Source organism: Mesitornis unicolor, unplaced genomic scaffold, assembly GCF_000695765.1.
Source record: "Mesitornis unicolor isolate BGI_N332 unplaced genomic scaffold, ASM69576v1 scaffold3271, whole genome shotgun sequence".
In the NCBI taxonomy this organism is placed as follows: Eukaryota; Metazoa; Chordata; class Aves; order Mesitornithiformes; family Mesitornithidae; genus Mesitornis; species Mesitornis unicolor.
In genome coordinates this window covers 1-55875 of record NW_010164366.1, presented here as the reverse complement: position 1 = coordinate 55875, position 55875 = coordinate 1, and the positions used below count along the sequence as shown (strand labels likewise).

The 55875-nt window shown below is 46.1% G+C and overlaps 1 protein-coding gene across 1 annotated transcript; it reads right to left on the bottom strand.

Moving 5' to 3' along the window:
• Nucleotides 1–43508: 43508 nt before the first annotated feature.
• Nucleotides 43509–55074, bottom strand: MKNK1 (MAP kinase interacting serine/threonine kinase 1; the record flags this gene model as incomplete). Its single annotated transcript, XM_010194284.1, has 8 exons — nucleotides 43509–43737; nucleotides 44670–44713; nucleotides 45347–45511; nucleotides 46143–46337; nucleotides 47292–47387; nucleotides 47949–48004; nucleotides 51014–51118; nucleotides 55001–55074. Coding segments are annotated over 8 exons (964 nt in total), but the record flags the coding sequence as incomplete, so codon positions are not given.
• Between the last annotated feature and the right edge of the window lie 801 nt (nucleotides 55075–55875).

Below are 55875 nucleotides of genomic sequence, written 5' to 3'. Positions count from 1 at the left end.
CTCCTAATATTCTGTGATTCTGTGAAAGCAAAATGTCTGGTAAGGGATTGTGGCCACAAAGCTGCCTTTGACCAAACTGCCATGTTAGGTCCCCATGTGGTAGCACAGCCCAGAAAGATCTCGTTTTAGGTGTGCCTGGAGGATTAAATAATAGAGCAATTCTCAAGTGTTTGGATCAGAAATTTCCTTTGGAACTTGGGAAGGTTTTTTTTGTTTTTTTTTTTTTTTTTTTTTGGGGGGGGGGGGGGTGTTTTGTTCTGTTTTGTTTTCTGGCAAAAGCATCACGAGAACCAGTGTCTTTTCAGGACAGCCCCATTTCAAGAAATTAGAATTTCCTGATGACTGTATGCTCCCTGGAAAAACTCCTGGGGATTCTTTGTATGCAATGATGCCTTGAAAAACATAATCTGTCCTCTCGGGACTGACACCCTCTGTGCTCTGAGAATTCGATGCCATGCCAGCGTGTGCAGGCCCTACAGAGAGAGACTGAGAGTGATTACAAGTAGCAGGAAATCTGCTGATGGAAACAGCAAAATCTCCCCTCCACAGACTTTGTAAATGAGACTGAACAAAGCCATGGAAACCAGCCTGTAAGGAGCAATCCTTCCTGACCAGCCCTGATGGTCCAGCTGTCTTCTGCAGCCCGGTGGTTCACTGTCAGCCTGGATGAGCAGTGGTCTCCACTCTGGAACTCCCTGGGCCAGCAGCGGGGGCAGCTGGGACAGCAGAAGCATCCAAACTGGTCACCACCACACGGAGCCAGTCTCCAAGAGTTTTAAATTGATATTAAAATGAAAAAGTCAAGGTCCCAGCTTCCTAGGAAGTGTGAGAGAGCAAACAGTGTAGGACTATGTTGGGGGAAAAGCTCCATATCCTTGGTCCATCTAGAGTGAGGTGCTGCTGCAGATGAGTATCCTGCACTCCATCACCATGGGGACACAGGCAGGGTGTTACTCTGAGGCCCTCCCCAGAGAGGAGACCTTTGAAGTCATCAGCCTGATCACTAGGAGTTATAGAAAATAAAAGCAGAACCTTTCCTAAAGCACGTTGTAGTGGGCAGCCGGCAGTGTCTGAGGGTCTCTCCCACGGATGCTGAAAGCTCAGCTGAGCTGACAGCGTCTGACAGTCAGAGAAAACCAGCCCTTCAGCCCCTAAGCTGAGCACATTTGCTATGGACTCACTGGAGGCTAATGACATAAAAGCTCTTATTTTTTTTAACAGAGGGACTTTGCAAATGGAAATTTCATATTTTCATGCATATTTCTGCTCTTTTATTAATTTTTTTCCCTCTTCCAGGACTTGTCCAGGGAAAACCGCCACATTTCTTGCACAAGAGAGACCTGGAAGGTTTGTACCTTTGCTGTGAACTTGTGAGTCCTGCAAAAGAATAGCAGCTCATGAGCATCCATGTAGATCCTGAGCCAGAACCAGATTCACAGATCAAATAGGAAAGAGAGGACTCCTGGAGAAGGGTTAGCCTTTCACGGGAGGAAAGGATGGAAGGAGTCAACCAGCTCAGCCTCATGAAAAGGCAGCTCTAGGAAATCTGCAACAAATCTAAGATGTTTCAGAGTTAACAATTTCCAGGAGGCTAAAAGATATCTCAGTTAAAAGCTCAGTTAAAGTTGGCACAAGAATAAAAGGAAATAAACTAGCCATGAATCTGGCCTGGGAATTAGAAAAAGCTAATTCAATTCCATGTAGTGCTTCTGTTTTATCCTTGCAGAGGGAGAAGCTTATGGTCCAGGTTAGTGCTGGGCAGCTGCTGTGTCAGGAATGCTACAGCCTGCAAGTCCAGGAGAGCAGCAGTGGCTGCTCAGCAAACCCTCCTACGTGCTTTTCTCTCTGGTCCCACTTTAAAAAAAGAAAAGCCTTTCCAGGGAGTTCTTCCTAATGGCCAAAAAAAAGTCCTTTCTGAAGGGAGCAGGTTTTCATTTTGCACACATTGTCAGTGAAGCCTTCTTAGCCAGCTCATTTCCCAGGTCTTTAACCAGCCGGCCTGCCTGGAACAGAGAGATTTCCTCTCGTCCCCAATCACTTGGCTGCACATGGGAGAGAAGCCCTTTGACAAGGTGAATTTGCAAGACTTTCAAATCCTCTTTATTCTCGCTGTACTATCCCTCCTTGACTCATCCAGGAGAACGTTTGACTAAGACCTGAAGGAGCACGGAAGGGTGTTGGCACCAATCCTAGACACACACAGACAAATCCAGATACAGCTTCCACCCCTTCCCCGCACCATAAATTAAACATCATCTATACCCAGGACTGCGGAGGCTCGGCTAAAATAATCCCGTCCAGTCCTTCATCACCAGAGAGGCTGAATTCAGAACAGCCCACAGTCCTCACCCACCCCAGCCCACAAACCTGCTTCTCCCATGTCCCAAAATAATCCAGAGGCCCACAGCTCACATCTGGCCTGTTCAGGTACACATCTAGGGGTGCAGAAAAGAATGGGCTAAATTGGGCTATTCTTGTGTTAGCCAAAGCAACGATACTGGGAGTCCAATGTGGGATTAGTCTTTAGGGAACCAGGGTTTCAAGGAGCAACTGCATTCAAGAGACAACATGAACTCTTTGGGATGGTTTTTCCTTGCACTGGCTAGAAGATACAGCAGGAGAGTGAGGAGCACAAGGCAGAACAAATACAGATAGCCTTGAGGCACACACAGTCCCGGGGTGAGGGAGAAGGCGAATGGTAGAGTGAAAGAGCAGGCGGGTCAAATGCTTACCAAGTGCAATTATTTTAATGGGTCTATCTTTTCCAAATTCCACATTGCACACATGTAAATAGTAATTTAAAAAGAGACTCACACTAGAAACACTGACTTGGAGAACAAGAAACTCTCCCTGTCTCCTGCTACACAAGGAGGCACAAGATTCATGACAACATTAGTCACAGCCGGTCACGAAGGCGGACAGACAGACATGGAAATCCCGAAAGACAGAAAAAGGCAAGAGCAGGGCATTCTTGCTTTGGAAGGCAGCAGATGTTCCCATGCCCACCTTGCTTTGCAGGCAGGCAGCTGGGGTCACAGCTTGACGTAAGGACCCACCACCCCAGGGTATCAGCATCTGGTCCTACACCTCTGCTTGCCTGGGTGCCATCTCTGCTGACTGTCGTCTCTTGTGTCCCAAGAGCGTCAGCTCCCAGATGAACACCAGCTCTGCAGCGACCTGCACGTGCAGCACAGGATGCACCGGGTCCCAGGGCTGTCAGGGTTCCCTGTGTGGTACTGGCTGTAATGTCACAACACAAGTGTGATCACAGTAAACTCCTAGCTGGCCCTCAAAGTCCTGCTTCTGTCCCCGTTCCTGCCCGAGGGGCCTCTGCCTTTGACTTGTATGGGATCTGCCATTGAATTATCCATCACGGGTAGCATTTCATGGAGTAGCTGCAATAAGGAGTGATTCCAGTACACACATCCCAGACTTCGTTTTCAAGCCTTCAGTGAGTAGAGGAAGGAATTATATGGTTACCACTTGATTTTAATTTTTTTTTTCTCCAAGTGCTCAAGGAAAAGTGCTGCAGTAACCATATTCACGTGGGCAACACCTCTAAAGGGCTTCTAGCCTGGTGTGTGCTACTTCAACAGGCTGGTGAGCCAGTATACTTGGAATGAAAGCTACATCAGCAAGCAACTGTCTGATTGCTACAGCAATTACTGGCAGGCAAAAATCCTGGGAGTCTTTTGTTCATTACAGCAGCTCCTGCATGCTGGAAACAGAGCTCACCCGTGAAAACGAGCTCTAAAGGGGATCATGCAAAGTTCAGACCATACAGACTCATCCACCTTCAAGCAATCTCCAGACTCAGGTGTGCTAACATCAACCCTGCTGTTGGCAATGTGTTCATCTTTAAATCAGCATTAAGTGGAGTTGGGAGCAGGGATTTTCCCTCTCGCATAGAGAGGGAGCTAAGCAATAGCACAATGAAATTATTTTCCCAGGACCTGGAGGCTGTACCAAAGATGTGATCCCACATCTTCCAAGGCCAGCACAAACAAACTTCTCCCAAGCCTGCTGTTGCCCCTCTAGCCAGTAGACCAGCCCTGCTAAAATCACAGATGCAATTCCTTGATGCAGAAGGAGCCATGTCACAACCTCTCCTTCTCTTCCAGTGTTTCCCCTCCAGTCCTCTCGCCTCTCCACACACTCATCTTGCTGACCAAAGCCTCAGAGCTGTGTGGTCCTCAGTAAACTGCTGATGCTGGGCTGAATGGGAAGCATCACCTCCCTCTGTCTACAAGAAATGTGAAGTATCAGAGAAAAGACTGAAGGAACCATGACAAAGACCTCAGAAAAACCTGAGTGGTGTGAAGGGCATGGACTGTTTGTTGGCCCTTCTAATCTGGGAGACTTGAGACATCAAAGGGATTTAGTAGGGTGCAGGGTGAGAATAAGCCTGGGATAGTGAAATTTATGGCCTCTCATTAACCTGGGCAACTCCCTGCTGCAGGATCACTCATGATGAAAGTTGACAGGTATTCAAGGTGCAAATGGATTATTTCATGAAGAAGAAATCCATTTAGGGCTAAACACAGGCACCACTTCCAGCTCAGGAAGCTCCCAAGCAATAGCACATTGAGAGCTGAGAGAACATTTTGGGCAAGCAACAGCCTAGTTTTTTCGTGTCTTTATGCTCTTCTCCAGACCTTGCTCTTGGCCTTTGTAATGATCTGGTATGGTCACTCTCGTGTCCGTATGACTTCCTAGTCAAAGTCCCAAGAACTTCATTTCAAATACGGGATTTCCATAAAGAAGAAAACCTATGCAGCTGTTTCTACTCAAAACCCACTCACCTCCTGCTGCCTTCCCACACACTGGTCCTGCCTAGCACAGCTTTCCTTCCCCACATACTGGTCCCATATCTCATCAAACACGTGAACAGCCCCCACAAGAGTGAGAGCAAAGGCCCATTAGCACAACAGCATCTTCCCAGCTGGGGTCACCAGGGAAGGACACAAAGCCTTTGTAGCAATAATCCACCAGATTGGGGTCTCTTCAAGGCAGAGGTGGTGTCTTTGCATTAAAAAGCTCTTGATAAATTCTCTTCTGCAAACTCATCCTGTTGCTTTGTAAGCCCAGGAGAATGTTGAGCAGCCAGTTTCCTGCAGCAGGGAGACCAACTCCTGATGGCCCACCTGCGTGTGATGGATCTCACAGTCAATTCAGGGAAGGAGATACAGTCACCACCTTCCAGCACAGCTATACTGAAACTCGTGCAGTTATTTGCCCCAAGCTGATGTGTGTCCCAGGCCAACATTCCACAAAAAGATGTAAAGGAGGCTGCCTAGCACTCAGTACATAATCACTGCCCAAAAGGTTCATGTGCAGGCTCCTGGCAATCTCTGGTCACTCCAGGAGCTCGTCCCCAGTGATTCAGCCTGGTCGACCTTCCAAGATACGCACTGCACTGAGCAGCACAGCTGCAGCCCAATCTGACTAAAACAAGAGGAAAACCCCAGTGCTAAATTGTGAACCTTGTGATTTGTTGTCTCTTAGAATGGGTGGTAAAGTCACCCAAATGAAGGCAAGATGGGGCAAGGATTTTCAGCAGAGGGGAGGTTGTTTCACACTGCTGTTTCAATAGCAAACACGTAGCTTTGTCTCTACTGCCAAAAAGCCTGGCACTAAAATGCTGAAATTTTCTTGTGATTGAGTGGCAGCAAGCTGTAATTTACTGCTTTCCTGCTTCTCTTATGTTCAAGAATTTCTTCACTTCAGAGAAGAAAGAGCTGTCATTTGTCAGCCACATGTAGCCCCTCCTTCCAGCCATCACATTTCCATGTTATGCTAGACAAATTAATCCATTCTCCTACTCCTATCTGCTTCCCCCAAAAAAGCCGGTCTATTCCCGGGAATTGAGAGTCATCCTTTCGCAGTAACGTCATTATCCATTTTCTTTTTAAAGCCATGTAATGGCACATGTTCCTTGCAGCAAAAAATCAGGATTTTTCTGCCGTCGCATCTACCTCCCTTAAATTGATTGAGAGACCTGTCTACCTGCTGGCCTTTCACAAGCACCTTCCCCACGCCTCTGACCGATGGTACATCACAGATTTCCAGCCCGCCCATTGCAGCGCCTGGCTGGCTGCTAACAAAACCTCTTCCTGGCTTTAGGACGTGGCCAGGTCCCTCGGCAAGTTGAGCTGTATCGCCTCTCCTCCCGTGGTGTACTTGGCCACCGGCCCATTGCCTTCCATGGTGAAGAGCTTGCAAGTCTTGGCGTTCTCGTGGACTGGCGTGGACTTCTTCGAGGAGATGGGAGAATTTGTGGGGCTCAGCTGGACAGCAGTGGTATCCTGCACCGTGTGCTCGCTAGTTTCAATTTCAAAGGCTGTGTTGCCAGGTTTGATGAGCCCAATGTTGGAACCTGGTTTGGATTTCCTGTTTCCATGAGCTGGGGGCCTCCGGCTGCAGATGCAGCAGGCACCGAAGAACGTGAAGGCCACCACCAGCAAGATGGGTCCAATGATGATGGGAGGGTTGTTCATAGGGAGGAAAGTCCCAAAAGCAAATGCTCCCACCAAAGTGATATTGATCCCTGCTAGCATGATGCAAAGTCCACAAGCGCAGCAGAGAGCAGGGGAAGGGAGGCCCTGAGGTCGTGTTTTTTTCTGGATGGGTTTCTGGGACAAAGAGGCACTGCTCTTTTCATTGAACATGTTGAGATGAATCTCAGAGGCCAGTTCAGCCTTCAGAGGTTGTACACTGTGTTGAGGTTAGCTCTGGTCTCCTGCTGCCTTGAAATCCCTGGAGAGGAACAGAAAAGCATGCAGCCATTAGAGCATTGAACCAAAGGCACCTTTCCATCACCATTCAAGGTGACCAGCATCTTCTCTGGGTTTTCCAGTAACAACAACTAAGTACAAATCTAAGCCCTCTCTCAAGCCTGGGCTCTCCATGTCCTTGGTGGTCACAGACTGGAGCGCTGAGCCCAGTTTGCTCAATGATCTTTGTCATGCAGATGGGAGATGCCCAAGCGAATCCGAATATACGATGGCCCAGAGCCTACACTTGGCTCTGCCTACAGAATTGCAGTGCTGTGGCTGGGCAGACAGACCCACATTTTGAGCTCAGACGTTTCTCATATGGGCTTGAGACCTGCTGAAAACATCTCTTGGCTCCTCCCCTACTCCATCCATGCTTCCCTTAAAACACAGGTTCTTCAGGTCAGACAACATGTCCTGCTGCCCATGTCTCACAGTGTTTGTCATCACCCACAGCTTCTTTGCCTCACAAACTGTAAAACCAAACTTGTACAAGGTTTGTGCACGAGCAACACTGGCTCCTGGATGAAGTTTCATGGGAACCAAGATGATGAAGCTGGAAAAGCGCCCAGGACCTGCCTAGGATCCAGAGCAGGAACACATAGCCCTGACTGACAACAGCAGCTTTTCCATGGAGGAGATTATTGGATGTGATAAGAGTTGGCTTTGTGTTTGCTGTACTTTGCTGGGAAGCCAATGTGGCAGAAGCCAAATTGCTAGCAGTTTTCTGGTGATGCTTTTGGTTCTGCAGGCGGGAGAGCATCTCCCTTGCCAGCCTGATTGCAAACAATAGCAGTCTGCTCGCTTGCTTGTACTCCCTTGCACTCCCCTCCCTTAATCCCTCCTCTGCTGTCACTTTCAAAAGGGTTGCAGGGCAAAACTGGTACCGCACAGGTTTCTAGCACAAGAGCCAAGAATCACTCTTGTGTATTAACACTCTGCAGCCACTAAAATAATAATAAAAAGCCCCCCACACAATAAAAAACATCCTATCACCCAACATGCTGAAACATGCCAGTGGGATCAGCCGGGCATTTTCAATATGTTTCGCAGGTTATAAAATTTTCCCACACCTCCAGCTGAGGCAAAGCTCTCTGCTGCTCTGCCCAGTGTTATAGCTCATTTCTGTATTAACACTCTGCAGCCACTAAAATAATAATAAAAAGCCCCCCACACAATAAAAAACATCCTATCACCCAACATGCTGAAACATGCCAGTGGGATCAGCCGGGCATTTTCAATATGTTTCGCAGGTTATAAAATTTTCCCACACCTCCAGCTGAGGCAAAGCTCTCTGCTGCTCTGCCCAGTGTTATAGCTCATTTCCTTGGCTCGGGTTTTTGTTTAGACCTGAACCAAGTGCAGCAGTAAACTTTCAGTGAAGTTCCTATTCAGTGAGACACCAGCTGGAGCTGACAGGGACAGATGCGTGGAAGGATTAAATCCTTCCTCATCTGGGGATGCCTGACTGGGGAGGAGTCTCCTTGGAGGCAAAGATTTTTCAGGAGAACCAAGAGTATGCAAGATAGGAAAGGGCATTTTCTCCATTAGCCAGACTAACATTTATGCACATTTCTCCAGCAGTGTCCTTTAGCCCTGTGTGGGAACCCTGACACATTGTGTGCTGTAGCCCTGATTCTGCCTCCTTCAACAGCCCTGGACCAGCAGCAAAACATCTTCTGGTTAACGACACAGACACACACACACACACACACACACACAGTTCTCAGCCCAGCTCTCACAGATGCCAGCCTGAATCTTAGTCATGCAGAGGCTGCGGGTACCCCAGCATGGCTCTTCCCCTCGGTTTGCCCTACGTCCTCCCACTGCAGAGTGCCCGGCAGGGAACTGCGTGGCTCCTCATGGCTAAATCCTCTCACAAATCCACTCCACAATGTTTCTCCCTCCCAACTCCTCAGATTCCACCCTCCAAGAAATCCTGCTCCTGGGATTGCCACGCAGCGATCACAGCTGCTGGGCTCTGGCAGGGTGCACAAACAAGCTGGCTGCCTCTGCTCCTAGGAAAGGCAGAGACCTTGGTCATTCTGCCACTGAGATTTTTGAGAGGATCTTCAACTTGTTGCCCATCAAATCTGTCAGTAGTCACCTGTAGTCACTCCAAAGAGACCGTGCTGGTTTCTGGCTGCTTTCAAGGCTGCAGTGGTATCACCCAACATGGTCCCTGCTTACTCATTTTCTCTGCCTGGCAATTTTTTTTCATCGTTGCAGCTCTGTAAGCATAGGGGTTAAGCTTGGGCAAAATCCTCACTAACTTCCCCAGGCTATAACAGGGGAGGAGGAGGACAAGAGGGCTTTTTCAGGCACCATTGGCAATGATAAATCATGGCAGCCAACACAAGGACAGCTCACCCCAGCAGATCCACAGATCCACTCTGGAAGGACAGGTGACATGAGAGAATGATCCAGCTGGGCTCAGGGTGGGGACAGTCACCATCAGCTGTCCAGGTACTCATAGCCACTTCCCAGAAGGAGAAGGGACAAGACCTACAGTACAGAAATAGGGATGTGTCACGTAAGGATGGAGACCTCTCATTCTCCAGCTTGACTGCAGCAGGGACCAGCTGCTCCTTGGGCCACCTCAGGACAGGCAAACAGCTCCCAAACTGTACCAAGGGCTGGTCAGGCAATGGTAGCTACCTGTCTCTTGGTAAGGGAAAAGAGAAGGAAGGAAATCTGCAAATAAATGGCTGTGGCCAAAGCAGTGATGAGGAGCTTGTCAGGAGTCCTCATCCTAGGAGGTCCCTTGGGTTTGGTGTCTGGGAACACATCGGTATCAGCCTGCACAACAGGTCAGAGGAAGGGGCCAGGCAGCATGACAAAACCCAGGGTCCTGGACCTTCTCAGGTATATCTGGGACTGTAAAACTTGCACTTGTCCATTCAAAGGGCCAAGTCTAACACAAGGGCTATGACGCTGCCAGAAGAGGGAAGCTGTAACAACATGAATCCAAGGGTTTGTGTTGCACACCCTTAGGTGGGAATAAAACACCTGGGGGTGACTGAGGGAGAAAGCCACCAAGCTTGCTGAGATGGCATCAAAGAGGAGCATAGGGAGCCCTATCTAGCTAATCCATAGTACGTACAACAAGATAACATCAGAACCATGGAACAGAGCTAGCTGGAGCGGTCAAAAATACAGCTGGGGTTTGAGATATCATTTAAACCGTGTGAGCATCTGGGCTTGTCACATTCTTTCAATAGCTGCACCACAAACATTCTGGAAATGTTATGTCCAAGACAAAATTTCTTCCCCATCCTCTTTGCTCGGAGCACCTACGTGGGGTAATGGACCTTTCCCAGCAGAAAACAATGCAGTCACTGGAGAATCTAAGGGGAACCCTGCCTGGAGTGGGGATCTCTCCCATAAGCTTGGGGACAAAAGACCTCTGAAGACAGCACCATCACAGGACATGACATGTACACGCATCACAGGGTAACAGTGCATAGAAGACAGAGTATTTGGAGCGGGAGCATTCGGAAAGTGGATCACTGTTTGCTCTTGTCTTGATCTCCATATAAAACAGCAAGGATTGCACACAGGAGACTCCTGTTGGAAAACCAAATGAAATGGAGATGAGAAAGCAAAGCAGTGGAAGATAAAACAAAAAGCAAACCAAAGCCATAGGATGCCTTTACACTATCCTCTACCTTGTAAGAACCTGCCACAACACAAAGTCCATCTTTATTCTGATTGCCATGTACAACAGAAACATCTTTGTTCTCCTGCCATCTCCTAGAGCACAGGCTGAAGCTGTGGGGAGAAGAATCCCTCTGCAACTCCTTTGCAGTCACAAGAACTTACTGATGTGGGTCAGCCCTCACTGCTGACCCAACTGAGAATAGCTGGCAGTTTTTGCCTTCCACTTCAGCCAGGTTAATGCGCTAAAAAATGATTAGCTATATTTCCAGCCAAATTGTCCTGTCCAAAATCACCAACTTCCTTTCCATCAGGAGAAGAAAAAGTTCTCTTTGGGCTCTCTGCGTGAAACAGGTTCTGTTCTTACTGGGCAGAGTTTGGATTTCTTCTCAGCTTGAAATGCATTAGAGCCGAGCACTGATACACACAAAAAAGCTGCATATCCAAGGTAGAGTGATGGAAATCCAGAGGCAACAGTGATGCCTTCCAGGGGAATATCCAACCCTCCTTATATTCTCAGGAGGACAGAGACTCATTCACAGCTCTGAGAGTTCCTACAGCTGGAAGGACATTCTGACATGTTTGGCCAGCTGAGCATGCTTCTCCCTTAGTTGTAAGCAAGGGGGATTGAGCTGTCATCCCTCCACATCATCTCACCGCAACAGCAAACCCAAAATATTTTACAGACCCCTGATGAGTTTTCTTTCTAGAGGCGTGATGGCACAGCGAAACAATGACGAGTGATAGCAAACAGAAATAGTCAGCTATAACCACCCCCTGCACACAGGCACACTCACAAACACGCACGCACGCTCCCTTTAGCTGTATCAGAAGAAGCACAGGACTTTTTCCTCGGGCAAAGTGCTGGGAAACTCTGCGGCAGGGCTCGCGAGAGCCTCGGTGCCCGGGATGGGGAGCACTTACCTGGGCTGGAGATGGAGCCAGGAAGGGCGATGGAGGGAGCGGCTGCCCCTGGGCTCCCCCTCACCCGTCGGTCGGGGATGTCCAAGCCATGGCCAGGGGCTGGCAGCGCCGCTGTGTGCCAGGAGAAGGCTCTCACATATCTCCTTTCCTCTCCTCGCCGAGCTCGGGAAACTTTGCTCGGGTGCTTGGCGAGCCCCGGGAGAGCTCAGCGAGCTTGGCTGCCTTCTCCTTACTTTTCTCCTCCCTCTCAGAGGATGCTGTCCTTCTCCTTAGGCAGAAGGGGGTGCACCGCTGCCCATCTCCGCATCCTCCCCTGCCGCCTCCTCCGCCAGCCCCTGGTCCCCCGACTCAGTCCGGCTGCCTCCCCCGCTGCCCGGCAGCCTCTCCCCACGCCTTCTTTTTGCTTCTTCCTTTTCTACTTCACGGCTGCAGCTCCCGCCCCCTTCAGCTGACAGAGGTGCCCGGAGCAGAACAGCCCCTTTTTTACCCCGGTGGAGAGGAAAAATCTCGGAGCGCGGCCGCGCCGAGGGGCAGCCTCAGTCCCTGGGGCGGGGACCAAAGCGGGGAGAGGAGGGGAGAAACACCGCCAAATGCCAAGGAATGAGATGCAGTCTCTGGGCTTGCTGCAGAGGCAGGCATCTCTTAAACGAGAGAGGTTTGAAATGCGCGTTACGAATGGAATATCTAAGGGGTGTCCGGGTGCCGCTGGGGATGCAGGAGTAACCTGAGGGGAGCTGAGACAGGACCTCCCGGAGGTGGAAACATTCAGGGAGTTGGCAAATTAAAAAAAAAAAATCCACCATTCTCATACGCAAAATTAATGTTTTAATGTAGCAATCAAATCTCAGGTATGCTTAGAGGTGCTTGTTCTAAAAACCTGCCTGATGCCAGACCCTGCTGCAAGCACAGCCAAGATCTCAGCTCCCCTGTGAAGAAGGCAATCACTGTCTGTTTGCAAAGTTGGTGACCGCAGGAAAGAAGGCAAAGTGCAAGTTATGCACTGGATGGCGTATCAGTAATTCTCCCACAGCTTAAGCGGTGCTGGCACTCCCCTGCCCTCATCTGTTCCACATGCCCACACTGCTGTGACCGACCAGCCTGGATGCTGCCGGTGAACCCTATATGAACCAGGCTGGGGCTGATTGAACATGAATCACTCTCCCCTCTTTTTTAAATTATTACTTTCATGATCCCTATAGAGGGAGAAGGAGTAAGGTAATACAGAGATGGTGAAAAACAAAGGTCAAAGAGAGAAATCGCTGAAGAGGAATGAACATTTACTTCTCTTTATTCTCCAGGCACTACTCCAGCCTGAGTATTCTTAATACAGCAGCATCCTCTGCTGCATCATATTGCATTTCACCTCACAGGTCATCCTAGAAATTCAGACAAAAACAAGCTTTGCAGAAAGGGGTTCAGCCCCTGCAGAGGAAAACAACACTGTTATCTCCTTAGCTTGGATAATGCTAACAGCACACTGCGTGGCTTGAGCAAGACGGCAGGAGGGTATCAGAAAAGCAGCACTGATCAGATATGTTGACTGCCTGAGCTTCTAGAAAAAAAATAACTGGGAAATCTAATTTCAGATCTTTCCAGAGATGCAGCCTCTCCTCTAGGGATTCCCTGGCCCTGTTCAAAATGGTTCAGTGTACTCATCCTCACCAGATTTTCTGGAGAAAATCTCCACGTGGCACATCTGAGACAGTTCCACACGTGGCAGAATGGGTGTTTAGTGTTTGCTGACTGTTGCTGGGTAGAAACCGGAGTGACTGAACTCATTCTTGGTGTGGCTCCATAGAGCTCAATGGAAACAACCATATAAGCCATGTTTATTTAGGAACAGTGGTTGTCGGAGACCACCAAGGTCATTGATTCAAATCCCCTGCTATCACGTTGTATAATAGCACTCATAAAGTGCTCCAGCTCCAAAGGGGGCAGTTAATGCTGAATGACCTATGAGCTGTTCCCTAATTGCACAAGGCACTGATGAAGAAGGCTGTGCCCGCTGCAGGTTGGCTGTTGCATGACTCTCCATCACACTTTCTGCTTAATGATCCATAAACCCAATAAAAAGGCTTTACTGAAACATTTCATATTTAGGGCTCCACTGAAGCAATAATTTTTTTGCAGGCATGGCCCTAGCAAACTGCATTCACGTGACTAAAACAACTGCTAATTCAGGAACTCAAATTAAAGGCTAGATTTCCCAATGGTATAAATCAGAGGAGATTCATTGCCTTGCAGAGCTTCAATAGCTCATGAGCATTCATGATTTGCCAAGGGGGTTTTGCCAGACTGATGGCTCCTAGTTTCAAAGTTGCCAGGAACTGGGAAGCCCTTCTTCAGAGGCAAGATCCCAACCCTCAGCTGACTAGAAATGATATTCCTCTGGGAGAAGCCATTTGCTGCCAACTTCTGCTGAATTCAGAAATTAGCTTCAGTCAGAAATTTTTGAATGAGAGGCAGAAATACCTGCCTGCTTTTTTCCCCCACTGTCAGTTCCTGACTCTGGTTTACATTACTAAGAAATCTGTCTCAAGCACTCTTGCACCCACAAAGGCTGGGCTTCAGTGTCACCGCCTCCTGGTCTGAAGCAGGTCAAGACGGTGACTACCACAGACAAAGCCCTTAGACATCACGCTGATGTTGTGGAGTTTCTCTTTGCAAGAATAACTGAAAAAAGGTGGGAAGGGTGAGGATGATCTCTGCTTTCACAGAGGTTTCGAATGATTCTGGTTGGGACTTTCACTGGAGTGAAAGTGCATGAGCGGCTTCCATGCTTACAAGAACAGCAACGTGCCAACAGCACAACCCCTCAGCACATGAGGACCACAAACAGTCTGTCATGCTGCCCACTGAACCATACCCATCACACAAGGAGTATGTAGGAGACAGAGAATACACAGGAGTTTATGGTCCAGTACAACCATCAGACAAAGGCCACTGCAGAAACATCCCCCTGCAGATCTCCACAAGGTCTCCAGAACTGGCACCTCTCTGTGCATTTACATTTTAATTGCCTCTTGACAAAAGGAAGTGCCAGACTGAACCTGCTGCTGCTCCAAACTGATTCTAAATGCTACCACATCTGTCTGAAAGTTGGTGCTGCAGCAGGATCTGGCTCTGTCTTATGGTCCTGTGCTGTCAGCAATTCAGAAAAGGGCAAGGCCCATTCCTGCAGCAGTGTTTACCTGTCTGTAACACCAAGTATGGGAAGGAGGAGGTAAAAAACAAATAATATTTGTCATTCCTAGAGACAGCTGTGAAATTACTGTGCAGGAGATTTAAACCCACGAAGCAGACACCTCCTTGTGCAGTGTGTAATTAAAATCACAGGACTTCACTGTGGAGAACAGCAGTATTAATGTGCTCAGACCCAGAACAACTGGACACGTCTAACACAAGAGAGCAGCTGCAGCTTCTGGCTCACCATGTCCCTGTATTTCTGAACACTGGGAACGTCCTGAGGAAGAAAGCTTGCTCTAGGTTTGCCAGGGTCCTCATAATTTAAGCCTCTGCTGCTGACAGCTGTTGAGGCAGAATAATAGGTAAAGTAGAGCTTTCCACCTGCTCTGCGTGACTGTTCTCTTGTCAGGGATGAAGGTTTTGGTTTTTTTCTGAGTGTAGACCAAGACTGGCTTTTTGGATCAGACAGACTCGGCAGCCACACTTCACGCCTATTCTCCCTCAAGACAATATCCAACATACTCACTGCATCTCAGCAGGGATGGTTCTCATTTTTACTGTGCTCTTCCCAGGAGCTCTCTCATCATGCACAGCACTGTCTTCATGTCCTAATGCACCTGGGCCAGCTGTTCCCACATTCGATAGCAGATGCTTCCATCCCCGTGGCTGCTCATGCTATACAACAAACCCCTTCAGAGCAGGGGTTAATTAACCCCAATTAACTATTTTAGCTGAAGACTATAGGCACAATACCTGTATTTCCTCATCAGGCTGCATCTTGCAGGGTGCCAGCAGCTTCTCATCGTGTTCCTGTAGAGCATTCAGCCCAGTTGAACCCACCAAGCCCCTCCATTCAAAGAGCTGTGACCTAACACGGACCCAGCCTCTCCTGCGTGATCCGCTCATGCCAAGACCCACACAGAGTCTTGAGGAAGCTGAAATCAGAACAGGACACTGCTGGGAGATAGGCTGAGAAAGGTCTACTTGTCTTCATGCCACACTGCTTGGGATTTGGGCCCTGGACAGAACAGGGATCTCAACTGGGCCATCAGTGGGTACCATCAGCCTGGCTTCCAGCATCAGGAAAGCTTTGCCTCTACCCTCTGATCAGATGATCTACTTCCATAGCACCTTTGTGGTTGGTTTGTTTTGCTTTGTTGTTTTGTCTGTTTGTTTTATAAACTACAGATCCTTTTCTCCCATCAGCCTGGCTTCCAGCATCAGGAAAGCTTTGCCTCTACCCTCTGATCAGATGATCTACTTCCACAGCATCTTTGTGGTTTGTTTGTTTTGCTTTGCTGTTTTGTTTGTCTGTTTGTTTTATAAACTACAGTTCATTTTCTCCCTTCACACAAACAACAAAAAAGAAGGCTTCTAGATGTTCAAACAAGTTTCTCCTTCCTATGACACCCTCTGAAAATACTCAGCCGAAGTTAGCAGACAGGAGACATCTGTGCAAGTGGCTGCCCTGTTACACAAACAGTACAGTAATTTTTTATGAACCTTTCTCAAACAGGAGGAAATTAGTGGGTCAGCTATGAGCAAGGGGCAAATATTTTTAATTACCTTGCAGGAAGGATTATGTCTCCTGTGTTTAATTCTCAAAGGTTCCCACTGGCAAACTAATTAGCCAGCAGCTTCACTGGAAGAGCAGACCCGAAGCTACATCCCTTTATTCACCCAGGAGGTAAACACCCAGTTCATTCCCCTCTGTCACATCACGGTCCTCTCTGCAAGCCAGGTCAGACCAAAGTGCAGCTGATCTGGAAGAGACAAAAACACACAGTGTGACTATCAGCAACTCTACCTCATGATTTCAAACACTGTTCACCAGGGACATCAGTGTTACATTTTCTTCTTGAAAAGAGCTGGTAGAGATTTTAGTTAAAGGGCTGTTGGCTCCTCATAAACTGAAATCAGAGTGTTCATTATATATTATGCTTCATACACTGTATGTTACATATTACATATTATAATATTTTTTTCTTATCTGCCCTTTCTTCTCTAGGAAGAATACACAAATATATCTGATCTGCATTTGAGCTGCCAGGGTTATTAACAGCCTTGATGGGTAGGAGTCATGATAGTGAGGTCCTGATCTAGCAGAGCACTTAAATAAACACTTTTTTTCTAGGGATTTCTAGGTGCTAAGCTAGTTACTATGGGTAAAATAGTGGATTATAGCTTTCCACAACTTGATAATTTCACCATTTTCAATGCTGTCCCCATTCAACCTGTCTCTGGGCATGGAGACAAAAACCCCTTTGGAACAGATCCGATATTGTTTTGTGAGCTAACAGGAAGGGACTTAATTTGTGCCTGTTATATCTACCTGATGTTCAACTTGTAGCATGCCAGGCCACAAGAGATACTAATTACCACCAGCATAAATCACATTACTCTAGCCAGTCTGGATTCCTGGAAAAGCTATCTCTGAGTGATGTCAAACTCAACATTGCCAACAGACGGTGCTTCTGTCTGAAGGGAAGACACGTCCTTGATCAGACCATTACTGCCTAGGACACTGATGCTCTTGTTTCTCACCCAACAGTCTTCACCCAAGGGTAGAGGCTTTACATAGCAACACATGGTCTACAAGGATGATTAAGACCTGGAAATACAGACAGTGTTGGAAAGCAAAGTCAGAGCAATGTAGTTCATGTCTCTTCAAAATATCTAATGCCTTGGACACAGGTGTGATCTCCTGAAAGTTTCTGTGGCTTGTAAAAACTCTTGGGCCCCTCATGGCTCAATCTGCAGCACAACAGCAGAACACTTCACAGGCTCAGCCCTTAACTCTTCAGAGCAGCAAAGTAAGCAAGACTTAAATGAAAATTAAAGATGAGAATTTGGAGTCCTTATTTGTCCTTATGTGAAGGCCTGGAAACCTTTTCAATGGGTATCACATCTTCTCAACTGCAAGGTGCATTAAAAAACCAGACTACTTGGATCCTACTGCGGTTGAGCCAGATCCCACAGGAGTTCATGAAAGTTGTTGCAGTGACTTCGATAAGCTGTGAACAAGGTCTGTAGGACGCTGCCTTGTGAATATTTACCCTCTGGTAAAGAGCAGATGACTGCGGCCTCCATGTGGGATATCAAGTTATAACACGGCAAAGCGCAGATCGTTAATCACATCCCTAAATGAAGTGGTTATAAGGTCACCACATCAAACATTGCCTAGCGTCGTTGTGCCTGCACAAGTCTTATTTTACACAGAGCCTGGGGAAGCATCTGTTTAAAACACTTGACTCCAACTCATTAGCTCTCCTGTAAAGCCTCTCTCTCCTAATACATTTAATCTGTCTGCCTCTCGGTTCCTACACCACCCTCCCAGCGTTGTCACCTAACACAGTGAAAAGGTTCTCCTCTCCCTCAAAGTACCCCCTGTCACAGTGAATTCGGCTCTTGGACGCCATAGACCAGAGGTGCCGTTTTTGTCTGTAGCAGCCATAGACACATACACACCCCACACCAGACCCCAGAACTACCAACTGCTCTGCAGGGAGCAACCACTTCTCACAAGTTTTAGACTAATTACCGGTGTTTGCCCTCAGGACAACCAAATCTTTTCTTTTAAGCAACCAGAACAGAACAGGGGTTCCTATTTCACCACGGAAATCCATAAACTGGTAAATTAGGAAACATACCTCTCTTCTGCAGCACACACCATTTCAGAGTCATGCCAGGATGTGCTGGTGGAGGTGAGCTCAGAGCAGTAACCACCAGCCTGTAACTCTGCCAGCATATACAATAAAGTGCTACTCACCTACTACAGCTGAGTGGACAACTGATGGGGCAGGACGGGAGCTACAGAGAGGCACCTTTCTGTAGGCAGTTTTTAGTGCTATTTAATTTTAGAAGTCACTGAAATTGCACTATTTCCCTTTCCCCATCCCACATGCAGACAGTGCAGGTACAGGGAAAAGCTGCCTCAACCATTGGCGAGACCCTGTTAACTGCTGCACCCAGCAGGCTGATTAAGAGCAGGTGAGAATTTAGCACAGAGCTATCCCCGCTACCAGGATAACTTGAAATTCTGATTAAATTTCACATCTTCTTTAGCAAGACCTGTAGAGCTGGGAAATCACAAAGTGTCTTTAGAAGCAGATGTTGGTTTACAGAAGCACTTTTCCAGTGCCACAGATGTGTTTAAAGCCAGACACCCCATCCCTGATCACCTTTCAACATGCTCTTTGTGAGACTCGCTTACATTTCACTCCTTCCACAGAAACCAGGGACCAAAGGTGCCATGTGCTACATAAACACATGGACGAAAGGGATTTCTGTCTCAAAGAGGGCAGAGGAATGGTAATACAAACATTTGGCAGAGTGGGAAACTGAGGCACAGTGACTATGTCAAGGTGAGCCCCATACCAAGACCATGGTCCAGACCTCTTGTCCGGGAGAGACTTTCCAGGGTTTGTGCATCTCCCAGACACACAGCACAACCACAAAGATGCTGTGAAGATCCCTTGCTGCCCAGGGGACCTGCAGCCATCAGCTGGGCGCTCAGTCTCTCTAAGGTCTGCAGAAGAGAAGAGTTTCATTGTTTTTCTCACTAAACCCTTTGTAAAAAGGGAGTAAGGACACTTACCCTGCCTGTGTGAGGAGTAAGAAACCGAGGCGAGGAGAGAAAGTCTGGTTGGTGCTGGTTTGACTGGGGGAGGTGGTTAGTGCTGCAGCTGGAGAAAGATCTGCAGGACCTAATGAAGCCAGGGCTGATTTGCAACCATTTTCTCATGCCCAGCAAATGAGAGGCTGCCCCAAAAATACTGCAATGTGTTTGGATACAGGATGAATTCACCAGCTGTTTTCTGAAAAGCCTGGGATATTGCAAACATCATTAAGGAAGAGAAAGAAAAATAAATAAACTCAACAACTGGGAAGACCTTGGATGAGTGTTTCTCTGACTTTAAACGGAGTAAAATGGTCTCTGAATGCAAGGTTCCACCTCATCTTTCACATGTGCTCTTAAACTGATGATTAATTCCTCTAAAAAAGGACAGGCAGTTACCAGGGGATATGGAGGCATTCCCCCAGCTTTCTGGTCAGATAAGTACTGAACTTTCTGTACCTCCTCAGAGAAGGGGAGGAGGATCAGAGCTTCTGCTTAGTGTTCACTTGCAATTCTGACCTGCTGCTAACTATGCTCCCCAGGCCTGCAGTCCCTGCCCAGCCAGCACAGAGTTTAACTCCACCAAAAAATCCCACCTCTTAATGACTGTCACTGGATTCCCTGTGGATTTGGTCTTCTCAGGATCTGGGAAAGATGTTCCCAAGTGATGAGCACACGGCGCAACCTCTCACCAGCCATCAGCTCAGCTGCAGACTACACACGCTCCCATCCCTTTCCAATTACGAACTGAGCTGCGTTAGCAGCACCACACAGTAATTTTACTGTGCGATGGGAGCACAGCAGCAGCTCAAGAGATTCAGCTAATGAGGGACACCTCGTTAAGTACCTCGGGGAGAGCTCTTAGCTCATGTGTTTTCCTTTGCACTCGAGATGGGTCTGGAGCATTCACATCGAGCTGAAAGGAGCCCGCTCACAGCCACGAACTCATTCAGTGCAGTAACTCAGTGACTTGCCATATCTGATGGTCTCTAAATAATTCTGTCCTTTATTGCTCTTTGCCGCTCCCTTAGCGAGTTTTCTAGCCATCACCTTGCTGTCACCTTTCCTCCAATGAAATTATTAAGGGTCCACCTTGCCAAGGCCACCACATCTTCTCTTTCTCCAGGTTTTTACCATCAGCTTGCCCATGAGGGAGCTCATGACATAGATATCCCCCATGGCATAGATGACTCACGGCATACCCAGGCACAAGAGGTCCACAGGCTCAGCTGGGTGTTTGCCACGTGTAACCCCATCTTGTAAAGACTGGAGGCAAATGGTCCCCCTATCTCCATCTCACCCGGGAGAAATCTTCTGTTGGCTCCCCTGTGTGTTCGAATGGGTGCAATCTGATGCTGGCTGGATTGAAAGTGCTCTTGTACTTCCCTGTGAGATTTTCTGCTCACTGCTGGGGCCCGTACACCACCTACTCATCGCAGCAGGAAATGGTATGTGCTTCACAGAAAGAGCAAGAAGCCAAAGTACGGAGTGCGTGCATTTCTCATGCAGTTCCTGATTCAATAACACGGTGATCCCGGTTTCTGGAGAAACGGATTAAATCAATGATTAATTTAAAGTAATTTATACCTCTTAACCATTCAAGCATATTTCCCAGGCCTGAGACCTGCAAGCTGTGCTGGATCAATGCCTGGAAATCTATGAGTATTTCAGTTGGAACTATTTTTCCTCTGTAACACAGCAACATCCTTGCCACTAAGGAAACAGTTCACCCCTTGGCTTTTCCTGGCATTTTGGGTCTAGTTTACTCATTTGCTCCCTCCAGGGATCACCCAGCAGGTCCAGGGAGGTCCAAGTGCAGTACACAGAGAGATGCTTTCCCCATCTGGTTCCTCCACAGCTGCTCCTGGACAGCCTTAGCCCATATTTGACGGGGAGCCAAGGACTGGTGCCACCAAGGTCCACAGCAGGAAAACACTCAAGAGGCTCCTGGAGCAGCCCACAGGGCAACCAGCAGCTTGCAAACTCGAGCCCTCTTTGTGTGTATCATGCAACAGTTGTTTCAGTTGTTTTTTCCTGACCAGGAGATTTCATTGACACTCATGACACAGGAACACGGGTCCCTGCCCCAGACAGGCACTGAGAAAAGGTTGTTGTGACTCAGGTAATGAGAAGATGTGACCTCTCCTTCCTACTCCTGCCCCGACTCCCACGTGGCACCTTTGGTATGACACAGTCTCTCTGCACCCTGCTCACCCCTGCAGCAAAACACGGTTCATTATATTTTGAGCATCTCAGACTCCCTGGTTCACCTGTGCATCTGTGAACTCTCCTGCTCTGCCCCTCGCTGCGAGTCCCCAGCCGTTTGAATGACCAGAGAAATAGAAATAGCAGCAGAAGGGCTGAGTTGACAATGACCCAGTTTTATAGACAACATAAAGTTGACTCTAACACTCTTCAATGGCAGAAGTGTCCATGTGGGGAAGGAGCAGAAGAGGTGGCTGCAGGAGAAATAACAAAAAAAAAGGTAGTAATGCAATAAAATTTCCCCAGATAGTGCTTGACTAGCTAGTTAGATCACAAGTGGCATATCTGTTCGAAAGCATTCATAAAACCTGCAGTATAATCCAGGAGGATTCATTGGAAACATTACACAGGAATTTATGAGTTTGCTGCAAAGTTTTATGCTCTCAGTACTGAGGCTCAGCTCCAGAATACTGACTGTGGTGGGCTGGAAGCTCTCCTTGCCCTCCAAAACAGACAGCAGGGGAAAACTGGGAGGAAGAGACACATCCTTTGGCATGGCAGGACTCTCTGTGGGACTTACTATTATGCCAGTAGGGTAACAGAGTGGGTGAATTGGCTGTTGCTCCCTCTGAGGCAGAGGGAATTGTACCACACATTGCCATAGAGACTCCATGGCCACTGATTCAGGTTTTGATCTTGCCTTTTCATCTGATTTTAGTCCTTCCAACCGTGCCGGGGTTGGGGTTTGGGAGGGGGGTGCTCCTCGCCACCACCTCACCATGCAGTGGCCACACAGGCGCCTGTCCACGCCATGGCTGAATTCAGCCCCAGCGGGAACCCAGCTGGGCCCGCTCTGCAGCAAGGGGGAGGGAAGGGAAGGAGGTCGATGTAAAGGACAGAAAAAATAGCAGCCTCTTAGAGAGTCAGCCAAGAATTAAATACCCTGAGCTCTCTGAGAAAGTGCCAGCAACCACCGCCTCTGCTTGTTATCATTCCTTTTCCATTTACTTTTAATTTGTTCAACCTATAATTTGTTAAACAGGCTGCCCAGTAGGTATCACCTCAGAGCTGACTATTAATGCAGGTGCTGATTTTAGCCTGCAGCAGGGAGAAACACATCAACATCAAGACTGTGGATACAGCCAGGAAAGCTGTTGATTTCACTGAGAAAACACTAAACATAAATTGTGTCCTGCTTCTGTCTTGCAACACTTGGAGCTTCTTGCAATGGAGCAGCCTTAAAAATGCTTCTGCAGCATTAAAGGTACAATGCAATCAGGACATTACACAGACCAAAGATGAAACAGCACGGGGGCAATGCAGGGACATAGATCACACAGGGGACCCACTTAGGAGCCCAGAAGGACCAACTCACATCAAACAGTCCCAGCTTTTCAAGGCAGGGAGCTGTCTCTCCGCTCTGTGTTTGCAGTGCAGCACCAGATACCACGGTTTCTTGAGTGGAGATGTAAGCAGCAGGAGTAGGCAGGGCTGACCAGAAGCCTTTCAAACCCTTATTTCACCAAGAAAACCATGCGGGTTTCACTCAAAACATCTCAGGTTCCATCAATCTAAGCTGATTTTCTCACAAAGATTGGATGCTTTCTTTCCTTCTAGACCAAGCAAGGACTAGTGCCAGGTCCCACAGCCTGCTGTTGTATGGATTAAGCAAGGCTGAGCTCCCAGCCTTGCAGCAGAGACCTTGAAGCCTGGAGATGGCTACAGAGATCCCACAGAGCCTGTGACCCATGGCAGTGCACTGGGTCCGAGCCACCAATTTCCAAAGTCTCCTGCAGCTACCAAAACAACCCAGAATCAGTGCAAAAACCCACCGACATCCTCGAGCAGCCACCAGGCCTTAGAGTATCTGGCTCACACAGAAACATTAATCTAAACCACAGTTTTCTATCCTGCAGGAAAATGGAATATTTCAGCCTGCTTTAGACACTCATGGACAGCTGCAATCCCCAGACATAAATAACAAAAGCTACCTGGCTGCGTAGACATTTTTGTGACGGGAGGAAAGCGGCAGGACTTACACCAGAACAGCCTTCAAGTTCATTTGCAAAAGCAATCCACGATAAGGTATTGGCATCTGACACCTGCTAAAGCTTTATGTGCCCTGCTGAGTGCCCGTGGACACCCAGCAAATGTCACAGGATAGACACAAGGTGCCTGAGGGCCATCTATTATGGTGTGAAGGACAGAGTCTGACTTCAGGCCAGTTTGCAAAATGACCCCAAGCGCCCGTTTTCCCTCATCTTCTTTTGCTTCCTGTAAAATCCCCTTGGGTGGGCAGCAGCACTACCAGACAAGCTGTATTTTAGACCCTTCTCAAAACACTCTTTTTTCTTTTGATCCTTTTGGAGTGGACCCCCATGGCTCCAGCACTGCAGGCTCTGACCGCTCCCTGCTAGGTTAATGTCCCCAGTCCTGCTGTATGAGGCACTCACACAGGCCCTCTAGGTCCAGCCGAGGACAAATGCTGGTTCCAGCACATCAGAAGCAATTTCTGTCAAACATCATCCTGCTAAGCTCACTCACAGGTGAACCCATAGAAAACAAAGGACTAAAGCCAACATGTGGTCTGTCTGCAAGCCCTTACCCAAAACCAGGCTCCCATAGTGTTCCCCTAGCCCAGGTACTGCCAGGTGCACCCCCCAGAGCCTGGCACCCAGCAGATGTGGGAGAAACACTGTTTGTCTACACCTTCTCCCCCATTCTGATCAAGATGATCAAGGGAGTGGAGCATCTCCCTTATGAGGAGCGGCTGAGGGAGCTGGGGCTCTTTAGTTTGCAGAAGAGGAGACTGAGGGGTGACCTCATTCATGCTTATAAATACATAAAGGGTGAGTGTCACGAGGATGGAGCCAGGCTCTTCTCGGTGACAAACAATGATAAGACAAGGGGTAACGGACACAAACTGGAACACAGGAGGTTCCACTTAAATTGGAGAAGAAACTTCTTCTCAGTGAGGGTGACAGAGCCCTGGCCCAGGCTGCCCAGAGAGGTTGTGGAGTCTCCTTCTCTGCAGACATTCAAAACCCGCCTGGACGCCTTCCTGTGTAACCTCATCTGGGTGTTCCTGCTCCGGCAGGGGGATTGGACTGGATGAGCTTTGGAGGTCCCTTCCAATCCCGAACGTTCTGTGATTCTGTGATTCTCCATGACACAAGACAATTTTGTGGGCAGCAGTTTCCATCAGCTCCAGGTTTTGTAGGTGTGGGGACAGGGGAAGACCATTCTGGCATTAAACAAAACTGTTCACCCCAGAACAGCATCCTGCCCCAACCTGCCAGACCTGAGCGCTCTCAGAGGCTTATCACCCTTTTATCCTGCCGTGATTTCTCCCTTTCTTCCCCATCTACAGCCTCCTTTAACCCAGCACAGGTCTCCTTCCTCCACTTCACATATGGTCACCACCATCCCGGGCCTCTGGAGCTGCCAGAGCAGAGCAAGGCTGCCTGGGGAAACAGAAATGTGCCATTAGGGTGCAGAAGATTTTGTGACCAGTTTTGGTGATCTGGCACGAGAAAGCAGAAGATGAAGGAAATGGATATTCATCACCTGCTGTGCTGGACCGTTTGGTCACTGATTCAGAAGCACGAACTCTTCCCAAGACTGAAGCTTACACATCCCCCCCAGAAAGCTCTGAATTTGTGGTTATTTCAGGATGAAGATGAGCTGCTGTTTCTCTCTCTGTGTCTTGCAAGAGCAGTGTGACCTGGTGTTTTTCACCCACTCTTCTCTTGTTTTCATCCGTCAGAGGAAGCAAACATCAGCTCTCCGAGGCCAGACAACTTCCACTCAGGTTTCACCACCAACTAATTATTACAAAGTGGTAGGAAATAGAAGCCAGCCTGGGATCACACCAGACACGGGCTAGGAAAATTCTCAAGTTCATCTTCTGTGGTTAAGCTGCCTACTACAAGCTGAACAAGAAAGATGATTAAAGATAGTTGTTATTGCAGTTTAGAGCCAACAGAGACAGCTTGTACGGGCAAGCACAGCACATTGTGCCTGAGAAAGCCCGCTGTAAGCATTAGATTACATGTGCTTGGAAAAAGACGGAAAGACTCAAATCTTTGGGCCACCGAACAGCAGCAAAACAAAGAGAAAGCTGAATGTCATTCGAAATGGGGAAGATTAGGCAGAGAGATGGGGAACGTGGCTGCACTAAGATAGTCTTTTAGCCACTGCCAAAACAGCACTGCTGTGGGAGGAGAAGAAAGCAGCTGCAGCAGTGAGGGCTAACATATAAGATAACAAAAATGCCTCGTTACCTCCCTTGTTTCTGATGAGCAAGGCCAGCATCTGCGTCCCCACATTTAGGTCTTGCAAGGGGGTGGGCATGAGCACTGTGGTCAGTGCAACCGCATCAGCAATTTGGGACAGGATTGAGCCCAGACAAAAGATGCTGACAGGCAACTCAGATGTGCCACAGAGGAAACCCTTCTGGCCATTTTTAACATGTTGAGATGAAGTGGCTTGCGTTGGATCACACCACAAGGCTTTAGTACGGCTGAGGACTAAAACTGCTCTTCTTCCAACCATTCTCCCTCACCCATTGCATGCTGATAAAGTCTTTGTCCTCATTTGCTCTCTCTGTAGTAAACCATATCCCAACTGAATCTCTCTGAATCTGTAGCTTCTAAGACACATAACAGTTACTGCATCTAATAATGTATAAAAATACGTGTACCTAAGCTCACCTTGGGGCAGCAGGAAATTCTTCTCAAAGCTTTCTCCAGTCCCAAAATCTACGATTTCCACTCCTCTTCCTCAAGGCAAAACTGAACAGGTTTTCTTAGTCTAGTGAGACAAAGGTGCAACACCAAGGCCAGGTGCTGAAGACAGCGGGTGAACACGAGGATTGCTGAACTGCACACAGCACAGGCGTCTTCCTTCCCACAGCAGCTTTTGCTGATTTTACAAACGACTTTTTATCAAAGGGAGATTTTACTTCAGGTTTTACTAGAACTGGCCCCTCCACCTTCTGCACTAAGTATCACCATGCCCAGAGGAGAAGAGGAGGTGGTTCTGTAATGGCTTACAGGCCTCCCAGCCAGTTTGGGAGGGAGGCTGTGCTCCTAAAAGTTTTTAGGAAGAGCAGAGAGGGAGAAATGCCTCTGCTGAAGGAAGGGTAACAGCCAACTACTGTTAACTGAATCTAGATAGGAAACAAGGAGGTCTAGGCCAGGGCAGGCTGAAGCGGCTCTGCAAATGCTCAGTGCTAAGACAGCCAAAGCAGACACACCGGTACAAGGCACAAGCTGACACAGGTGTCCTTGCATTTCTACAGTCTCCATCCCATGACAGCTTGCTTTGGTAACAAGCCGTAAGCAGCAGAGACAAAGCTTTCTGCCGCCTCATAAGGAGACATCCAGAAAGCTGCATTATTGCAGGAGTCCTTAACAGCCCATAAATAGAGCACTTGTGTTAAGAGACAGCCCATTCCTCCCATTTATGCCACCAGCAGCTGCCTTCTCCGAGCCACGGTAAGAGCACTGCTGAATAAAGGACCTTGCCCCTTTGGAGCTGATGCCTTCCTTTAGGTGTTAGCAGTGGGGCCCTGGCAACTGGAACTACAGGAAAAGAGAACAAAAGAGCAATGAGAGCTTTATGAAGGTACCAGAAAGCAAAGCGCCAGGAAAGCTATGGCAGCACTGTCTGGGAAATGCACCTGGGGCCTGAGCAGAGCAGCAGGGGCTAGAGGGAGGAGAAACAGCAAGATCAATAAAGAGCCCAGGTCATCCCCTGGAGCCAGAGGGACTCTCCACGGCCCAAGGCTCCTCCCAGAACACACAGAGGAGCACATCTTCAGTACTGACATTGCTTTGTTACAGTCAAAGAGCGACAGACCCATGGTGTTAGGCTATGTGAAGACATAGACTACAGTCCTGAAGATCGGATGTCCCACATAAAACAAGGAGCGAGAGGAAAATGAATTATCCCATTTCCTTTTTTGAAACTGGAGGTAAACTGAGGCACAAAGAAGTTCCCAGGATAGGCATCTATCTGCACAGCTCAAGTCAGGGATGCTAAAGAAAGCAAATGTGTGTTTCACACATCAAAATCTCAAGGGAATCAATCTGAAGAGGAATATTACTTTCAGTGACTGCATTTTTAAAAATACATTGGGTATTTCATTATATTTCAGCAATCACAGCACGTATATTCTTGTGTTGTACTTGGCCCCTGTCAGGCCTCCAGCTTCTGTCCGGAAAGAAAACAATGGAGAAAATCTGTATTCCTCTCTGGAAACATCCACACAAACAGCAGTGCAACTTTAATTAATATAATCAGCACTCACATTTCTCTTCTTACAGCTGTGACAGCACAAGACACCTCGAACCACGCTGCTGCCTCTCCAGTGTGAGCGAGGACATTTTGTCCTCCCTCAGCACATTAAGCCACCACCACACAGAAAGTTCTCTCTAATGGGAAACTGAGAACGACAGATGATTTTATGTTCCACAAGAGCCTGTGGCTCCCCATCCCAACTTTAGAATCCAGTCCTGACCACGCTGCTGAGGAGCGCCGAGCTGTTTCCAGCACCCTGAAGCAGACAATGCCCATCGTGCATGGAGGAAAGGGATTGATTTTTACGAGCATCTCGATACAGAGGGACAAGGTGGTATTAAACTTATCTTCCACTTCTCCTTTGCAAAATGCCTTGCCAAAGTCTGTGGTTTGATGAGTCTGTGGCTGACTTAGATATGCAATGCACCTGAGGTAAGCAGGTTTTTCTGGAGATGGAGGCTTTAAGTACATTTGTTTGGGAGACAGAGACAAAAAGTGGCAGGGAGCAATGGATGACAAATGATGTGGGAAGAGCAGAAGGAGAGGCATCCCCCAGACCTCACCATCTCACCCCTTCATTACCAGCGGGGCTCACAGCTGTGCCTTTTGTGTTGTAAGATGCAATTTTGGGACTCGTGATAGCTCTTGAATAAATTCTGAGAAGTGACCAAGGATGCAGATTGAAAGACAACGTGGATATGTGCCTGATGGGCAAGAATCAAAAGACCATTATCCCTGTGAAGTACCCAGCCACAGAGCGGCAATCATTAACTGTAGTCAAGTGTATTATCTCTTCATGTGCTCTTCTCCTGTGGACCCGGTAATTCGTCTCATCTACACCTTAAAAGATCTGATAGCTGGGAGATGTAAAAACTGAGATCTCGCACCACAAGACATCATCAATCTGACTGCATCTACCCAAGGCTGTTTATTTTTCTCCAGCAGCAAGCAGAAACATTTAAAACCTTGCTGTACAGTCATGAGAACAAACGAACCGAGAGCCCAGCAGACCTGACAGTTACCCTCTTTTGCGTGCTGCTTTGCTAATTCAGGGCTGCTGATGCTATGTGACAACTCTCCCCCTCGTTAGCAATTACTCATTAGCCATAAAACTCCCATCCATGCACAGCTCCTGCACTGATGTCCTGTGAGCCCCTGGCTGTTTCCTTCCCTAAGGGGGCAAGCAGACCTCTCACAGCATCACAACCCCCCCAGATCAGACTTTTTTCCAACATCACCCTGCTCTTTTTTTTGTTGTTGTTTTAAGGAAGAAACTGAAATGCAAATGAGATTGTTTCTACCAAGAGATGGTGGCAGCAGCTCTGAAGCTCTTATGAATTACAAGAAGTAGAAGAGGACAAAGCCTGCTGAGTAGAAATGGGGAGACAGCACTTGCTCTCATCAGAGGACCTCCTGGGAAGAGCTGAACCCTGAGTGTCCCAAAAATTAAGAGTGTAAATTGATATGTGCTCCTTCGCTTCACAGAATCCGTGCGTCATATGAGGCAGGGGTAGCTGTTACCATGGCAACTAATCTAATCTTTATTTTAATTTTTGCTGTAGTCAGATCACAACAGATAAAAAATAGCCATGCCCAGAATTAGAGCAATTTTATGTGTGAACACATGCACAGAAAACATACGTAATTGCATACGTGGCTGTGACTAACTGTAAAATAAGTGTTTTTATACAGGGAATACACATTTTAAGGAAATGGAATCAAGTTGGACTCAATCTCAGACACACACAGAACAGAGACAGCTCTATACACAGCCACTGTGTTGAAAGGACAGTGTACAACTTCTACACCTGGCATTTGAAGAAGCACCTTACCCCATCCCAAACTGCCTGTACACTCATTCTCCCTCCCATGAAGGCTTCTTCTGGAGAAGAAATACGAAGATCTTTCAGTCATGTCCTAATACAACAGTCCTGATATAACGCAAAAAAACAGTCCAGGCAACAGTACGCCTTCAACGCAGTAACATCACCATCCAAGAGTCATACACCTCAGTAAGGGAGATGCTTGATATCTTCCTTCTTGGACTCACCACATGGATAGCAAACGTTTTTGGCCAAACAGACCAAAATCAGAACCTCTAAGTTTGAAAACCCTCAAATTCCAGGTATGAAAATGCTTGAAGCTCTGAGCAGGGAAGTGCAGTGCCTGAGGCACAACATCGCTCACAGACAGAGCTGGTGTGCCAGGCTAAATTGTTTTATGTCAACTTTGTTTAGTCAAAGGGTCCTTTCACAGGGACTCTTTTTGTGTTGCTTTATTGTTGTTGCTGTTTTCTTCTACCTGGAGAGCAGAATTTTCCATGCAGAGGCCACAGTCAAAACACCAAGCCCTGGCACTGCTGCTATCAATGCAAATCCAGAAGGGGCTCTGCAAACATACAGCTTAAAGAGACAGCAAAACTTATCTCACCTACAGTAACTGCCCTGAAACATCCTGAATATAGAAGAACAATTTCAGCTAAAACTCAGCCTGTCTCCTGAGCCATGAGGCTGTAGGAGCATTGTGTCCTGGGTGAATCCGACAGGAAAGAAAGACGGCATAGCAAGTCTTTTTTTAAGCTTCATGAAGATGACAAACATCTCTGCCATTTGCTGACTTCACAGCACACCTCCAGTTCATGAAGTCCTTAAGCTGCCGATTGCTGAAGGCTATGGGCAGCAAAAGGACAGCAATTACATGTCTTCCTTCAGCATCTCCTCCTGGCCTCTGACAGAAGCAGGATGCAGAGTTAGCCAGGTTTTAGCTCAACTGAAAACAGCCCTTCTAAGTCTCAGCAAGAAACCAAGATGCTCTGACCTACAATTTAGAGGATGATGAGATTCTCGACCCTTTCCTTCAGCTATTACCAAACAAGACCCCTACCTTGAGTGTCGGATCTCTCATTAGTGCAGGAGGAGACCAGCCAGGACTACAGAATAACAGGGTCCCTAAAGGTGAAGTTCTGCTTTGAAGTAGTATCTTAATTTGGGTAGATGAGAGAGGTGTTTAGAGAGAGATGGATGTTTGTGCCTTGGAACAAGAACAAGCAGAGGAAGCAGCTCAGTAAATGATGCGGGTTTAGGTATTTTTAGTAATGTAATGCAGCAGAAAGAGGAAAACAAAGAAGAAAAAGCAAGAAACAACGAAAATCAGTTCAGCTTCAACGAAATGCTACAGGATCACACTGGTGCATCAAAGCAGGCTCCTGGCCACCACCTTATGGGCAGGCTAGGATAAATCCATTCCTATGGTCCCATAGGATCACAGGCCTGTCCACAGAAGGCCTAAGCCCAAAGTGGGACTGAGCACACCCAATCCCAGGGGATGTTAATCACATCCCTCTTGGTCCATCTGTTCCTGGAAACCCTCCTGCCACCTCCGACTGCGAAAAGAGCAGCTACAATCAATAACATGCAGACACACTCAATTGCTCACCTTGGCAGCCATCTGGCTTCATATCACATATATCCCTGCTATGCGAAGCAAAAGGGTATTTTATCTCCTGCCACAAATAGCTGAAGGGTGGACTAAGGAACAAGCAAGAGTGATATGAAACAGAAGTCAGATTATAGGCAAGCAAGAGGCAGAGAGGAGAGCGCTCAGTGATACATTTCTGCACACGAAAGGGGAGCTGCTTTCCAGATGCAACAATTGTGAGTTTGCATTCCCTAAGGAGCATTTTGAGCAATGCTCCCTGAGATCTCAGTCATTCATTTTGTCTGTTTTGCTTTGTTTTTCTACCACCATCATTTTAGTTCATCTCAATTTCCCTTCCCCAAGCTTTGAGTGCAAACAAACAAGTCAGATCTTTAACCACTCTAATTTGGTGCAGTTCCCTGGATGTCCACATAGCAAAGGTTGATTTAATTCAGCCTTGTGCCTTCAAAGGGCCCTTTAACAGCGGTTACAGGCCAGAAGAGTGGGATTTTAATTTCCAATTAAGCCAGCTTAGCTCAATTCAGAAGTGCCAAATTCTGCCCAGCTGTGCCATTCAGCTCAGTGTTCTGCATTTTGTGTAAATGCTGGCACCACAACAGGAAATAAATTAGAAAACACACCTCCTGGGATCAGGACAAGCTCTTGGAGCCATGTTTGTATGGTACCCAGCATGATAGGGATCTTTGCCACATGTGAGGCTTTCAGATGTACATTTAAGTCAGTATCTGAGATCAGAGTCTCTATCACATTAAGCATCCCATCCCACATCCACTGCTGAGAATTTGGCCCCACGGCTGAAGATGAGTAACTTCCCTGCATTGCAGAAAACAACCCTCAGTAAAGATAATGACATTGAAGGCAGATGCAGCACTTGGTGCAATTGTAGCTCAGCTGAATTTCACTGAGCAGGGATTCAGATGATGGTACTGGTTTTGGGCAAGCTGCTGGCTCGTGGGAGGATTCATCTGAGCCACATCAGCTTGCATTTCTGCCCGATTCCCACATTATGGCAGTTATTGTCCTGCAAAGGAGATGAGAGACTTGCAAATGTCCTCACTTACTTGGAGGCCAATTGGTCCTCCTAGACACCCAGAGCTGCTGAACTCTGCTCTTGGAAGCAGAGGAGGGGATCCAGAAAACACCAAATGCAGGGAGGGCCAAGGACTAAACATTCCTCTGAAACAAAATAGTGTGAATCTTGATCTGAACAAACTCAAGCCAATGTGATCTTAATGCTATTTTAAAGGGTGTTAAGCAATGTGCAAAAATGCATCACATATATTTATTCTTTTAAATCCCATCTGTGGCACACGGACTGTAAATCATTCACCTTTAAAGAAAAGAAAAAGTTGGCAAAGATAAAAACCTGCTCTCTTCATTCACATAAACATGGAAATAAGCAAAGCTGCCAACAGATACCTACACCCATCCTCTAAATTAGTGTAACGGTATCTGTTCAGCAAGTCAACGTCCTTTCTCCCATACAGCTTGCAGATACTGAGATAAAATGAGGTTGCGAAGAGACTTCTATTATTTCATGTCCTTCCATGCACACTTCACTGTTGTACTTCATTTTCCTATGTAGGGCTCAGTTTTCTTTCAATCCATTTATTTTCCCTTCCTTGCCTACTTAAGACAAGACAACAACGTTTTGTTCTGTATTTCCACAGCTATTCGTTCACGATGTTGGGTTTGCAGTCAAAAGACTGGAAAGATAAAAGGTTGGCAAGCTGCTTCCCTCATTAGGGAACACAGCTCTCAAGTGCCAGCCTGTTAGCTGAATTATTCAATAGAAGAAAAAATACATAACAAGTAGTATTTTTTTTAAAAAGCTACAAGAGTGGGGAGGGAAGGGAAGCTTACTGACTTCGGTGCTGTTGGAAAAGTTTGGCAGCATTCCTCGAAACTCAGTTTGGGATCAAATCCATCTCAGGAACTCAGGCAAGACTGAATGGCTGCGTGGAAGCAGACAGAAGCTGGCATTCATCACTCAGATATCAGAATGTATTGTTGCTATCCTGAACTGATAATGAAGAAGCCCAAGGGGGGAATATTTCCAAAACCATAATGTGAGAGATCTGTTTATACAGTTTGTGAGTAACTGGCAGCGTTGGAAATCTTCCATATCCAGCCACAGGCTTTAAGCTTTGAAACAGCTCACCATGAGGAGACACAGTAATAGTTTGTGTGTGTTCTTATTGTGTAACAAGTACCGTGTAATTAAGAAGAGCTTAACCACCCATCAGAGTAGTGCCTTGCCTCACACGTGCCCATGGCAAGAGAAGTTGACATCTGGCAACTTATGTCCTCAGTAAAGCTATGAACTGGACCAAAAACTCTGAAGTCGGGATTGTCTGGGTTCTGCTCTCACGTAACCTGGAAAGAGAAAGTGCTTGATTCAGGCACAAAATTAAGCAGGGTGGTGAAGCCCATGAGGGTCCCCATATTGATGGAGTACTGCATGCAAGTGGGCAAAACCAGGACCCCAATCTTAACTCCTGAGGGAGGTGACTAAGGACACAGGCCCCAGTGAGAGATTCGGTCCACCTGAGAGGTAGAACAGAGTTGGTATCTTGGAGATGCCTCAATATTATGGAAGAAAGTCCTCCGCTGGAGAAGTCAGCATGCAGACTGGACTGCAGCACAGCATGGACAACTGTCCATACTCCAGAGGCAGCATAGGCAGGGGAGAAGGGTGTTGTTTGAAGGGTTCAGAAACAGGGACTGTGTGCTTTAGATATCAATTGGTAGTCACAAGAAGAAAAAATTTGGACTTGTAAAGGGGGCAATAGGAAAGAAAACAGAAAAAAAACCCACATCAAGATCTCTACTTTTTCTTACAGCTGTTTATTTTCTGTGCTAAAGCAAAAGACGAGTTTCACAAAACTTCATAAGCTATAGGGGTCTGCTTATTTTAATTGGCACGTGCTGTTAGGAAGACAAAACCTGAATCTGGAGATCTGGAAAACGTGTCCTTCGGCTACTGCAGGGCCTGAAAGAGCAGCGCTGCTTATGCAGCCGACTGCCACCCACACACTCATTCCCAGGCAGGTTCCTTCTTTCACCCAGAAACACTGTACAATTAGATTTTGTATATTTTTGCTAAGAGACCGGTTACAGATACACCTCACGGGTAAAAGTAACTTCAGTGATACTAATCCCAGAGAGGAATCTGTATAGAAGCCAGAATTTTTTTGCCACAGTTGTGCTGACAGGAAAGGATCTAACGAATGAGGAGAAAGGAGCAGCAAGCAATTAAATCATTTTAGTTGATGACTCAGATAGAAAGAGGAGTCAGGCAGTGAGCTCTGCTGCTGACACTGAGCCATCGCTTAGAAGAGGACCAGAACATCCCAAGCATGATGCTGAGCACCTCAGTAACGTAACAGGGCTGAAAATCAATCACACGCAGCAATGCCATTAGGGAGAAATTGGAATTTTTGCTGCAAGTGTGAAGATTCAAGCTCTGGTCTGTTGTTCCCAGAGGAGAGGAAAGCGCTGGGGCACGCAAAAGCAAGTTATTGGCTGCAAATAACAAGACACCAGAGAAATCTTAACACAATCGGTGAGAGATTTCCGGGGAGCAAGGAAGCGTCAGTGTCAGCGTGCAAGACAGTGACATGCCTCAGTGCATGCCGGGCTCAGGGCATTTACCTGAGAAGGAATGTGATCACAAGGAGTGATGTTTAGAAAAGTAGAGATATTTACACTGGAAGATGATGTCATGAACTAAGGGGTAGAGAGTGGCTACAGATGGATTCAGCTGTTCCCTTTGGGCTCTCCTCCAGACTTCACAACAGCCCAGACCTCTCACGGCATCTGCACTCGGCTTTGGAGGTGGGAAAGACAAGAAGCCCTGACTTCCAGCAGGCAAACTGAGCTGGAAGGCTTACACCACTCCCAGCCCCGCGAGGAGCTCCAGGGAAGCCAAAACAGGCCCAACAGACGGAGCAACTCTTCTTGAAACAGCTCCAGTGCCACCTTAGTGTCTTCCCTAGAGACTCTCTGGATTCATCACCCTTTGGGATAACACATGTGGAGGGAAACCACAAAACCCAAATACTAATAGGATCAAGTTCAGGTGACAGTGTTAGGTGTATGTTTGCAATGAGGACAGCTGAAATATCCATAGAAAGAACCAGTCCACATTGCCATCGAGTTTCCTAAAACTCCCTCCCCCCATCACCTCAGTTCTTTAGAATCAAAAGCAAATTGGTCGAAATGACTTCAAATATTTGGTTGAGACTTTGGCAATTTTTTCCACAAAATCACGGAGGCAGGGGAGAAACTCTTAGTCTTGAGGCACGTTTGGCTTTGCCATGGCTGAAAGCAAAGGCCTTTCTGCTCCACAGACTGCAGGCAATGCTTTTGGCATTAGCAATTGTGCTGACATGGTCCGACAAAGGGTAATTAATCAGAAGCGGGTGTAATTGAACACTCCCACTGCTGCTCAGTTAATCCGATCACTTCCCTTACAGATTCATTATTGCAGCCTGTGGCTGCAGCAGACCTTATTTATATGCCAGAGAGGTTTCCAGTTCTGAAGGGCTCACAGGTGTCTAGGACAGAGCAAGACAGAAGTGGAGCTGGTTAAAAGACAAAGCACTGGGCAGAGCTGCTTCCTTCCGCCCCAAACACTCAGTTCCACAAGAGGCAGGAGAAGAGAAAGACAAATAGCGCAGGAGAGGAGGGAAACACCAAGAAATTAAACCTGACGATAGCAAGAGGAAAATGGCAGTGATTAAAAACAGGAGGGCGGAGATGAAGGGGGGGGGTGGGGAAAGTAATTTTTCAGTGACATCTCTCCCCATTCTGGATGTGGGATGCTTGCAAACAACTTCATATGCTTTTCCTCCCTTTTCCCCCCACTCTGATGGGTTCCTTTATTATGCCATTAAATTTTCCCCAAAGTTGCAGGCTGTCAGACTAATGAATAATTAATTTTACAATGCCATACCAATTGCAAGCCCTGAAATTCAGATGCAGACAGACATAGTGCCTGAGTTTCTAGGATGAGGAAGAGGGAACGTGGGCCGCTTTCTGCTCGCAGCAAGGATTGCTGTGTGGGATCAGACACTGTTCTGCGTTTCCAGCCCAAGACCCAAGGCTGTGTTCGAGCCACCAGCACAGATTTCACCGCTGGCTTTCTGCGATGCAACCACACAGGGAAACTGGATCCTCCAGCAGCACGTTTGGCGTGAACAGGGAGATGAAGGCTTGCAAAGCTGCCCAAGAAATTTAGACCTAAAATGAAAAGAAGTGGGATGGCCAAACCTTGGAGGCGTATTTCCTCATAGTATTTCCCGCAGGAGATGGAGCCTGGTTGGGTTTCAAGGAAAACTTGGCAGTAAATTGCTCAGAACAGAGGGAAGTTTTCCAGATGCCCCTTCTTGCACTGCAGTGAAGCGCTGCACTTTCAGCTCTGCTCTCATGAAACACCACAAAAATGGTTTTGCAGGGCATGACAGCACTGTAAGACAGCTTAAGACAGGACATGAGGAAATCTGCATCCAGCTGCTGCTGGAAGGACATGTGGAGGTGTAAGGATTGTCTGGCTTGTAGTTCAACCAGGTTTCGGTAATGTCCAGAGCACCAGGTGACTCACGGGGGTTGCAAGAGTGACTCAGCCTTGGATTGCCTTGAGGCCCTATGTCTGCAGGGACAACACATGGGGAGCTGCACAGATAGCTCAGTCCTGAGTTGTCCAGTAAGCCCAGGACTAAAACAGAGCAGTGCTGCATCACACAAAGAACGGAAACCTGAGTTGAGCCTTGAAACCACCCAACAGATAATATGCCCTGAGTCCCAATCAAACCACTATTAAATAGCCGGAAAGTAAAAGAAAGCAAACTGGAGTATGTCTGTATGGCTCCAAGGGACCAAACAATACAGGGATATGCAAATAACTAAAGATAAGTGGAAGTACTGCTGGAGACAGACACCCCAGGTGGTCCAATCTACTCAGACATGCCCCTGCCTGCTGTCCTGTACACCAGGGGATAAAAACCCCAAGAATCAGGCTAGAAATTGGGAGTTACTTCTCCAGCCATGGAGTGATGAGAACCTTCCCCCTTGGTCGGGATGCTGACCAAGGTAACTTACGTGGGAGCCCTTACCTAGAGGCGTAAGTGAATATTTGGCAGGCTTTAAGTTTGTAGTTGCAGGTGATTGACTGACACACGTGTAGTGTTCTGAGTTGTTTGTGAGCTGTTGACAGTGTGTGCCATGAATCGCCTGGGGATTGTAATAGTGAATGTTGTGAGTAGCCTGGGAGTTGTTGTGAATTGCTTATGGGCAGTAACAGTTTTGTGAGTGGTCTGCAGCCTGTCGTGAATTGCCTGTGGGCTGTCATAGTGCATTTTGTGACTGCTGTAGTTACAACAGTGCATTTTGTGAATCTCTTGTGGTTGTAATAGTGTAGCCTTGCTTTTAAAACGGCAATAGCGCATTCTCCGTTGTATCCATAGAACCTGCAATAGAGATGCACTGGATCTGCACATGTTCAAATAAATGGTTACATTTACAGTAATGGTTACAGTAGAGTCTCTTCTCGTCAGGAGGGTAAAGTGGAACTTCCCTAGCCAGGGGTGACACAATCCTTTCACAAAACACAGCAAAGAGCACATTCTGGATGGCACCCCCCACTGTGCTTGGAGAGTATCGGCAGTCTGCTGTAAACACAGCCTGAAAGTACCCAAACTAAGTTAGGATTACTCTGTAGAGCAGCAAGGAGATAACACTGCTCGATATAAGAGGAAACCAACACTTGCTGAAGTCAGTCAGAAGCTTTGTGCCAGAGCTCACTGCTTCAGATGAGCGTGGAAGGCATCTGCTCTACAAGTTTTCCATGGCAGGGATATGCATTTTCCTCTGAAAAATCGCATAATGTCACGGAGAAACAAAACACAACACCTATTTGAGACGTACAAAAAGGAATCCACTCCCTGATAATCCCAACAGTGCCGAATGCAGCCACTTCTGCCCATCCCTCTCCAGCATCACTTGTTATCTCCACTCAACGCAGCCTCTCACTGTCACTCAGCTTCCTTCTGCTAGAGAAGAAAAGCAAAAGCCAGCCTGCTTCATCCACCAGCACCAGAAGCAATCGGATTGTTGGTCTGACCAGAAAAAGCCTCTTAAGTCCAGAGGGCGATGACTTAGGGCAAGAGAACGGTGGGAGGGGTAAGCTTCACACCCATATGCATACATAGCAACGCCTAATAACTGGCCATAGGATTTTGATCAGATGTGGTGCCAGGCCAGGTCATGAGCTTTGTCCTGCATCAAACAGAAAGCATCAGACTCCAAACTCCTCTGCCGTGCAGTGTCCCTGTCCTTGCTCTGTTCCTTGCTTGGCAAAACGTTTCAGTAGACCCCATTCCTCCTTCCCTCTCACTCCAGGCTGAATCAGAACAAAGTTGCTGAACTGGGGCTGCCTGTCACCCTGCCAAAATTTGCTAACCAGTCTTGGTCTGAAAGCAGCTGTGATAGGGAGCAACAGAAAATCTAGTGTCAAATTAAGCAGCTGGAAGGGACCCAGTAAAACACCGGCTCCATCTCACAGCCACTGGATGAGTCAGCACTCACCATCTTTGGTATTACAGATGCTGGACTAGGTGCAGGGTCTGATTCCCTGAACCAGCCCATGACAGCCAGTGCCCACAAAATAAGCTAAAGGACGAAGCATTTATTTGAGATTTATTTTTGTCCCCATTGGAAGAGCATTTGTGGCTCAGTGCCATCTCCCTCCAGACTCAAAACTGCTTTTTTGCAAACAATACCAGTGAAACGCTGCCATCACTTCTACAGCTTTTTGTGTTTTGATCCCAGAGAAGTGCATTTCTGTGTTTGGAGCATTTTAAATGCACTGATTGCATCTGGCAGGGGTAGCCAAACACACATCGCAGGGGAAACAGCGAAGGAGGGAAGGAAGGGTACAAGGAAATATTTCTTCAGGATTGTCAGGCCTTTCAGTTACCATGGCAGTGTGTTTCCATGGAAGCCAAATTTGAAGCCTGTTGCTGCCACTGGAGTGGCCCAAAGAAAATTATTAGTTTTTAAAATTAACCAAGCTGCTCTCTACCTTGAAAGCCAGCCCAGCCACAGCCCTCAAGAAAAATAACGGCACCTTTTCATCCCTAATAAAGGATTCAATAATGACATGGGGAAGGAAGAGAGCAGAAGAAAACACCACACAATGAGAAACAGCAGCTTCCTTTTATGCAACCAACAATGCAGAAACCACACCGGTAAGGACGAGGTTGAATGCACTTTGTGAAATATTGCTCAGAAATCAGCAAAATCCTGCAAAGCATCCTGTGCCAGCAGCTCGGAGCGGACAGAAGGGGCAACTTTGAGACCAGTGTTGTTTGGTCACTGTTTGTTTGAAATTACTCCCCCTTAATCGTGCTGATGCCTCTCCCTTGGTTTGCTCGCTCACCTCTCAGGAAAAGCAGAAAAGAGAACTTTCTGGGGGGGCAGCCTTAGACAACATTAAAGATCAGCTTAGCTGCTCTGCTGCTCTCCTTGCTGGTGAGAACATAATTCTGAATTCTTGAAACTTCCTTTTGCCTTACCCACCACCCCACCTCCCCACCAAAAGGACATGTTTTGCAGCCCCTTTCACTGTTTCAGAAGCCAGGGACCCCACATAAGCTGCATGTTGTATTTTACCACCAGTAACCAAGAAAGTGTGGCACAGAGATTCAGCCCTTTCCAAAGGGGAGGTGATGGGATTCAGTGATGCTGCCCAAACAAGAGATATTCGGGCAACAAGAGTAAACCCAGCACTGCTTCAAAAGGACAGAACACGGAGTCTCTGGATTTAGTCACTTCTCACGCAGAAGCAAGTGCCTCTTCCCCACTGACATGAAAAAAGCATCATGAAAGCCTACCAAGTTAGGTCTTCTGGGGATGAAACACCTAAAGCAAGCTCAACTCACATTAAAAGATAAAGATCAGAGGGAAATACACACCTGAAATGTGAGACCGTTGGACCATCAGCTGAATCAGACTTCTCATTTTGAGGCAAAGATCTAAGACCTGTATCACTGAAACATCGCTCCTGTTCCACTGCTGCAGTCTCCTGTGCTCTCTGCTACCTCTCTTGCCCAGGAGGAAGAGGGAAGGAGAAGCAGCTGGTTTTAAAGCACAGTCCAGACAAAAGCACTTGATGTGAATATGGCAGATTTCCTTTAAAAGAAAAGTGAGTACAAATAAAGGGCCTGCCACCTGATTTGGGATCCCTGCTCTGTTCAGGCTTCACTGGAAAAGGAGCTAAAATCCACTGTGTTTATCACAGTCGGACTGATCAGATTATGCCAGGCACAGGGTGCTGGGGAGTGCTGCATCCCACCTCTTCCTCACCCAAACTCCATTACAAACTCTTAGCCACAGACCTCCAGAGAAACTAAAAAATTACTCTGCAAGAGGCACTCAAAACCAGACTATACCTGAGAGCAGAACAACTGCCTTAAATCAACGCCTCCTCCCTGTTTGGGGAGGCTCTCTCAGTTTCCAGCATTACACAGCTCTGGCATGTACTGCTGCTCGCCTTCCTCTCTGCCAGTGGTGACTGCCTCGCAGAAGGAAAAGCATGCCCTGATTTTAGCTCTTCAGTGAAAAGCCTGACATCAGCTCCAAGTACTGAACAGATGAGTTTGCGAGTATGTACATACCGGTGGGGAGCCAGGATGCTGTCATACAGGTCATGCGTGGAGGTAACTGTGGCAGCATCCGAAAGTCAGCAGAGAGCACCACAAGAGGCAGATGGGGCCCTGAGCCACCAGCTCAAGGGTTTGCTGTAACCATCAGGCACGGTCTGACCATTTAGTGCAAGTCCTGCTGGGCACTGCTGATGTTTCACACAGCAGTGCTTAAAATCCTTTGCACCCCACACATCCAGCAGCTGAAGTGCTGTCATGCAGGAGAAGGCTTCAAGCCCAGAGGGGTACTTGCTCACCTAGACAGCGATTCCACTAGCCAAAGGTAATGGCATGGATATCCCCAGACTGAGGTTATCTTTGGACATCTCACTCTCCTCCAAAGCTCTCTCTCAAGGGAAAGCAAATCTGGTCAGCAAGTCAGCTTCTTCCTCGCTGTGCAGGGGACACACACATTGGATCCACTTTCCATGATGGGTGTTTTGGAGAGAGAAGGGAAAGGACTGACTGTCCTGACCAACAGTTCACCCAGGAACAGCAGTTTTGGTCCTTTCTCCACTAACTCGCACCCTGGGGCTACCTCTACCACCAGAGAAAGGCAGCAGGTGCAGAGCAGGGTCTGCTGAGGACTACTTACCAACGCTTGACTAGATCTACCAGACACCATCATGCCTGGGAAAGCAGCCTCATTAATGTCCCCTGTTCACACCTCCATGCTAATGCTGCTGCTTGGATTTCTGGAGTCTGAAAGGCTTCAGGGCTCCATCCAAAAAGAGCATTTTGCATCACATCACCACTCCTGGCCAAGCTTCAGGATCTTTGCTTCATGCACAAATCAAAGGGAGGATGGGATGTAACAGTGCAGGTGAGATCCTGAACTCACTGGCCCTCAGTTACCTCATCTCTTCCAAAGGTCAAAAGGATCACAGGATCCCCTTCCAGCCATCTCTCTGCAGTCATATCATCATTTTACCTCAAGAAAGCTGAGATCACAGGAGCCTCCAGAGACTGATAAAGTAACAGAAGAGGGAGGCATGCTTAGTCTTCAGAGGCTTAAATTGTCTTACATCCAATGTCACACAGAGAAGTAAGGATGTAATTCTGTATTTTTAAGTCACCAAAAATCAAGAGGAAAAACCACCCAAAACTGCTAAGTGTGTTAAATCCATAACTTAAAGCATTTTAATAAAAACAAAGCAAAATACATTTCATAATCCGTCCACTGGCACAATGTATAAAACCTTTTAAATAACAACTTTAATATTAGTCACAAAATACTGCATGTTGTATAAAAATAGCTGTATGCACACTGCTAAAAGATAATGTAAAACCACTCTGGATAGGCCATGCAAAGACATTCAGCTTTGATCTTTACATTTCCAAGTGCCTGTTGGATCTGCTACTTCATCCCTTCCCATTCTGCTTGGGAAGGTTTTGTGCCGGCATTTGGGGGCCTCCTCCTCCCCTTCTCCACCCTGCACACAATGTCCTGGCAAAGGTTTTTAGAAATGGCTGGCACGTTTAAGGTGCATCATGTCAGGCATCTCAGCGGCTCAATTTTCACAGCTTATGTTTCAGAAAGTGCTCAACATCCATGTCCTTCTCCATGGACACCTCACCTTGGTCACACAAAATCTTCAGCTTTTCAGCCAGTACCTTTCCAAATTACTCCTGACCCCTGGTGCACTACAGTACTAAAACTAGAAGCTAAAATCTAGACATCCAGCCCGAGATCCCTGCAGGAGGCAGAACACAACAGCCACAGCACCATTTTTACTGTACAGCTGTACCTCCCATAATCTCAAATTACTCTCACCCCACAACTCACTGAAGCCTGTCCATTCACATTAAGAACTCCAGGTAACACATACAAAAGGATTTGGACAACAATGAGTTTACAGAAAGGAAGGCATAACTGAGGATAGTACTAATATAGGGGAAAGAAACAGATACTAAATATAAACCATTACATAAAGAGTCTGTTACAACGTGGTTATCAGACTTAAGAACGTAACTGCCAGAGAAGAGGACATACTGGACACACACACAAAAGACATGGAGTACATTTTAGTTAAGAACAAAAAGATGTTAGATGAAGAAGTAACACAGCTTTCATCCCACTCTAACACACAAACTATCAAACAGGATAAAAAAAAAAACTCAGTTCTCTTCATCCCTACAAGCCTAAGTGACCCCCACACCTTTACAGTATCATCCTCATACAGTTTAAGCTCAGTGAAGGTAATGGAGACAGAGATCCATCCAGACATCTTCTTCATTTCCTGAGTCTACAGGGAGAAGGCTGAAAACAGGCCCTGCTGCTGACACAAGCAGTAGCACCTTGCAAGATGTGCCATCGAGGAGAGCAGCCATAGGCAAGGAGAGATGTAATGCTCTGCCAGGCAAAGCAAGGAAGTGGGGGGTTTTTTTCTGATGTTTTCAAGTTTGCATTTTAGAGCATGCTCTTCTAAGAGGAAAATAAGGAAAGCTTAGTGATTTATCAACTCAGATAATACAGCAGCAAACCCATCTTCTCCAGTTTAAAAAGATCAGTTAAATTATCTTAATGCACCGACTCTGACAGGCAAAAAACATCTCCATAAAAAGCTGTCCCCTTAAAGTTACAAGTCACATTACAAGAGCAAGCTTCTAATCAAGGAGTCAGAAGCAGAGCAGCTTTTATCAGCACTGAAAACCCAAATAACACAGGCTGATCTTGCCAATCCATAGCAGGAAAGAAGTTTAAAAGGCTTTGTGGGGTACTGGCTGAAAGTCACTGGTTTTGGTGGCGTGCGTCATGGCTCTGCGCTTGGCGAGGCGAGACTTGGACGGAGGAGAAAGCTTCATGGAGCACACAGCGTGGGCAACGCTCTCCTGCTCTGCGCTGAGCCCATTCTCATGCTGAGACAACTGGCGGTTAAGGGCTATAGCCTCAGCAGCAAAAAGCGTCAGGTCCTTTGTGCTGCTGTTCCTCTCAAGAGAAAAGGAGAAAGCAGTTACAACACGCACAGAAAGTCACTTCACCTGGGTACCCCCTCACAGCAGAGTATCTATTTCCAGGCAGTTTCATTTCTCCTATCAAAGCATCAACACAGCAGGCAAAATGACCAGTTAATATTTGCATCTCTCCTCTTGGCAAGGACCAGCAATACGTAACAAAAACACTCTGGGATTTTGGAAACAGGCACACTTCTAGTCCTCGTTCTGCCAAGGACTTCCGATGCAAACCCAGGAAGCCATTTGAGATGCCATGCTTAATTTTTACATGTTAAAGATTATGGGGTAATACTGCTGTCTTTCTTCAGAGAACTGCAATCCCACTGCAATTGCACATCTGGCTTAGGGAAATGCACTTCTGATGGGAAGAACCACCTGGAATTGCCAGTGGCAGGCATGGAAACAAACAGATGTGTGACTCGGACTCCCTGATATACAGAATGTGCCATCAAATCCCTTTAAATGAGGCCTGCCCTGCTCACAGTTAAATTGATACTGGGATTACCACCAACTACAATGGAAGTCAGACCTGAGTGTGTGTATGAAGTTAATTCACCCATCAGAATCTAGTCTCTTTGGACAACACACACCTTTATGCTTTTTTTACCCCTCTTCAGCAGCAAACTGCCAAAACCATCATTATTTCCTGTCTAAGGTTAGCACTGCACCACAATGCTTTATAAGCACAATGCCTGTAATAACCTTTCCCATGAACAAGCAAGATTAGATGATGAAGAAAAATCAGAGCTTTAATGTTTCTGATGTTTCTTAAAAAAATTAGTGCTGCACATTTATGAAGTTTCACTGTCAACCAGGGATCTTGACCTCTGATCTGTCCCCTCCTATCTCTCCCCATTCTTTCAGTAATGATTCTTGGCCAAGTTTATAGACATTAAAAAAAAATACCTTTGAAGAACTTGAGGGGTGGGTAATCCCCTTTCAGGAGCCTGCTGGAAGAAGCAGTTAAGAAAAGTTAGTTATGTATCAGCAGCTGGGAACCAAGCTTTCCCAAGACAGAGTGATAAAAACCAGGGAACCCCCCCTACATCTTCACAACTATTGGATACTGCACACGAACTAATTCACTGTGGGTTTATAAAACACTATCGGTTTATAAATCACATTTCATAATCTATCTCCGCACACAAGAAGATACCACAGTTTGCAGGTACAAGACTAAAGCTTTGGAAGCTCTCCAGAGGGTCTATCCTTTCTTTCCTGAACTGGGGACTAAAGCAAAACAGGACAATGCAGTTCCTTTCAAATCCTATCTACCAGCATTCTGCATTACTGCATTAGTGAATAACATAATAATTCATGTACTGCAGTGCTTGGTACAAACCAGAAAGCTATTTAAAATGCATAAAGCAACAATTAAAATAACCACTTAAAGTTTGACAGATTGATCCAAATATTTACCACACAGAGCTCCTGAAAGAATAAAGCCACTGCAGATCATTTAACTAATCAAGATAAGAGCACTAAAACACCCAGTGACTATTGAAAGCTCAGAGACAAGGAGCAGCTTGTTTGTCACTCTGGAAGAAGAATAACCCTCACAAATACACCAAGGGGATACGTACTCCTTGAACCCATGAATGTTGCAAAACTTGAGCGGCACTAAGTCGTTCTTTGGCGTCACGAACCAGTAACTTTGAGATGAGATCTTTGGCTTCAGAGGATATGTGCGACCAGTCCTTGTCAGGAAATTCGTACTTGCCTTCTTGAATGCTCTCAAAAAGCTTGTTCTAGTAAAGAAAAATTTCTTTAATTTAAATAGCAACTAGACTGCAACAAGAATACTTCCCAGGTGGGATTCTTCTCAATCAATTTTATCCATCTAATGTGGTGGTGACAAGTGGTGGTGACAACTGAAACCGTCCCGACTCCTTACAGAGTCAATGGAGAGCGACAGGCAGCTCCATGGAGTGATTCAGTGCATCCTAAGATGGCCATGATACACTGTCTGCTGGAAACACCTGCCCACCACTACCCTCCACATCACAGTGCAGCCAGTGTTAGTTTTTAGAAAGAATGCATGGAGACTCTCCTGGGGCTCCACTTTTATCTGAGGAATTGTGGCGACTACCGAAAACCAGATCAGGAATTACAGAATACAGGAGAACTGCAGGGTGGGGGAGAGGATGAGCAGCAGCTCCGAGACCTCACATCAGGAAAAGAAAGAGGCAGTTGCCAGTTTACTTCAGAGATATCATCACACAACTTCTGTATTACCACCCTCACTTCTCAGTGACAGCTTATCCTCGCAGACAGCTGCTTGGATTACAGACACAGCCATTCACTGCTGGCATTATGACAAGTCTGGGTTCACAGGGCAAACTACGCCCTCCCACACATCCCCAGGCCGTGCACATTCACCTGGCAAACTCTGCAGACTTCTCCTCTGTCCCAGCCACAGTCGGTGCCACAGTTGCCCACAAAAGGGGGGTACCCACTGAGCATGATGTACAGAATCACTCCCAGGCTCCAAAGATCACACCGCTTGTCATAAAACGTGGCCTCCTCCGTGAAGACTTCAACCACTTCGGGTGCCATGTACTCTGCAGATCCACACTAGGAAACCAAATTCAAGTTTTCAAAACCAGGGTCAAATCAAAACAAGACTCAGGATTCTCATTCTCCTCTCTTTCCAGAAGGTGGCTTGGTCTAAATGCTGGATTGGCATGAGGAACTACTGAAGTTTACTGCTGGCTTTCACTGCAGGTCTCCTTTTGTTAAGCCAAATCACAACTGCTGCACCCCTCAAATGTTCAATGGAATCGTCAAGAGCTTTGAAATGTTTTGTGAGTACGATGCACAGGGAAAAATTTAACACATTTCAGGTGTAAGGACTATAGAGACCTAATAGAAAGCAAAAGAGTTCCTACTGTTCTTTAGCAGAATCGTAAGATGTTCCATGTGAAACTATGATCCTTTACACAGGTTCAAAATATTAATTTACATATTTCAGGTTTTTAAATCTTATCAATTGTCAGGCTTTTCAGAAAGTAAACAAGTGTAACACTGGGGGTGATACCTGTAACAGTCTGCCGCAAAACGGTCAGATCTTTCTGTCACAAAAATGCCAAAAGCGTAACACTGCAGTTTTTCAAACTAACGCGTGTCATAAAGCCACAGACTGATTACAGAGCTTGCATCGTTCTTAGCTCATGGGTCGGAGCTACAGAACCCAAACATGAGGAAATGAACACAAAAGGTTAAAACTCAGTCCATGAGCACACAAAAAAACTTCTACAAAAAGCTTCCTCATGTGATGAGCTCAGAGACAAACAGGATCAATGCCCTACCTTCTGGCCAACAGGAATTAACACAATGGGATCCCGTGCTTTTCTATATTTGTTCTATGACTGGGAAACCAAGACAGTATTTACCATCCAGACACCCGCTTTAAATGAACTATCCACCACTGGCTGTAGTTGCAGTAAGCCCTCCGGAAGCTCTCTGCAGATAAGGAAAAATGTTTTACAGTAGAAGAGACAAAGCACGAAGCCGCAGTAGGTCTCTTACCGGTGTTGTCAACTCAGGAGTGGTTATCGGAGTACACGCGCTGTTCAGCTTCACCCCACTACCAAGATCAAAGTCACATATTTTTACTGGTGATATCTAAAACCAAGGACAAAACGGTAAGCAGTCCAGAAGGCCGGGACAGAGGCAATATGAGTACAGTGCCACGCAGAAAACCTCAGGACAAACCCCAAGTTGTTCCAGCACAAGGACTGGTGAAACCCAGTCTCTTGCAGATATAGGCTACTTCTTGCATTTGCTGCCTCTGCCCCAGTTGCTCCCACATCCCCAGCATCTGGCCTTATTAAATTAATTCTTTATTTGTCCAGGCAAGTGCCAGTACACTTTGGGGCGGTTTGGGACCTATACATGATCAGCTCTAAGTGTTGTTTGTCCATCTGGGTAGTGCCTCTGAACAGACGAGATGCTCAGCTGTAGTTGCCATACCCTAAGAAGAGTTGTTTTTTAATCTCTTAGTCAGATGCTCACATTTCTACAGCTCACAGAATCATTTTGTCTCTTTTTGGCTTCAGTTCTATCAAATTCAGTTGAGGATCACTAACAGGTTCAAACATTTTCAGTAAGACAGAACGTGAGGGCTGTCTTAGGAAATGAAGTTAAAAATGACACTTCAGAAAGTTAAAGAGACCAGAGAGGCACCTTTTCCGGAGATTCACACAGGATGTTTTCAGGCTTCAGGTCCCTGTGAGCAATACCTAAACAAGAGTACAAACATTCATTACAGAAGATACTCTCCTGATTTATTCATCATTATCTTTCTTCATTAGAAGGTGGCCTGGGAAATATTCTAGGCCTGAGTCTGCCACACAACCTCTCCCCCCTTAACAATACTGCAAATAATTGAATTTCAAAGTGTGTTTGTTAAAAGTCATTGTTGCATCCTGTTAAGCCTTTATCATCCTTAAATGTACATAAGGGTCAGTCAGGCATAAAAGAACCTGCTAACACTGGAACTCTTTGGCTTGGCCCAAATTAATTGTGTTAATTAAAATGGGCTTATTAAGATGAATGACCTGTAGGAAAGTTTACTTGTTGCACACAGTTTAGTCAAAAGATTTTTGTGCCTTCTGCAGTAAGGTCCTTCTCTCCAGAGGAATCAACTGGTGGTTTGCTGAACTCCTACCAGCACAGACAATACCTGAGACACTATCCCCAGGAAAACCTCCTGAGTTCCCAGGTGAAAACATCATCCCTTTAAACAGTGAGGTTTGTACTCATTCCTGAAGTAAAATACAAATCAAAGGGCTTGGTTGGAGTTGCAGAGGAAAAGGATAAAGGAGAACAACCAAAGGGCTTCTACATTCATTCAGCTGCTATCAGAACAGACAAAACCAACAGGGAAACAAAGGTTTCTACCTGTTGAATTCACATCAGAGGTTGTCAAAGCAGTTCTTCACATGCCTAAACACACCATTTCTGGAAGTTCTCCATTTCAACCACTCAAACTTAATGGGAAGGCAAAAAATGGGAACAACAACAACAAAAAATCAAATAAAACAAGCAGCTTGGCTGTAATTTAATTGAACTTTAGCTTTGCTTAAAAAAAATTATACTCGACACTACTTCAGAGTATGAGGAAAAAAAGCACCCCACCAAATTCTAGGTAAGGGAGTTTTTAATGTCTTTTCTTCAGCACACTCAACAAGACATGGCTGAAAATATAACATTAACAGCACAGCACTGATCCAAAGGAATCACAGGTTTCATGAGGCAGTTCACATTGCTGGTGCATGGAAGATGGGAAAAACAACAAAGATGGCCTGTGCTGACATTTACAGCAAGGCTGACAGAACTGCCCACAGCTGGCTTCGCTCGCACTGTGACACACAACAGCACTTTTTGGTGTTGCAGTTTGAATTCCAACACCTCATTATATCACCTTTTATTTTGCAGTCGCACACAGCGCCGAGGAAAGAAAACAACTGCCTTCAAACACTCCTCCAGTGGATTACTGGCAATAAAGCACACATATTCCAAGTGGGTGTAAGGCAGTGTTATCATCCAGCTGAGTTTTAAACTACTCCTGGCAAAAGAATTAGTTGTCCTCATTCAATTTTTTTTCAACCATCTAGCTATAGCACTTCCCCATTAAGCTGTGCTTTAATTTCCTGTTTACTTTAGTGTTCTGTATGCTACTTACTAATTATTTTAATGTCACACAGAAGAACCATAAAGAGAACAATAAAATGAAGGGGGATGTTGGAGGAATTCTGTAAGCTGTGTCCCCACTGTACCGATTCACAGCAAACGGCAAGGAAGTGGATTGCTCCTCTCAAGCAATTTTAATGAATCACTCCCCTCCTGTCTGGGGAAAGGGGAATTAAAACTGAAAGCTGAGAGAGAACTACAGAAAGATATTAGCTGAGTCTATGTTAAACTTCCTTGAACAGTGTTCCTAGACTTTCAGATGTTAAGCAACCTACTGCAGCCTGAGCACATCAAATATTTCTCCACGCGTTCAGCTTAAGTTTCCTGCTCCTTATTTGCCCCATATCTGAAAGTCAAAATCTTTTAAACACGCATTCAAAGGCTGCACTCTCTGCAGGTTTAAAGTTGAGTTATTTCACAGACAGGCTGTGAAGATTACCAGAAATCTTAATCAAAATGAAGTTTGTGCCCATGTTCAAATTAACTCCTCACAACAGTCACAACACGTGACAAGATCAACATGCCTCAGGTTCACCCCCTACTTTATTTCCTACGCATTGCTACGCTTTTCTTTTTAAAGGGTTCAACCTGTCGAGGTACCAATGCTGTGATTCCAACTCAAGCATGTAAGCAGTCCTGCGACTTACAAGTGAAGCCTACAATTAAACACTGATTGAACTGGGGCCAGTGCTATACAACTTAAGACAGCGAGATCCACTGAGATCTACCTGGCTAATCAGAATGGCTAAATAAACAGACACAAAATAGAATAACCAATACACACAGCCTCCAATTACATGCCATTCTATTCAGATGTAGCCACCACAACATTAACTGAAGCTGCTTAATCTATGCAAGACCAGATAACCATGACAAAGGAAAGATTTTAAAGGCACCTATCACATCCAACACAAACACACACGCTGGGGTGACCATAATGCACACAGGTATTTTGAAACTAAACAAAAGTACTCTCAAGTAGGAAAAGCATCAGGAAAACACTAACATAAAAGAGTTCTATACAAACAGAACCGCTTTCAAACCTGAGCAAATCCCTAATGAAATGAGGACACTTCCAAACAAGAAGTATGATTCACTTGTAGGTCTCTCAACCCAACAGTGGGTGTCTAAATTTGGAGACCAAAAACTACTACAAAGAAAGGGGTCTTGTAACCAGCAGAAATTCTGGGTAAAAACAGGAAAGCTCTCTGTAGACCTGAAAGAGGAGGAAACTACAAAGAATATTAGCTCCCTTTTGAGTAACCTTTACATGGTAGCTTAGGTTACAGGAACAAGCAAACAGATTCAAGCCTAATGTTAATTCTCCCTGGATACCGACTTGAACGTTCTTCTTCAAAAAGCTACACCATCTTAACACAGCTGATTACTTAAATTACCACATTATGAAAATAAGGTTATAGAGGAAAACAACATAAGTAATCTGGCATTGGTATAAAGAGAAGTGCAAGCAAAGGCTGACTACTTACAGATAAAATATGCTCCATAAACTAAGCGTACAGTATCAACCAGTAGGATGGAGACAACCCTCCTCTTACCTTTTGTATGAAGAAAATCCAGAGCAGAGGCAATATCTCTGACTACTTTGCTAGCTTCTCGTTCATTGAAGTGTTTCTGCTTTTGTATGTGGGCCAGGATTGAACCTGCAAGAGTAAGAGGTGAAAGGGAAAACCTTAGTGTGAATGCTGCTGGGCTGAGCAAAGGCTTTGTCAATACAAGGATAAAAACGCAACAGCTCCTACCAGGCTGTCATAAAGGGAGAACTGAGCTCAGTGTGAATGGGACCAGAAGTAATTTAGAAGAGTTCTTCACCACTAACACTCTGTCCTAGTGTGTCTACATGGCAGAAACCGAAGCATCACAAACCCATGTTTTTATATAAAAACAGCCTCAGAAAATAATGATGAGCTAATACCAAGTATCATGAATCCATAACCTCATTTCCCATATCTCATAATGGCCTTTCACAGCAGGCAATATCTGTGGACCAAACAGAATGACTAAGAAGAAAAAGGTACAACTAAGCAGCTTCACCACTTAAACACACGAGAAGGTAATTTTCTAATGCTGCAGTCCTCTAGTTTAAGCACAGCATGAGAGGCAATCACTTTCTACCACCCCAGGACACGACTGGTCTGTTCTCCACACATTGTGAACAGTAGAGACTTGCTAATAGTATCAGTAACACTCAAACACCAGCTAAACCCACCCGACCCCAGGTCACAGGTGACCACGCTCACACTAATACTCTTCATTGTGTGTAATGTCACAATTGAAATCCTGCCCTCAAAGTCAAGTATGGATGTTTTTGTCTCAACACCATCAAAAAAAAGACATTCTATCTTTAAATACAAATTAAAGCTCACACTGACATCAAGGCAAGGCTCACACACGGACTTAAGACAAAGGACACAAACTCTGACAGAAGACCTCTCAAATACGAATGCACAGAGCGACTGGAAGCTTGCAGGCAGAGCTCCACTGGTATCCCTTTAACAAAGGATAAAGGGAGGTCTGATTTCTTATCTTCTTGAAGTGAATTCCATCAATCTTCTCAAAAGATTAAAAATGTCTTAAAAAAATGATTAAATGCAGTCCCCAGAGATCCAAGCCCACTACGTAGCCTTGCTACTGTCTTCCATTTTCTTTCTCAGACAGGTATATTTATAAAAGTGATCAGGCAGAGAAATTCAAGAAGTAACTGTCATTTCTTATTAGCTTCCAATGCAGGAAACATTTTGTATCTTGGGTGATTTCATTTTTATTCTTCAGTTCTAGATGTGGAAGGAAACCTCCCATTCTCTACTGCAGTAACTCCTGTTCTTAGGCCATCAATGCTGTTACAACTCCACAGCAAGGATTCAGAGGAAACGGCAAAGACCGTCAAAAAGAAGATGGACAAAAGACTCTTTTGGGATGCTTTGATACGATAAAAGACTCTTCAGATATGCACAGATATGCTGTGTCAGAGGGGTGGAAGAAGCCCACTTTCGACCAGATTATCAGATTTCAAATACAGGCTTCCCTCACCAAAATCAACACTTTCTAGTTTGCTACAAATTTATTAAGGGCACCGAGTTCAAGGGTTTTCCTGGTACAGTTGTTCTTTACACCTTTAGAAAGTAATAACAACTCTTGAACATTTCCATCGCTGTGGAAAAGATGCCAGACTTTGCAGGAAACACCACCGAGCCACCTGAAGTGCTCATTTCACACAGCGGGTTTATTCCAGATTACCCTTTCTGATAGAGCTGACGTTCCAGACTCTCTTGGATAAGGATTATATCAATATCAGTGAAAACACACTCTACAGACTTCATATTCAGCCCACGGAGAGGAATCCCACAAACAGGAAGAACAGCAGGGCATTCTCGTCTCAGTTATTACCACCTCTTCAGTATTCAGAGAGAAAGCATCAGACAGCACCTCCCAAACTGCACTTCAGAGAAGAAAAAAGGGGGAGGCTGGGGAGGCAAAGGACTCTTAAATCATGCAAGTTCAGTATATTAAGCTAGATTTTAACACGTTCCATTATAAAATACTGTCAGGTGAGGATATTAAACAGCTTCTGCATCCCATGGTGAACTGGACACAGCTAAAAGGGGAGCAGAGCTCCTTCAGTTACCACAGCTACAGGAAGGCAAAACTGAGAACAGAAAGCCCAAGCTATGTCCCAACAGTGTAGGCAATATTGGTCTCAGATTGGAGTTACTGAGCTAAGGCTTGCATTGAAAATTAATGTTCTCATTCTTGCCAGCCACAGCACTTACAACAAGATCTACAGTGCATCAGAAGCTGGTCTGGTCCCCAATTCCCATTATTTCTTCAAACCCACATACACTTCAAACACTGAAATTTTTCAAAGAGAAAACCAGCCTCAGCCCTAACTGACCACTGCAAAAACAGCAGCTAAGAGAAGGAAGGTGTAGCATTATTACCCTCCCAGCAGCCGTGCAGGCAGATTGATAACCACAGTCTCACCATCAAAGAGGAGGCTTAACTAATGCAAGAATGTGGAGATGGAAAAACAGACAAATGCAGATTCATCCCATCAAGCCCTACTACAACTAATTTGTCAGGGAGGTTTGTGCATTGAGAGAAACTGTGTTAGAGAAAACAGCAATAAAATGATGCAGGAATTTTAAGGGAAGGTAAACAAAAGCTTTTACTCAAGAAAAGGAGCACATCCTTCTCATTTCAAAGAAAGTTCTGCATCTATACTGAAAAAAATTACATTGCTTGCACATACGGTTGTTATGGTTTAAGGGTTACCAGCCTGAAAGGGAAGGACAGGTGGTGTCTGCAGGACCCTGGGGGTCACAGATCAGTTCTGTTCCCTCCCCTTTCTGGACACAGTCTGTAAAAAACCGAGGTTTTCGGGGCTTTTCCTGGTTTCCTGGGCTGTTTCCTGTCACATCTCGGGACGGCTGGGCCGAGCTCCACGTGCTCGGCAGCATCCACCACCACCCGCTCCCGGCACCACCGCGGTCCTGGTGACGGTCACAGCGGTCACAGCGGCCACGAGGCCCTGCTGGGACACTGCCACTGGGGACTGCTGGGATCGGGTTGTGTATGGAGTTAAATATCCTTTGTCCCTTATTAATTCCCTTTTCCTTTCCCCTGCTGTCTTCATTAAACTTGTTACAGTCTTAACTTCCAACCTTGTGCGGAGCAATTTTTTTAATTATTATTATTCTCTCTCTATTCCCTTCTCTTAATCCTCCCCCTGGGAGGGGTAGGGGCAATAGAGAGAAAAATCCTGCTCTCTCTCTCTCTCTGACCCTTAAACGGAGACAATGGTTTACTACTGAAAACCTTTCTGACCAGTGACAACCAGGTGATGTCCCATGGACAGCAGTGTACTCCTTCAGAAACTTAGTTTTACTTTGAAGAGGGGAGGTCACACTTTTAACTCATGGTTTTGCACAGCCATGCAATTAATGGACACTGTAATGATGCTCAATGCAGACAAATGCTGAAAAGTCCACTAAGTGCGTGATGTAGCCTTCTCATTCCCCAGGTAAATGCTAGTGACCAGTGACCACACTCACCCTCCTGACTGTCCCTCAAACAGCCACAAAGCGTCAGCCCCAGAACTAGAGCAACCCAAGGCAGAAGCAAGATGGTTTTTGCAACAGTGCTCCATGAGTTTCAGGAGATGATGTCAAGCAAGGGAAAATGCTACCAGAGTACACAGATGCTGTACTAAGATCATGCACAGTATCTGACATCTGTGTGTCTCCTCTTGTCTGAAGGTACTGCGGCCTACCAGCTACACTCCAAAGCTTCCACTTTAATTGAGGCATTTCCATCATTTAACCACACAAAGGGATTGCAAATGTATGACCACGCTCGTCAGTATTCAAGAAAAAACACACTTCAAGATTTGTATATTATTTCCTCTGCTACTTGTCTTAAAATTCTCAAGCACGTAAAAGAAGCTCTTCTTTTTTTTTACTCTAAAACACTGAGAAAAACATGAGCAAGACAATTCAATGAACAAAGGCACAGTTACTGCACAGTACCTCCTCGCAGCTTCTCAAAGACAAGGTAGTATCTCGTGTCATCTTCAAAAAATTCTATTAACTCCAAAATGTTCCTTAAAAAAAAATAAAATTAAAAAAAGAGGGGAAATAAAAGAAACAGGCACAGAGTGTAAACAGAGCAATGAAAGTTTCAGCATGGATAATTAGGAAGTGCCAGAAGTAACCAAACATAAAAGTTGTAATTAAACAAGTTGCTTTGGTCGCCTGTGGCATTAAAATCACATTTCCAACTCACACTGAAACTGAAGCAGGGGGAAACAGAACAAACACTAAAGTCAGACAGGATTGTGAAAGAATTCTGCTACCGCTGAACTGACAGGAAGATAACTGGCTGGATTCGGTCATTTAGAACACTGCATTTGTGCTGAAGGCAAGACACAAAAAATAATTAAATTTGCATTCTCTCTTTCTGGAAATCACAAGGCAGAACACACAGGGCTCAAAGGAGACAGGCATCTGTCAACATGACATTAAATCCAATGCCTTAGTTACCACTTTTAGACTAATCCCTGTTTAGCCAGTGTACAGTCTTTGGAGCACAACAAAAACACCCCATGAAGCCTTGAGAACGTCAAAAGTGTAAGTCGGATTTTCCTATCCACACAAAATGCAAATTATGCATGTGGTCCCGAGAGCCTGAGTTTTTCATCAGTTATGTACTGGATGACCACATGCTCTTAACCACACAGCACAAAGATATAATCTGCTTCTCTATGGCCCATGAGTTCAGTAAACAAGTTAAGTGTTGTACTAAAAATCTGTCAAAAATGTTTGATATAAGCTGCACACTGTAGTACAGATAACAGCTGTTGTACACATCCTAGATTAAGAGATATCTAAAGGAGTATCACAGA